This window comes from Coregonus clupeaformis, chromosome 12 (genome assembly GCF_020615455.1).
Source record: "Coregonus clupeaformis isolate EN_2021a chromosome 12, ASM2061545v1, whole genome shotgun sequence".
NCBI classification, from domain to species: Eukaryota; Metazoa; Chordata; class Actinopteri; order Salmoniformes; family Salmonidae; genus Coregonus; species Coregonus clupeaformis.
Genome location: NC_059203.1, coordinates 42,567,625 through 42,622,620, shown reverse-complemented (window position 1 = coordinate 42,622,620; position 54,996 = coordinate 42,567,625). Strand labels below are relative to the sequence as shown.

At 42.1% G+C, this 54,996-nt stretch overlaps 2 protein-coding genes and 1 pseudogene across 2 annotated transcripts; 1 reads left to right on the top strand and 2 right to left on the bottom strand.

The window, feature by feature from the left end:
- The first annotated feature begins 16,743 nt into the window (after window positions 1-16,743).
- LOC121578477 lies at window positions 16,744-31,852 on the top strand (annotated as a pseudogene).
- A 2,062-nt stretch (window positions 31,853-33,914) lies between these two features.
- On the bottom strand, window positions 33,915-49,257 carry trpc4apa (transient receptor potential cation channel, subfamily C, member 4 associated protein a). The gene is made up of 17 exons (XM_041892458.2): window positions 49,101-49,257; window positions 45,369-45,497; window positions 45,126-45,242; window positions 44,912-44,969; window positions 44,754-44,809; window positions 44,509-44,637; window positions 44,165-44,366; window positions 43,746-43,934; window positions 43,367-43,509; window positions 43,121-43,252; window positions 42,918-42,976; window positions 42,730-42,831; window positions 42,227-42,542; window positions 41,917-42,028; window positions 41,647-41,759; window positions 41,291-41,497; window positions 33,915-35,131 (listed from the first exon to the last, which is right to left on the bottom strand). The coding sequence occupies exons 1-17, from the start codon at window positions 49,224-49,226 to the stop codon at window positions 34,994-34,996; spliced, it is 2,328 nt and encodes a 775-aa protein (XP_041748392.1). The 5' UTR covers window positions 49,227-49,257; the 3' UTR covers window positions 33,915-34,993.
- Window positions 49,258-50,409: 1,152 nt separating this feature from the next.
- Window positions 50,410-54,470, bottom strand: LOC121578667 (src-like-adapter 2). Its single transcript, XM_041893042.2, has 8 exons — window positions 54,383-54,470; window positions 53,929-54,043; window positions 53,715-53,814; window positions 52,708-52,794; window positions 51,747-51,850; window positions 51,424-51,576; window positions 51,152-51,281; window positions 50,410-50,983 (listed from the first exon to the last, which is right to left on the bottom strand). The coding sequence occupies exons 2-8, from the start codon at window positions 53,999-54,001 to the stop codon at window positions 50,845-50,847; spliced, it is 786 nt and encodes a 261-aa protein (XP_041748976.1). The 5' UTR covers window positions 54,002-54,043; window positions 54,383-54,470; the 3' UTR covers window positions 50,410-50,844.
- Between the last annotated feature and the right edge of the window lie 526 nt (window positions 54,471-54,996).

The following is a 54,996-nucleotide window of genomic DNA, read 5'->3' as shown; positions in this document are numbered from 1 at the left end:
ATTACAAGAAGCATTTCAAAAGATTTCTCAAAGTGATTGGGGCTGAAATCAGAAAGAGCACAAGGCTGCACCATGATATGATGCTAGAGCTCATGCTTGAACAAAAGGTTTTGAAGGAGTGTGCCACAACTTCAGCTACTACATCTGGATACATGCAGCACCTCCAAGTCGAGCCGTTTGGCGTTCACTTGTACACAGAAGAGGGTTTGAAGATCCTAGTTGAACATCTGAGAAAGCGCAGTCCAGTGACTCTTCATCTTGATGCCACTGGTGGGGTTGTGTCTAAGATTAGCAATCAGAGTAAAAGAGTTCTGTACTATGCTCTGGTTCTTCCCGGAATGGGCTAGGATAAACCACCCCTCCCCGTATCCAAGATGATTAGTGTTCAGCACTCCATCCCAACAATAACCTTTTGGTTAATGGAGACAGTACGCAAGGTCTCACAAATGACAAGCTGCAAGGTGAGACAGGTGGAAGCTGATTTCAGCTGGGCGCTGATTGGAAGTGTATTGCTCTCATTTAACAAAGAGAGCATCACTTCTTATCTAAACAGAGCCCACAGCATAGTTTCCTTGGAGGAAAAAGAAGATTGCGAAGATTTCACAGTGCTCCATGTGTGCTCTGCCCACATCCTTAAGGCTGTCGCCCAGGGATTTGGGAAGAAAACAAATGACAATGGGCTCAAAGAGTATGCAACTTTTTGCTTTGCCTTGTTGCTCAACAGCACCTCTTTCTTCGAGGCACTCAATGTCTTTAGACACGTGTGTGCTTTTCAAATCAAAACATAAAAGTTATCTTGTGGATGAATCACAAAAGCATTTAGATGAGAGTATTATGAAGTCAGAGAAGGTGAAAGTGGAGGACGTGATGAGAGATGACAGTTATGAAGAAAGTGCAATGTCAGCAAAAAACTAAACAATATGTGGATCATCTCCATGAGAATTCATGTCAGTTCTTAAACATTCGCAGAGTCTTCTGGAGGAGACACAGACAGGGCCTGAAAATAAGTTTTTCTGCCCTTGGATAATCAATGTTCTAATAGACACTTACATGGCCATTTTCCCCCTATGGAGTGGGATACTGCTAGGTGACCTTACAAGATATTGTAATGTGACCAACACAACATTGCAATCAGTGAAATCACGGGACACCAACTGCTATGTGGAACAATGGTTCTGGACCCTGAAGCATTCCATTTTGCAAAAGAAGAAATTCCTCCGTCCAGCTGAATTCATTTTGAAAATGCATGCCCCCCTCTAAGGAAGGGAGCACATAATAAAACATGATCTGCCAGAATCACTGTTCTCTAAATCCCCCTACCGCAAGAAGTCGTTGGACCAGGAAGAGGAGCAATGGGCCAAGAGACAAAGAAAAAGACTCACCTGACAAGTCCAGGTTAAAGTATTTCCAGCCTCCCAGACAATTGCCTGAGCCAAAGAAGAAGGGTAAAAAGAAACCAGCAGGGAAGGCACACCACAAGAAAGATGAAAGCAGGGATGAGGCAACATCACTCCAAGACAACGAGGCTGCAGGCCAGGTATGTATTTTTTTCAAATGTTAAAGGATTGTGATAGATTGTTTTCAGTTAATGTTTAAGCGGACAATAACTCTTCTAAATGTGTTTCATTTGCGTATTGCAGGTCACAGCTCTGTGGCGAAGAAAGAATTGGTGGTTGCTGTTGTGAGGTCTACAGACAAAACGTCCTCTTTCCTTCTCCATCATTCAGAGTTTAAAACTCTGCAACCCCACAAATAACTTGTGGGTGAGGTAATAAATACTGGTCATAACATGACAATAAGCATTTTTTCAATCACAATTCTAAACATATTGTGGAAAAGTACATTTCATACAGTATGAAGGATGAACATAGAAGTACATTAGATGTGTACCTATCCAAGTCTAAGGACATGTAATATCATTATGTAGTTAACTGGAATTGGAGTTGAATGTTTCTGACATACATTAAATATTTATGGCCTTTATTCTGTCACTTTAAAGTAAATGGTGAAGATGTGTCATCACATAAACACAGTACTGTCTGCAATAACACACTTTTTTGACTACATAACACCTTATGTATGATACTTAATCTCCCTAACAAGGCATATATATGTAACAATGACCCATTAAGTTGCATGTAGTCCGAATATATTAGAAAAATTAAAACAAAGGCAAATGTAATTACGTTTGTTTTAAATATCGATAAACAATCCTTCTAACTAACCAATATTCTCTGAAATGTCTATATATTTCAGTTTATGCTTAATTATTTGTATAATGTTCTTCACATTAACAGCATTTGTGGTTTTACTTTCTCTCCTTATACAGACAATCGAATGGTACTTTCAAGCAACGACAAAAAGCTGCGGTCACGGGACAAAGATTTACATCCTAAATCATTACTCAGCCCAAGTCATTCTAAATGGAGAAAGAAGTTTAGTGCGCAAGCAAAGTCTTCCCAAGGTACTAATCAAATCTGTTAGTGGAGTTTTAAAGGATTAACTATGATGCATTTTTTTGGGCTTAGTGGCAAGCATGTGAAAATATTTATTTCAGGTGAACTTCGGTAACTACAATCCTGTCATGAGTTTCTTGAATGTGGACAAGAACCACTGGAAGTTAATTGTGAGTAAAATCATTTTTGGTAAGAGGTATTAGGGTTGTGATATGTGTGATTTAATCGTAAAATAATTTAAGGGATCAATACATTTCTATATTGCTTCCCCAGTAACCATCAGGCCAAGTGTTTTTGGTTGACCCTGCTGGACAGAAAGAGAAGGAGGAATCGGAACACGCTGCATTCAAATTCAGGTGTTAGTTATTCCATTGTACTGGATCTAATACATATTAGCATTTTACATACATTCATAAGTGTAATAATTTTATGACATACTGTGAAAAACTCTCTTGGTTGCTGGCTCTGTCACTTTCAGACATGCGCAGAGCAGACTAAAAGGGGGAGGGTAGCTCTTGACTTGAACCACAGGGGTTCTCTGTAAGGAGAGAGTAATCCAAAGGGCAGACACACCACTTGACTTGCAATTGGCACCCTTGACCTGTCTGTATTCTCTCCTGATTGGTCTCCGTGGTGCTTGGCCAATGGGAACTCCGTTGCCGGCCCCATCATAACGTTTTTACACAGTCTGGCAGTCTGACTAAAGTGCCAGAGGTATGAGGAGAGACATCCTCCTTTGTGTTTATGGGAAAAAGTATTTCCTAACACTTTGGATCCTATTCTTGGACAGTTAGAAGACACAATGTGTCAATGCAGAAAAAAAACATTGTTCACTAATTACTGTCCATGAGTGACCTCAACCTTGTGGGTGTGTGTTTGGGCCAACTCAATTCTACCACTGACTAGTCCCTATGAACGGGGACCCTGGGCAATAGTTTCTAATCTAAACCAACCCTTTTTTACTGGAGTACACTAAACCTTAATTGGGGCTCCTTTTTTGACACACAGTAGCAGTTTACCAGATAAGAATTCAAGAAGATCAAAAAGTCGATTGTTGTAAGGGTTTATTAGGTCCTGTGCAGGCCCCATTGTCATATCCGTTCTGGATTCTGAGTGGTAAAAACGTAGCTGAAAAGTGCCTCTTTGTATGTGTATACTGTATGTGGGAATGTCCGTCCTACATGTAGTGTTGGTACATGGAATATTTATCAACTGCATATATCATGAATTGCTATGGCAAATAGAAGTATTATGTTCAACAACTGACATTTTCAGATCTTATTTTGACAAAACACGCTTTAAATTGGTGCTTACAATTAATTATCTATTGTCATTGACTTGGTGGGCACTGTCATCTGTGATCTTTGTGATGACTTTCTTTAAGTACGTTCTGATGAAACTGTCACTTAATATTTTTTTTCTTAAAGTCTACAAACACAACATTTATTCACTCTGTGATAGGGTTGGATCCTATATGCTACTTGTATTATTCTCCTGTAAAGGGTTCAGTGCCAATAATTTAGGCTGTGTGTAGAATGGGGCATAAAGGACATTTCCTCTACTAGATTATGCTGATAAGGAAAACAGCATACAGTTTTGGCCTGTGTATTCATTTGCCTATAACTAATCAGAATTCCATTATGTTTACATAAAAAAGAGAATACTTCAAAATGAGAAGATCCTGCAATGGAAAAGACGACTGGGTGAACATAAAGTGGAAAGGAGGGGAAATAACTCACACCATGCAGCAGGACACCTTCAGCTGCGGGGTCTTTGTAATGCAGGTTTGATAGTTATATTTTCAATAATGAAAGGTTAGCTGTTATGTGACAATTAGGTCAAAAAATCTGGAAGTTGCACAGAACATCCCCAACATCCCCTCCCAAATGGATATAGAACCTTCACAAAAACACATGGAGCAACTGCGAAAAGAAATGGCTGAGGATATACTAACAATGTCTGGTATTTATATAATTAATATGAATTCGGAGGACAGAAATTATTAAATATTAAAGTTATACTTAAATTCTAGCAAATTAGTAAGATTGTCTCACCCAATTTTCAAGAATGGCCTTTTTCCCTTTATTCAGATTACAACCTCTCACTTTCAGTTATTTGAAAAGGAAATAATCTCCCAAATATCACTATTTCTAAAACAAGCCATAGAAAGTTGGTTGCAATTTCAATTTAATCCTCCAGAAACGACAGAACAAATAATGCAACAAATATTGTGGTTAAACTCAAATATACTAATTGATGAAAAAACGTAAGGTATAAAAAGGTATAATCTTCGTAAATGATATCATAGGTAGGAGTGGTGGAGTTATGTCGCACATGCAGCTAACAAAAACATATGGAAATGTCTGCTTTACCCAAAACTACAACCAAATAATTGCAGCATTACCGCCAAAATGGAAGAGGAAAGTGGAAGGGGAAAAAGTAAGGAACTTGTCTGTCGGCCCTGCATTAAAGAACATAATTGGTTAAAGAAAATTGTGATTTAAAAAAAGTATACCAGTTTCATTTAAGGACCAAAGGATTGACCGCCGTCCCATATAGATTGCAAAATAGTTGGGAAGAGATTTTTGACGTACCGATTCCATGGTATAGTGTTTATGAACTGATACGCAAAACGACGCCGGAATCAAAACGTATAATTTTTCCATACAATCTTCCCAGCTCTGCAGATTTTGCTGCGAAGAGACAGAATCATTAGATCCTTTGTTTTGGTACTGTCCATTTGTAGCTTGTTTTTGGTCACAGGTCCAGGAATGGCTAAAGGATTGCAATATTTACCTGGAGCTAATCCTGCAGATAGCACTACTGGGTGATTTGAAAAGTCATAGTCAATCGATCAATAATATAATAATACTTTTAGCAAAAATGTTTATTTTCAATTTACAATCTGTAGAAACAATGAGAATAGAAGGGTTCAGAATTGTTCACAGTACAGTTGAAAAATATATGGCAAATAGAAATCCAATATGGATGGTGTTAAGAGATAGATGGGTGGTGTTGAATGGAGTTGAAGGATGGGACTAATAACAACTAACAACAACTAATAACAACAAGTATATAGGTATATAGGTTATAGGTTGAGAGCTTTTGTGAAAGAGCACAGTTAGAAAGATATGGCATATAGAAGCAAACCGGATGGACATCATGAAAATGATCGGAGAGGTTGTGGGTAGAGGTTCAGGACTAAAAACAAACTAAATGGAATTATTGTAAAATTGACTGGGTCCGTAAAATGTATATAGTATGTTTAAGATGGAAGTAGAGGCCTAAGCATTGTTGTTCACTAGTTTACTCCAATTAGGGAAGGGGTGGTGGGATTGGAAAGTAATAAAGGGAAATATATTTTTTTAAAGGATATGTATATACAGTTGAAGTCGGAAGTTCACATACACCTTAGCCAAATACATTTAAACTCACTTTTTCACATTTCCTGACATTTAATCTTAGTAAAAACCCTGTCTTAGGTCAGTTAGGATCACCACTTTATTTTAAGAATGTGAAATGTCAGAATAATAGTAGAGAGAATGATTTATTTCAGCTTTTATTTCTTTCATCACATTCCCAGTGTGTCAGAAGTTTACATACACTCAATTAGTATTTGGTAGCATTGACTTTAAATTGTTTAACTTGGGTCAAACGTTTCAGGTAGCCTTCCACAAGCTTCCCACAATAAGTTGGGTGAATTTTGGCCCATTCCTCCTGACAGAGCTGGTGTAACTGAGTCAGGTTTGTAGGCGTCCTTGCTCGCACATGCTTTTTCAGTTCTGCCCACAAATGTTCTATAGGATTGAGGTCAGGGCTTTGTGATGGCCACTCCAATACCTTGACTTTGTGGTCCTCTGTAGCTCAGCTGGTAGAGCACGGCGCTTGTAACGCCAAGGTAGTGGGTTCGATCCCCGGGACCACCCATACACAAAAAAAAAAAAAATTATATATATATATGTATGCACGCATGACTGTAAGTCGCTTTGGATAAAAGCGTCTGCTAAATATCATATTATTAAGCCATTTTGCCACAACTTTGGAAGTATGCTTGGGGCCATTGTCCATTTGGAAGACCCATTTGCAACCAAGCTTTAACTTACTGACTGATGTCTTGAGATGTTGCTTCAATATATCCACATAATTTTCCTTCCTCATGATGCCATCTATTTTGTGAAGTGCACCAGTCTCTCCTGCAGCAAAGCACCCCCACAGCATGATGCTGCCACCCCCGTGCTTCACGGTTGGGATGGTGTTCTTCGGCTTGCAAGCATCCCCCTTTTTCCTCCAAACGTAAAGATGGTCATTATGGCCAAACAGTTCTATTTTGTTTCATCAGACCAGAGGACATTTCTCTAAAAACTACAATCTTTGTCCCCATGTGCAGTTGCAAACCGTAGTCTGGCTTTTATATGGCGGCTTTGGAGCAGTGGCTTCTTCCTTGCTGAGCGGCCTTTCAGGTTATGTCGATATAGGAATTGTTTTACTGTGGATATAAATACTTTTGTACCTGTTTACTCCAGCATCTTCACAAGGTCCTTTGCTGTTGTTCTGGGATTGATTTGCACTTTTCGCACCAAAGTACGTTAATCTCTAAGAGACAGAACGCGTCTCCTTCCTGAGCGGTATGACGGTATACTATTGTTTGTACAGATGAACGTGGTACCTACAGGCGTTTGGAAATTGCTCCCAAGGATGAACCAGACTTGTGGAGGTCTACAATTTCTTTTCTGAGGCCTTGGCTGATTTCTTTTGATTTTTCCATGATGTCAAGCAAAGAGACACTAGGTTTGAAGTTAGACCTTGAAATACATCCACAGGTACACCTCCAATTGACTCAAAGTATGTCAATTAGCCTATCAGAAGCTTCTAAAGCCATGACATCATTTTCTGGAATTTTCCAAGCTGTTTAAAGGCACAGTCAACTTAGTGTATGTAAACTTCTGACCCAATTATAAGTGAAGCAATCTGTCTGTAAACAATTGTTGGAAAAATTACTTGTGTCATGCACAAAGTAGATGTTTTAATGACTCCAACCTAAGTGTATGTATTTATATGTATGTATGTGTATATGTATGTGTATGTATGTTTATGTATATATATACAGTATATATTTGCGAGAGAAAAAAACATATGGGGAAGTGATGCAGACAATTACATTGATGTAAGTTACAATCTATCTGCAATATTAAAGCTGATCTACCCCCTTAAAAAAAAAAAGTCTGGTATGTAATGAAATTTCATTCAAAGGAAATGTCAATTCTTTATTTTTATGTAGTTGTTCAGTTTTATGTTCAGTTTATGCCTATGATTTTAAAGTTCAACAAAGCCAACAACTGCTTCATGTGTGCCATTGATAAAGAACTTGGATGTGGCCCAAAGACTGACTGGGTTAGTAACTTTATTTAACATGTTTATAATCTTTTGACAACAGTGACGGCATGTAAGACAATATATGATATAACACAATGGATGGCTAATTCGTCATACTGCATTGATATTTGATATTATTTATAACGTGTTACGCTTTGTTCTGCTTTAGATTGAATGTTTTTCATGCCAACGGTGGTTCCATGTGCTGTGCCTAGGGATGAATACAAAAGAGTTCAACAGAGTGAAGAACACAAACTGGAAAATAAGTGCTGTCTTTGTTGTTGAAAATGTATGCTATACCCCATCCACACTGAAGAGGCTCTGAAATGTACATCAACCAGGGATAAAGAGAAAGTTAACACTGTGAAATGTTTTGAACTTATTTGAAGTAAAGTGTCTGTTGACATGTTGGAAAAGATTAAAGGTCTACAATTTCTGTTAAATTTGTCAATATTCAATTTTAATTCATTGATTATCTGGCCACCATTATTGTGGTTACATGTTCAGTATATGTATTGACCAGCAAACCCACTGCAGCCTACCTTACCGGCCATGCAGTTCACTTTCCATCCCTGCTTTGTCCTTTTCCTTTATGGTTGATATTAACGATGAAAGGAAATATTCTCTTTCTCTCTCCTATTGTGTACCACTGTTAAATACTGTAGCAAAATAAAGACTTAAGGAAAGGGAAAATAATTACTCAGAACTATCAATTATTATAGATAAACATTAAAGAAAAGGGTAAACACAACACTGGACTAAACCCCCTAATTGTCAAACTAATATTAATGTACAACAATATAGAAGATACATAACTAGAGGTTATGCAATATGGGTACATATCCACTGCACACTTCTTAGGTGTGTAATTGACATGACCAAGGAGATATTGAAATACAAAACTTTGACAAATTTACATAACACTGCATGAGATTACAGTACACAAAAAGAGTGTGCAATATTTAAGGCTAGTCCGTGGACATTATGAAGTTTGTTTGAGGTCAGTAGGTCACATGACCAAGGAGCTATTGAAATTCAAACTAAACGGTGTGCAATATAGAAGGGTAGTCTGTGGACATTCTGAACCTTGTTTGAGGTCAGTAGGTCACATGACTAGAGAGCTATTGAAATTCGAAACAATGAAAAACATGTAAAATCACCTGAGATGAAAATGGACAAACAAAGTGGTGTGCAATACATAAGGCTAGTGAGTGGATGTTCTGAAAGTAGTTTGAGGGTTGTAGGTCACATGACCAAGGAGCTATTGAAATTTAAAATGTTGAGAATTTCATGTAAAATCATGGACATACAAAAGGGTGTGCAATATATAAGGCTAGGCAGTAGATATTCTGAAAGTAGTTTGAGGGTTGTAGGTCATATAACTAAGGAGCTATTAAAATTTGAAACGTTTAACAATTATTGTAAAATCTCATGAGAGGCAAAAGGGTGTGCAATGTGTAGGCCCACTGAGTGTACATTATGAACCTTGTTTGAGGTGTGTGGGTCACATGACCAAGGCACTATTGAATTTCAAAAATGTAAATAAATAATTTAAAATAGTGCAAGATGTAAATCGACAAAAAAAGTGTGAGCAATATGTGTCTCTACCATTGGGTTAGCTAGAACCAGTTTTTTGAAAGATTTAGGAGTAATGGTTAAAGAGCTATTGACATTTGAAAATGTTGATTTGTCATTATGTTGACGGTCCCTAACTGCTGTTGGTAGATGTAAGGAAAACTACAGGCGAATATCCTTCGAATATCCAACCTGAATCTGTCTTTACCTTGGTGTCACCATATTAGCTAAAGTAACGTCATAGTCAACATAGCTAATAAAACTAATGCATAAGCACGGTGCCAATAAATTAGTAAAATCAAAAGCTTAACTTGACTTGGAAGAGATCCAGTGTTGTGTTGGATAGTCATAGCCAGTTAGCTAACATAGCATCCCTCTGTTTGAGCAGGGTGTTTGAGTAGGCTAAACTAGCTAGCTTCATTTGAAACTGAAACTGAAAACAAATGATAATCTCTATCTCTCGTGCTTCTCCTTCATTTTTGAAGAAATTAATTTGTTCAAAACTGTTCAACTATTGTCTTTCTCTCTCTTTAAGTCAACTACTCACCACATTTTATGCACTGCAGTGCTAGCTAGCTGTAGGTTATGCTTTCAGTACTAGATTCATTCTCTGATCCTTTGATTGGGTGGACAACATGTCAGTTCATGCTGCAAGAGCTCTGATAGGTTGGAGGACGTCCTCCGGAAGGGGGTGAGAACAATGAACCTCCTAGGTTTTGTATTGAAGTCAATGTACCCAGAGGAGGATGGAAGCTAGCTGTATTCCGGCTACACCATGGTGCTACCCTACAGAGTGCTGCTGAGGCTACTGTAGACCTTCATTTTAAAACAGTGTTTTCATAAATTATTTGGTGACATGTGAATATATTTAGTATAGTTTTATGTAAAAAGGATAACCTTTTTAATGTTTTAACATTTTCATTTTTATGAAATTCACTGAGGAGGATGGTCCTCCCCTTCCTCCTCTGAGGAGCTTCCACTGCTACACATGGTAGTAAAATGTATCTCTTATCCATGCTCTGTGTCAACATTGTGACCAGTTATCCTCGTCCCTCCCTGTATGCAAATTATTTGACAAACATTCTTTCAAAATAATATTTATTTATTTATTTTAAGACATATTGATGCCATAAGTCAATGGTGCCACCTGTCAATGATTGTAGAGGGCAGGATAATGATCATTTCAATAGTTTCACTGCCCAGATCCATAATGTGTGTCTGACTGCCTCTGGAGATGGTCAGGAAGATCTCATCACAATCAGATCACAATGCATATTTTAATCGTCTACACCTGTCTTAAAACATAGGCACAATCAGAATGTGGACAAGATCAGGACAAAGGATGCATGTTAGAACCAGGTATAAACGGTGGATCTGGGCAGTGAAACAGTTGCCATGGGAGACAGGTGCTGTTGTCTTATGGGGTATGTGTGTGTGTGTGTATGTGTGTGTGCATACACAAGTATGCAGAAATAAGTCAGGGCTTGGGGACTGTGTAAACCAGGGGTGTCAAACTCATTCCATGGAGGGCCTAGTGTCTGCTGGTTTTTGTTTTTTCCTTTCAATTAAGCCCTAGACAACCTGGTGAGGGGAGTTCCTTACTAATCAATGACCTAAATTCATCAATCAAGTACAAGGGAGGAGCGAAAACCCGCAGACACTCGGCCCTCCGTGGAATGAGTTTGACACATGTAGTGTAAACTGTGAAAGAGACCCTGTGCACCAGTCACACATTCCTGTTGGTTTATGGTCTGACACTGGCCCACTGGCATGCCTCTCATTGTCATAGGAGCTTTCATATCTCATATCAAAACATCATAGGGGCCAAATCACTGTCTCAAGCCTGTGTAGCCACCTGTACCCCATGGGCATGTTTAAAAGGACCCCCAAGGGCACGCCTGCCTGCTTGTAAATTAGGTTAAGATATGCCTACGCTGACAATGAGATGTCGTGGGTCACATAATGCTGCTCTCACAAGCAGCCAGACAAATGACCTCCAATTCTATTTTAGGCCATGCAGAGCAACTGAACCCAAGGCCCACAGTATAGAACCTTTCTTTACAGCCTGGTCTCATAGACTAGACGTAACATAGTAAATGTAAATCTGTGACACTCAAATTAGTATGATATGTTACGTTTGGTAAGGCAAAAACAAAAGTAGGGTGGTTGGTTGAGGTGGATGGGTGGGTGTATAACGCGAACATCTAGCAACCCAAAGGTTGTGAGTTCGAATGTCATCATGGACAACTTTATAATTTTAGCTAATTAGCAACTTTTCAACTACTTACTACTTTTTAGCTACTTTGCAACTACTTAGCATGTTAGCTAACCCTTCCTCTAACCCTAACGTTAAGCCTTTATCCTAACTCCTAAACATAACCCTAACCTTAACCTTAACCCCTAGCCTAGCTAACGTTAGCCACCTAGCTAGACTTTATAACATATCATACATTTTGCAAATTCATAACATATTGTACGTTTAGAAAATGTGTTACATATAATACGAAATGGGTGATGGACATCCACAAATGAATACATACCATACGAAACGTAACATATCTGTCACGACTTCCTCCGAAGCTGCCTCCTCTACTTGTTCGGGCAGGCTTCGGCGTTCGTCGTCACCGGCCTTCTAGCCACTGCCGCTCCTCTTTTCATCATTCCATTTGTTTTGTTTTGTTTATTACACACACCTGGTTCATATCCCCTCATCAGTACCAGTATAAGTGTTCCCTCTGCCCCCTTGTCTTTGTGTGTGATTTTCTATTGTGGAGGTTAGTTTAGCTCAATGGGGCTCCTTGTATTTTGGTTCGCCAGGATATTTCACCCGTGTGCCTTGTTGTTTCCCAGTGCGCCTGATTTACGCACTGGAGTGTTTGACGCATTGCTGCGTACCGCTGTGTTTTCGGAATAAACCCTTTTGTTCTGTGATTTATCCTCCTGTGCCTGACTCCTTCAAAATCACTCACCACAATATCATACTAAATTGAGTGTCTCGGATTTACATACAGAATAATATGAAATGCTCTGAGACCAGGTTGCTCTTTATACTAATACTAAATCAAGACATCTCCAATATTATGGAAGAGCATCTTTTGATATTTTCATATTTATGCCCAAAATACACTAGAAAAGTGGACAATAACTAAATAGTGGACTACTGAGCTCAGTGGACTACTCCTTGTTTTGGACCGTTTAGTGTCCATAGATAACTTAACAGCTTTTGAGTAATATTTGTCTGTGCTGTAAGTGTTTGTGTTGCCTTGTACCAGTATAAGTGTTCCCTCTGCCCCCTTGTCTTTGTGTGTGATTTTCTATTGTGGAGGTTAGTTTAGCTCAATGGGGCTCCTTGTATTTTGGTTCGCCAGGATTTTGGTTCGCCCTCTCCTCTCCTCTAGTCAGTCTCTGTGCTTAATGGGGGGGCTGGAGGCTGCAACAGGCTCTCAGTGGGATCCTGGAGTGCGTCAGATTGTCTGCAGGGCTGTTTGGATAAGGCAGCATGCCCATTGTCTCTGATGGGCCGGCAAGGCTGAGGTATGCCTCCATGCTCTTGAAATAGAAAGACAGCTGAGGGCGTCCATACCCTGGCCAGGGGCAGGTGCGCAGACAGAAACCGAGACTTAACACAATGAAAGACATACCATTGTTTGGAGCCAGGGGCTAATGGCAGAGGTATCTCACCCAAACGAGTTGCTAAAAAAACTGATTAGCTCATATTATTGTCTGTGTGGGCTATAGCTGTTGAGTAGGAGGGGGCATGGAGGGAGCTTTCACAGAGGAATCATTGAGGCTTTGGCCTGTGTGACGCGTCTTTGTGTCTCCTCTCTGATGAATTGATGGCTAGACTTGAGCTTCTACAGTTGAAGTCAGCTTTTGTAGGCAATCACTGGACGACTACAGAAAAATGATCAGCCGATGAAATGTACAATAGAAAATGGACGGCCACCTCAGTGTCTCTGCCACTAGGTTTGGGTTATCTAGAATGGAAAAGTAAGGGATTGGAATTTGTATTCTCCTCACCAACAGAAAATGGGAAGAGAGGGGAAAGGGGTAAGAGTGGATCAACAGGTCTTACTTTTGTTATCGTGTAATTGTGTGAACGTGTGAGGTGGAGAGAGAGAGAGAGAAAGAGAGATTGAGAGCATGCATGTGTGGTGTTTAACACTGCTGAATGCAATGCACTCCTAAATCTCAATCTCTTTCGATCTCTCTGTCTAAGCCACTTGGCATTCTGTGTATGAAGATCTAAAATAACTGTGACCCTTCAGAGCATCCCAGCTCTGATTCCTGGGATTCAGGTCTTGTCGTGATGTCCCAGATGACTACACTGGCTCTCCACATTGAGATCAACTTACTGTTGGGCCAGTAAACCCACAGCATACAGTCTATGTGCAATAATCAAAATATGGGCATTGAGAGGGCCTTCACTGCATACAACCTCCCAAATGATTTTGGTAGAGTATTTCCAGGATGTAAGGAGAGCTGTTGTTTTCAGGACTCAGCTGTTGCATTGGGATGCAGTGTGGCACTACAGAGGGACGTGCTGGGTGGGTCCATACAACACTACAGTGTGGATTTATTTTAAAGCAACACTGGTGGACTTTGGGGATTCATCCCCTCTCATGTGTTATCGGCATGTCAGCTTTTTTAACTGCAGAGCAAGTGACACAGTACATAACACAGCCACCACTACTCTGAAGTGCCCCTTGTCCTGAAATAGCTCTGGCCTGCTATATCTAACTGATGCCCAAGAAAGTTTCAGCCATCAACGCAACACCTGTCGCCCTGCCACGGCAGGAGATAGTGCCATCAACAAAGATGGCTGCCTCTTAAACCAAGATTTCCATGTAGGACATTGTTTTCTCCTATCATCACTATTGAGTCCTGCACTCTAACACATAAGAACATTTATAAGGCATTTACAAACCGTTTGCTCACCATTTATTAATCATTACTCCCACATCTGTAAATGTCAGTAAGCTAATTATTCACATATGTATATATAGTTCCTTAAACATCCTGTGTTGTGTGATTATTATTTTACCAGGTACTGCAAGAATGTCTATCAATGGCATGCTCATCTTTTTGTGAGAAATTACACTGGTCAATCAAAACATTGATAAAGTATTTATTATAAAGTACAAATAGCACTCACTTTAGATTAGGGACTGCAAAAATACTTTACAAATGATTAGTAAATGGTTTATTAATGTAGGAGTAATGATTAATAAATGGTGAACACACAATTTACAAATGCCTTATGAATGGTTTATAACGGACCCTTAAAATAAAGTGTTACTGAAAATTATAAGCCTCTAATTTGTGTATTCTCTCTGTTTGTACTGTCTCTTCAGCTGAGGAAATAAAAAATGAATCCCAATTGCTTTTCGGCCACTGCTTCAGTACTGCTGTGGCTACAGCACTGGAACATGAAAGTGTGTTACTGAGCCTGTTCAACAATAGATCTTTCCAACAGTGAGTCTTTCAATCAGGAATGCTGGACTCTGGCTTTGTCTATTCTGGGACACTTTGAACCCACCCCCCTCTATGCACTCATACAAGGCACCATCTCCTCTGCTCCACTGGACTGAAGGTCAGGTCCACTGGGGACAGAATTTGAGAGGCACCATCCTAATAATAAGACTCATAACACTCATAGACTAAAGCACACTAGTGGTTTTCCTTTCACATTTAGCACACTAGAGTTCTCTAGAGTTTAGATATTTTGCTTTCACAATATGGAGTACTGGCAATGTGCCATTATCTTTGCATAAGTCATTTATGGCCACCTTGTATAGACAATATGACAGAACACCAATATAATCTGTTACCAAAATTCTACTGCTTTGCTATTTATCAATACATTGCTCAGTATCTTCCACATAGAGAATGTAGATGTATTGTCCGCCACCATTTTCAAACAGAGAGCTGTTTGTCTCTATTAATATTGTGTGATGTATTTATAGAGCATGTTTAATGTCACACAGACGGGCTCCTGAAATAATCTCTTCTAAGGTTGCATCCTCCTGTGGCCACACACAATGGCAGACACCCCTGTTGGCTCCTCACAACAAAGAAGCCGCCTGGGCAATTACTGAGGGGCAGAGTGAGCACATGGGCATCTCATTCACTTCATGTTGTGCTGTGCAGACTTGAGCTTTTCAGGAACTTTTATTATAGAGAATAAGATAACACTTGGTATTTTCATTGAGGACAAAAGTGACACTAGACAGGTTTTAGTCTCACCAAATATATTTAATAAGCTACTACATATAATGATAAGTGTGAAGTATTCTGTAAAATATACCTGACAATTGCATTCACAAGTAATAATAACTGTAAATAATTATTAATAAACTATTTGATAGTAAACTATGAGTTAACCCTTGTGTAATTAGACAGTTATTTAGAATAGATTTCAGGATGACACTTTTATAGACCTATCTGCTCACAACGGCATTTGCACTTTTTAAACCCCTTGCGTTTACAAATTTGTGGGCAACTTAAACGGATTATCAGTCAAACGTATCGTGTTCCAGTCTAGTTAGAGGCAATTACGTATTGTAATTCTGCATGGTTGTCGACTAGATAGTGGTTCCACAGCTGACAATGACACCAAAGTTTATAAAAGCACGCTCAATCATTCTGTAATTATGTCTACCCCTTCTCCATGTGTACCCTACATAAAATAAAACTATAAAAATAGCCAGCTTGAGATAAAAACGTTGCTTTCCTTTTGTGTCAATTGAGACACGCGGTCACCACCAATAGGCGACGGAGGAGGTGGCATATGCTAATTAGGGACATATCTACTCTGACAAGTGACCTTGAGAAAGACAATAAAAAGCGCACACACCGTTCCAAATAGGCATCCCGTTGCAGGACCCTGTTTTGAGGTCAGTTTACAACTTACAACTCGTCTGGTTTTGGTTTTTTACATCATTACGCGTCTTTACGCAGCGGTGCCATACCCATGTGTGGTTGTTTCTCATGTTAGATTTGTCATACAATCATTTATTTATTATTGCTGAAACATTTATCTTGCTATTTCTGTGCTGCTTAAACTGTTTTGTCATCTATTGTCGAGAATGGATTTACTCACGACATTACGCACGAATTGTAAACGTTCTCCTTTGAGTGCACTTTTGGTTTGGTGATGTTTCATTCCTACGTTTGTCCAAACTAAACTTTTTATGAATGAGGAAAGAGCTGACTCACTTAAATGTGAAAACAAAAGAATGCAAAGTAAATATTCCTCTCTTTTCCAAGGGGTTTGAGAAATCGTCTGTCCGTCAGTGCGTCGGGTGCATCGTCGGCGTGTGGCGTTGCCATTGCAGTCATGTCCCGCTTTGATGCGAATGAGTTCGGAGAGGTTGGTCCTTTTCTATGCAAAACTGACCTGGAGTTGCTGGCTGCGAAGACCATTGCGTTTGATGGTAAAAAGCGAGCATGGGTTCCAGACGAAAATGAGGCTTACATTGAGGTTGAGATCAAGGAGCTCGACCGAGACAAAGTCATCGTTGAGACCAAAGATAGAAGGGTGAGTGGTGCGCTCAAGGGATTTGATAGTACAGTTTACTCACGATCAGAAAATATTACTATGCATTACCTCCCCACTGTGCATAAACTGGTTGAATCAACTTTTTTCCACGTCATAAAAAAATGAACAAAATATCTATGTGATGACGTTGAATCAACGTGGGAAAACGGATTGGATTTGCTAAAAGTCATCAACACAAGGGAATTTCGTATTTTTTTCACCCAACTTTTAACCTAAATCAAATAACATGAATTGTTTTGTTGATTTCACGTTGAATTCACGTTAGTTGACAACTCAACCAAATGTAAATCAAAACTAGAAGTTGAACTGACATCTGTGCACAGTGGGTAATTTCTTTGCAAGTGTTTATAGATAGTTAGAATAAAATACTCGTAATAAATATATAATCATTTATTCTGATACATTATTATGAATAGTTTTTAAACTGGAATATAGGTTTGTAGTGACTGAAAATGATATGACAACAGAACCAGAATATATATGACAACAGATTTCCCCTTTGCCCAAGGCCCCAGTCTCACTGTTGCCTCTTCCTCCTTCCTCTCCCCAACTCTCTTACAGTGAAGGAGGAGGACATCCAGCAGATTAATCCTCCTAAATTTGACATGATAGAGGACATGACCATGCTGACACACCTCAACGAGGCCTCTGTGCTCTTCAACCTGCGCAGGCGCTACGCCGCCTGGATGATCTACGTGAGTGACCCCACAGGGGCAATGGAGGGATGGGACAGTTGTTCCATGCACTTCCTGGGATCCCTGAGTAGCCAGAACCACATGTCAGTCGGTTTTTAGGGCATATGAAATGAGACTGTCAGTTAGTGCCCCTCATCCCTCTATTATTGCTCAGTTGGGTCTTTTGGTGAATAACTTGATTAAACGGTATGTCAGAGGTGTTGAAACTATAGCCCAGGTATCATGCATTGCCTTCTTCAACTCTCTCTCCACAGACCTACTCTGGGCTGTTATGTGTGACAGTATACCCATACAAATGGCTGCCTGTCTACACCGCCCCTGTTGTCGCTGCCTACAAAGGCAAGCGCCGCGCCGAGGTCCCGCCCCACATCTACGCCATCGCAAACAACGCCTACAATGACATGCTGCGCAGTAAGTCTCTCAGCACAAATAATACTCACACTCCTCCATGTTGTCAGAAACCTGATACTTGTCATTAGAAGTCATGATTGTGCACACAAACTCCAGACAGTAATGGAATATGACATGACTCAAGTACAGCTTCACCAAAATACATAACCAAGTTGACGTAGTACTACTACTATTACACAAGCCTTTTCTACTAGTTCACTCTTTATGATATCTACACAGATCGTGAGAATCAGTCGATGCTCATCACGTAAGCAAAAACCCAAATCCATCTCAGAAAACGGTGCTCTAATTACTGTGATACCCTATAGTCTGTTTCACATACTACTAGCAAAAACAAGAAGAACAACTTGTGACGTTGGCCTTGTCACTGTATGAGCAATCATAATGAATTCTAGGCCATCCAAACACAGACACTGTTTTAAAATGTGTCTACAAAACAAAATAATATTTTTGTTATGTGCTATAACTCAAGATGTCAAAACAGGAGTTTTTTGGGGGGAGGCAAAAGATTTTGTTACTTTTTTTCTTTCAGAGAGAACATTCTGGTATTTTGTTCCTGACTGCAGTTTATAGTCTAATTTTCTTGATTTGTGCATTTTTTACCTGTTTTATCTACACATTTCCTTTCTTATCTATACTTTTCCCACACTCCTATAGCGGAGAATCCGGTGCTGGCAAAACTGTCAACACGAAACGTGTCATTCACTATTTTGCCATTGTAGCAGCTTTTGGGGAAGCAGCTGCTAAAAAAGGAGTAAGGCCAATATGGCATTCCAGATTTTAAAAAATCTCTCCCTTTTAAAACATTTTTGGTCTTTTTTTGTCATACGGATTTGCTAAATGTTTACCCTTTCCCTTTTTGACTTCTTGGTCATAATCTTACCCAGTCGTACAATAGCATACGGATTGGATAATGTAGCTTATCATACATTTTAGAGGACATATATAATTTTGCACATCTTTATCTGAGACCAAGTTGCGTTTGCGTCATAACAACAAAAGAGAATTAAGGGAGAATTTACGTTGGCGGTTAAGGGAACTAATGACAAAGGTTAAGAGAACTAAAAAGACGAAGGTTAGGTGAATTTACGTAGCATGTTAGGTGAATTGGGTTACGTTTAGAATAAGGGTTAGGGGAAGGGTTAGCTAAAATTATACAGTTATCCCCGACGCGACTCGAACATGCAACCTTTGGATTGCTAGACCAGGGGTTCTCAATGTGCGGTTTGTATTTATATATATAAATACAAAATTATGATTATTACTAACAACAACAGATAAAACTAATTTTGGCCAAGGGATCCGTGGAATAAGTTTAGAGCGTGTAATACGATATAATTAAATATTAATCTACAATTGATGTTCTTAACCCTGGGCAAAATAGGCCTGGGAGGCTCACAGGGATATTGGTTTCCACAGTACTCCACCAAATATTTAAACAAATCTACTTAATACTTCTTGTATTCCCAAAAAGGTGTTTTTTAAAGAATAGATGCACTGTAATTTAAGATTTAAAACTGCAACGTTTTCTCTCTGCCTCATGGAAAAATGTGTGGAATTGCAGGATATTACCTTTAAAGCTGCAACAACAAAAGATCTCTCTGCCACTTGACAAAATGTGTACAATTGCTGGAAATTCGCTTGAAAACGGCAAAATGTTCTCTCTGATGGTAAGAGGCGGGCCTTTAAAATGTTCCTTCCCAGGGCCTAAGACTTGGGTTTGTCTGGCCATACCCTGCCGGAGTCATAGTAAAGCTCTTTGTATGCTATTTATATCTCACTTGAGTTATGTTCTGATTATGAGGGGGTCCCTGATGAATTTGCTATCACAAAAGGGTCCCCGTCCCTAAAAAGTTTGAGAACTTGGTTGGAGTCATTGCAGCTAAAGGTGGCACAACCAGTTATTGAGTGTAAGGGGGCAATTACTTTTTCACACAGGGGAATTGGGTGTTGCATAACTTTGTTTATGAAATAAATATGTAATTGTTGTGTTATTTGTTTACTTATGTTCCCTTTATCTAATATTAGGTTTTGGTTGAAGATCTGATAACATTCAGTTTCACAAATATGCAAAAGTAGAGAAAATTAGAAAGGGGGCAAATACCTTTTCATAGCACTGTATATGTGAGTACCATCAAAAAGCAAAATGGGATGAGCTCATAACACCTGCATAAAGAGCAAAACTCTGCACACAAGTTTCGCTAAAACAGAATTTTCAGGCTGTGATGAAATTAAAGATATGCCCATTCTTTCTCTCCTTTAGATCTTCTGGAAAAATCCAGTGTGATATTTCAGCAGCCTGGGGAAGCTACCATATCTACTACCAGATCATGTCCCAGAAGAAACCAGAACTTCTAGGTAAATTAGGATCAAATCCAATACTACCCAGAAAGTGTTAATGTTAGGTGACCCAATTGCGTGGGTTTTGATTGACAAAGATTGTCTCCTCCACAGACATGCTGCTGGTGTCCACCAACCAATAGGACTACCACTTCTGCTCTCAGGGCATGACCAATGTGGAGAACATGGACGATGGCGGGGAGCTCATGGCCACCGATGTAAGAGCTCTTACTCTGCTATTCCTTACTGCTAGACCAATTATCAGTAAGGAATTTGTCAAATGTACTTGCTCCAGTGATCAGCCTTGGCGAGTCATGACATCACTTACCCTGGTTTCTCCACAGCATGCCATGGACATCCTGGGGTTCACTCCTGATGAGAAGTATGACTGCTATAAGATAGTGGGAGCAATCATGCACTTCGGCAACATGAAGTTCAAGCAGAAGCAGCGCGAGGAGCAGGCAGAGGCTGATGGCACTGAAAGTAAGGGGGACTACCAATTTGAGATGTTGCATAAAAGTGAACTAAGTCTAAGACTAATAATCAAGACCAACATAGAGCAGATCAGGACCAATTCCATTGTAGCCTCCAACCAAGTGTGTTATGCTTGTGTCTCATAATGTATATGTCCTGTGTGTTTGTCCAGGTGCTGACAAAGCCTCCTACCTGATGGGAGTCAGTTCAGCTGACCTCATCAAGGGGCTCCTGCACCCTAGGGTGAAGGTGGGGAGCGAATACGTGGTGAAGGGACAGAGCGTTGAACAGGTCAGGGCTCACCACAACACAGTCAGGACACAGCACCCAATAGCATCTGTATAGCTACAAATATTCAGTTGTCTTGAAGTGAATTCAGCTTAATTTGTGTTCATTTAGCTCAGTGATGAGCATGCCAGCAGGGATAGCTTCCTAATCCTCTATTGATCAATATACTCAGCAGACTCTAGAAATTGGTATCCAAGCAACAGTGGGTATCCATGTGAATGACAGTTGTGTAACCTGTGTGTGTGTGTGTGTGTGTGTGTGTGTGTGTGTGTGTGTGTATGTGCACATGTGCATGTGTGTGTCCGCGTGCTGTAGGTGAACTATTCCGTCGGAGCTCTGGCCAAAGCCACTTACGACCGCATGTTAAAATGGCTAGTGGGATGCATCAACAAGACCCTGTACACATCCCTGCCTCGCCAGTTCTTTATCGGAGTGCTGGATATAGCTGGCTTTGAGATCTTTGATGTAAGTCTTTCCTCACAACAATTTTCACAGAATGATTTCATTCACTCTCTTTCTGGATCTTTCACTGTTAGATTTTTTGTGTGTGGTCTGTAAATGTCAACATTATTTTTCAGCTTCATGTCACAAGACTAAAATCTGAAGTGGTTCTTGCATTCTTAGTCTGAGGCTTTTATTCCACTCGACATGCTTATTCTGAACACCTGTCCCTCTTTCATTTCAGCTCAACAGCTTTGAGCAGCTGTGCATCAACTTCACCAATGAGAAACTGAACAGTATTTCAACCACCACATGTTCATCCTGGAGCAGGAGGAGTACAAACGGGAGGGTATTAAGTGGACCTTCATAGACTTTGGACTCGACCTACAGGCTGGCATTGACCTCATAGAGAAGGTATGGCGAGCTACCACTTCTCAAAGTCATTGCACTAAAATTAGAAATGAACTTCCCACCTCGGATGAGGTATTGAACACAATGATGTGTTTGCTTGCTAATATGTTTCATGATAGGATCCTGTATGTGTGTTTGTTCCTGCAGAATTGGTTGTATGTATTATATTTGATTGCATGATCCATCTCAGATTCACTACATGTATGTTTAGTTGAGCTTTGTTTCTTCAGCCCCTGGGGATCATGTCCATCCTTGAAGAGGAGTGCATGTTCCCCAAGGCTACAGACAACAGCTTGAAAGCCAAGATGTACGACAACCACATTGGAAAGTCAGCTAACTTCCAGAAACCGCGGCCCGATAAGAAGCGCAACTTTGAGCTGATGCACTACACTGGAGTGGTAAGTGTGTATGAATGGTATAATATTACAATACAATTGAAACAAACCAATAACTTGATAATCATGAATAGATATACAACACAGAAGATAGAAAAGGAAACAAACCTTTGATTTTTCACTTACAACTTGCATTATGATTCTTTTGGCAGTAGCTAGAGCAACCTTTAGCCACATGAGTTTCTCAATCCATTGGTATCCTTAGTGATATTCAGTCAAAACCGTGCAGGATTTACAAGTATTGTGGTACCCAGTCCCTGAGTATCTCCTTTCTATACCACTCTTTCCACAAAACCATGTGTCCTCCTAATGATCTTGTAGTGAAAATATAATCTAGTAGGATGTTAATGGTTGACTTCATCCTGACACTCCAGGTTCCATACAACATCATTGGGTGGCTGGACAAAAACAAAGACCCGTTGAATGAGACAGTGGTGGTGCGCTTCCAGAAGTCCTCCAACATGTTGGCACTGACTCAGACCAAAAGACTGGAGGCAAGGAGAAGAGGAAGAAGGCTGCCTCTTTCCAGACCGTGTCACAGCTACAGAAGGTGAGAGGGACAACTTACTCTACTGGCAAAATGCTGGCTAAACTGACAATATCACAAGCTAATATAATGTGATCAAGCTGGATTATACTTATAATATATAATATAATAATATAATATGCCATTTAGCAGACGCTTTTATCCAAAGCGACTTACAGTCGTGCGTGCATACATTTTGTGTATGGGTGGTCCCGGGGATCGAACCCACTACCTTGGCGTTACAAGCGCCGTGCTCTACCAGCTGAGCTACAGAGGACCACACTACTTGATATACTGCAGTAGACAGTAAAACTATACAAGTCATTACAGGATAATAAACAAACAGAAAGGACATAGCTAGTTAGGCAGTGAAGCTGCATCAACATTGAGAGATCATCTATCCAGTGCTGAGAAGGAGACAGTTAAGACTTGCAGTGATGTTTAGGGAAATGATCACATGAACATCACTTTAAGTCTGTGCTGGCTCCACTCTCATAAACATCACATACTGTATCCTCCCTGAAGTCAATGGAAGAGCTTCAGCTGTGCACCATAACTGAAAGAGTGAGGGAGAATTTGTTTTCATAAACTGCTGCAAAAATTTACATATTTGCTGATGTTGTAAACACTGAACCTACATTGAGCAACATTCCTGTCATCAATGCTAGCTTAGGTTTTCATTCTCTCCATCCGTTATGTGTGGCCCTCTGTCTGCAGGATCATCTGAACAAGCTGATGACTAACCTTCACTGCACTCAGCCACACTTTGTCCGTTGCCTTATCCCCAACGAGACCAAGACGCCCAGGTACGCCACAGTACAACATTCAACTGAGATCCAAGAAACATGTTGTTCAACTGAGATCCAAGGAACATGTTGTTTACTGTAAGTGCTCCAGAGAGCATCTTCTCCTCTCTGATTGATTACCTCCTCTCCCCCGGTCCTCTGCAGGGATCATGGATTCCTTCATGGTGCTGCACCAGCTTCGCCGTAACGGTGTGCTGGAGGGCATCAGGATCTGCAGGAAGGGATTTCCAAACCGCATCATCTACGCAGAGGTCAAACAGCGGTGAGTGTGATAACACACGTTCATTCCCACAACACACACATAAAAAAGACATTTGGAATTAATCATACAATACAATGTTTTTTTTACTAACAGCTATCACATCCTGAACCTACATGCCATCCCCGATGATACGTTTGTGGACAGCAGGAAAGCAACAGAGAAACTGCTCTGGTCCCTAGACGTCGACCACAACCAGTACAAATTTGGACAGACCAAGGTAGGAGGCTGAGGCTTTACATTTACACGTTTTGTCAATGAATCACATTAATACGAATTGTATCTATAGGCAAATGAAGTTGTATTTGATCTTCCTGACTGGGTCTGGGTGTTCTCCTCCTGTAGGTGTTCTTTAAGGCGGGTCTGCTGGGGCTGCTGGAGGAGATGAGGGATGAATGTCTGGCCAAGGTCCTCACGCTGCTCCAGGCTGTCAGCCGAGGCAAGATCATGAGGATGGAGCTCCAGAATATGATGACCAGGAAGTAAGGGACCATGGCTTCATTTGATTTGATCATTTCAAGTGCTCTAGTAGAGTACCTAAATGAAGTAAGTTGTTCTTATGATCTTAAGAGTATTGGGCCAACAATTAAACCCAGAGAGATGTTATCTCTTAGGAGTGGAGGAGTGTTGGGAGTACATAATGGCATTTGTTTTGGAACAATTCATAGTAAGATAAAGACATCAGTAAAAACAAACCAACTTCTCCACCAGTTGCTTCCTCCAACAGGTTCAATAGTAATATGATCAGTTGCACCCTTTCAGTTTGTGATATATTATAACTGTGCACACTCCTATGGTCTAGTACAGGGCTATTCAACTATATTCTTATGGGGGCCAGATGTAAAAAAGGTGAATTGCATGGGTGCCGGACATTTTCCACATTCTTCGGAAGAACTGTATAAAAAAGCAATGCACAACCAACAATAAAGAACATTTCTTAAAATTAAACGTTGCTAAAAGTAATTAGGAAAGGTGGAGGGCGCTCAACCAATGTGAGTCGAGGTGCAACCAAAAAATTAGATCATAATTGAAAAGGAAATCTCGCTCACCATTATTTTCTTTTATTTAAACAACCATTAAAAGTAATTAGGCCATTTTAATATCATCTGAAAACTTAGCATCTCAATAAATAACACAAAGATATGTCAAATCAGGTAATGCCAAATTCTAGTCGGAAGGAAGTATGCTTTGAATTCATTTCCCTTTGTCATTAGGTGCGCTTTTTGTCACACTCCCTTCTAACGAGTCCTACGAGTCTCAGAGAGGGAAACAGAAGGCACATACGTACGTGTTCCTTTCAGGAATGGGGTCATAATATTTTGTAGCTTAAACTGTGGCTAGAGTCAAATTCATATGAAGAAAAACGAAATCAACATGCCAGAGGCGCAAGAAACCGCTAGAAACCACACTATAGACAACCACGATAGTCGTTTTGGTACTGAATGTCGGATTTGTGCAGGGATTTTTTTGCAGATCTTTTATTAAATGTTCAGAATTGATCAAAGGGCCAGTATAAATGTATAAACGGGCCGGATCTGGCCCGTGGACTGCCAGTTGAATATTCCTGGTCTAGTATGTGTGGTATGCAAGGGCAATGTTAGCGGCGTGTGTGAGGCGTGTGCTTGTCCATGTATGGTTACCCTGCATGTGTGTGGCCCCCATGGTAATTTTGACCCCATTACGTCCCTCACACACACTCCTCCACACCCCTCTCCCCTCTCTGCTCTCCCTAAATTAAACAATGATGACGATGTCCTTAGAGCCAGGTGGCGACATGTGCCAAGTGGCAGCTGCTTTGGCCCACCCTAAAAATACAACCCCCCCTGCCTGCCCCGTGGCCCTTGGCCTCTTTTGTCCCAGGCGCCTGCAGTTCTACGTAAGCACATAGATGGGATATGTGGCGGGTGACAGAGGATTAAAGCCTGCCATTTGACAGAGGGCTTTAGTTTCTAAATAAACACAGAGACACTCACCTTTGAGAGGCATAGAGCATGGAGTCATGTCAGAAATGCAATCATACTCATACCACAGCCACCTCCCCATTCACTCTGCTACCCCCGACACCCTGCCTGACCATGGCCCTGCACTCACTCAGGCACACATTCACAACTCTGACAGGAAGTGCCTGACCAGGTTGCAAAAATGTCTTGTATCTAAAAGGATTCTTCAGCTGTCCCCATAGGATAACCATTTTTGGTTCCAGGTAGAACCCTGTTTGGTTCCAAAACCACAGGCTGAAGAAGTTGAATAGCTAGGACCTGTGATGAGATTTAAAAGATGGAAGTCCAGAAGCTCATCAGTTTGGAGCAAGACCAGAACATGTGTGTGAGATTAGCAGGAGGCTGGGCCCAACGTTCACACTTGTCATCTAAGTCAGGGTATATCTCTATTACTCTGGACTTGCTCATATGAACTCGATGGAGCACCTTAAACTGGTTGAGTCCAAGTCGAGCACAGGAAGAAGACGTAAAAAGCCCTAATTCTGTCCTCTACTCACTTCCTGTTTCAAGAGAGGCTCTGATGATCATCCAGTGGAACATCCGGGCCTTCAACGTGGTGAAGCACTGGCCATGGATGAAGCTCTTCTTCAAGATCAAGCCTCTGCTGAAGAGCGCCGCCACAGAGAAGGAGATGGCCATTCTGAAGGAGGAGGTGGCCGGGCTGAAGGAGGCCCTGGAGAATTCAGAGGTGAAACGTAAAGAGCTGGAGGAGAAGCAGGTCAGCCTGATCCAAGAGAAGAATGACCTCTCTCTGCAGCTGCAGGCAGTAAGTACCCACAGACTGACGGCGATGCACGCATTTACTACCTCCTACAGCATGGTACCAGTAGGGCTCCAATGTCACCTCCCATTTCTCCCTCTCTCTCCACTCTCCCTGCAGGAGCAGGAAAACCTGGCGGACGCAGAGGACCGCTGTGACCTCCTGATCAAGGCTAAGATCCAGCTGGAGGCCAAGGTTAAAGAGATGATGGAGAGACTGGAGTACGAGGAGGAGATGAATGCCTGTGTTCTCGCCAAGAAACGCAAGCTAGAGGACGAGTGTGCTGAGCTGAAGAAGGACATTGATGACGTAGAGATCACCCTGGCCAAGGTGGAGAAGGAGAAATACGCCACCGAGAACAAGGTGAGGAGACTAGAGGATCACAGAGAAGGAGATCAGACCAGACATTCACAGAGAGGGAGAGGACACAGAACTACAGATGTCATAGTCCTCTTGTCCTCTAAAGCGGAAGAGATTCCTCTTTATTTCAGATGACAAACAGTGGCAGTATAGCCCTGACTTCATGTAATTAATGAATCAAGTCTGCCTCAATACTCCACCCAACTGAAACGTCTGAAAAAGATCTAACCTAAGCAACTTAATATTGGTGAATATGTGCAGATGAGAATGAGATGTGCATAGCTGAGGTCCTGAAGTCATCATATGCCTTCTCCTCTTCTCCAGATGAAGAACCTGATTGAGGAGATGGCAGCTCTGGATGAGATAATCCTGAAGCTGACCAAGGAGAAGAAGGCCCTACAGGAGGCCCACCAGCAGACACTGGACAACCTGCAGGCCGAGGAGGACAAGGTCAACACACCCTCCAAGGCCAAGGCCAAGTTGGAACAGCAAGGGGACGACGTGAGTTTATGCACAAGGAACTACAATCCATATCCAACCTGACTGAAACGAAAATAGATATAAATCAAGAGAAACTGATTTTTGTTTCGATACATTGCCACATCATATTGGCTGTTATTAAATACATTGTTATGGCCATTAGCTTTGACATTTCCCATACTCTTCCCCAAATCAGTTGGAAGGCTCTTTGGAGCAAGAGAAGAAAGTATGCATGGACCTGGAACGGGTCAAGCGCAAGCAGGAGGGAGACCTTAAACTGTCCATGCAGTCTGTCATGGACCTGGAGAATGACAAGCAGCAACTTGAAGAGAAGCTGAAAAAGTGAGAACAATCTATTTGATTGAAGACTAAACAACTGATCAGTTCTATGATTATTGATAAAATATGAATGTAACCCACTCTTCTTTCAAATCAGGAAAGACTTTGAGATTAACCACACTAGCACTAAGCTTGAGGATGAACAAGCCTTGACCATTCAGCTCCAGAAAAAGAGTTACAGGTATGAATGGACAACTGGGTCTAGAAATACTAACAGTGATTTCTGATTAATATAATATAATACAATACTATCACATTTCTCAGTACATTACAAAGATCATAGACCACAAGCTGAATGCATCCATTGATCTATGCCCATGTCTTCTCATAGGCTCGTATCAGGGAGCTAGAGGAGGAGCTGGATCCCGGGCCAAGGTGGAGAAACAGCGGGGCGATGTGGCCAGGGAGCTGGAGGAGCTCAGTGAGTGGCTGGAGGAGGCCAGGGGCGCCACCGCCGCTCAGATCAAGATGAACAAAAAGCGCAATTCAGACTTCCGGAAGATGCGCTGGGATCTGGAGGAGACCATGCTGCACCACGAGGCTACGGCAACCGCGCTGAGGAAGAAACACACTGACAGCTTAGCCAAGCTGGGGGAGCAGATCGACAGCCTGCAGCGCATCAAACAGAAGCTGGAGAAGGAGAGGGGCGAGACCAAGATGGAGGCAGACGAATTAGCGTCCAACGTGGAGCAGCTCTCTAAGAGCAAGGTAGAGAGATAAAGATGCACACACGGACACACACTGATACTATTTCCGCTGATCCCACTTGGATTTCCAGGCTAATGCTGAGAAGATGTGTCATCTGTATGAGTACCAGATGAGGCTACCGATCCTGTCTTTGAGCAGTCCCAGACATCCCGATATTTTCAAACGTTTGATTTTATCTGCACAAAATGTGCAATGCTTTTGTAGTGTGAGCTGTGCAACGACATGTTTTGCGAACGGTGATCAGCAATAGCCAATGAGAGCTTGACAGAGAAGAACCCAGTGAGATGATGACGTTGTTTTGCGTCACCCAGAATGTGTAGACTCTCCAGCAGGAGCGATGACTACTAGTATGCGTTTGTACTTGCCTTTAACCAAAGCCAGAGTGTTACATCGTTACAGTGCTGAAGTTCACAAGCAATGTTATTCAATTCAAAATGTTGGCTAGTAATGTCAACTCTGAATGTCTGACTGAAAACTTTTATGAGGCTGCTTTGAGCCACAGCTCGTTCTAGCTACGTTAACAATCTAATCACGTCATCATATAATTGTTTTCGCATGACAGCGTGGTGGTATGGAGAATCCTCACGACCAAGTGAAGATTGTTGTAGTGTGTGAAACCCCGTCTGTGCCAGATTGTTTAATGTGCGCACCACTATGTCGGCAAGACAAGAAACGACAGGAAAGACTGTTGTTTAATGTGAGAGGCTCAGAGATGTTAGGATTTTAAAAGTCGTGTAGTGTACACCCGGCATTAGTTGGTGTGCTTAACAGTACGACTGACCTTTCCTCCTTCCACCATCTTGGCGCTATCTCCACTATCATTGTCTTCCGGCAAAGAATGCACTGGCCCATGCTCTCCAGTCCTCCCGCCACAACTGTGACCTGCTGAGGGAGCAGTATGACGGGGAGCAGGAGGCCAAGTCTGAGCTGCAGCGGGCCAACGCCGAGGTGGCCCAGTGGAGGACCAAGTATGAGACAGACGCTATCCAAAGGACAGAGGAGCTGGAGGAGGCAAAGTGAGTGAGACATCTGAGGTCTACGTACAATGACATTAGAATAACAACTCTTCACTCTCATCTATGTTTTCAAACCTGTTATAGTAACTAAAAAAGTGACATCTGATTAATGTGAGATGTATATATTCAACAGGAAGAAGCTGGTGACATGTTTGCAGGAAGCTGAGGAGTCTGTGGAGGCGTCCAACGCCAAGTGCTCCTCCCTAGAGAAGATCAAGCACCGGCTGCAGACAGAGATAGAGGACCTAGTGATGGACCTGGAGCGCTCCAACACTGCAGCCGCCGCCCTTGACAAGAAGCAGCGCAACTTCTATAAGGTGAGCAATTGGAGGTTATCATGGGCAATGCAAATTACGGAGACATGCTGTCAACTTGATTACATGCTGTTGCTGAGTAAGGAACTGAACTGGAATGACCTCAGTAGAAAAAATTGCAATTTAGGTTGTTTTGAACCTAAACTTTATCCAGGCATTGCTAATGAGGTGAATTTCTGATTTCAGGTGCTGGCTGAGTGGAGGCAGAAGTATCAGAAATGCCAGTGTGAGCTGGAGAGCTCTCAGAAGGTGTCTCACAGCCTGAGCACAGAGCTGTTCAAGCTGAAGAACTCCTACGAAGAGGCCCTAGACCACCTGGACACCACCAAGAGAGAGAACAAGAACCTCCAAGGTACAACCACCTCACACACATCGGAATAACTCAGACTACATTGGTCCTGTAAAGACTGTAAAAACGGGACCCGTTGTGTCTCTGCTTAGCACTCAGCATTGGGGGAAAGGCCCTGCGATAGACTAGCGTCCAGGGGGTGTACTTGTACATCAAGCTGCCTCGCGCTACAGAAACAGGAGATAAGCTGCTGCTTCTATGAGCCGCTCCAGCTCGGCAGGTTGGCGTTTATTTGGATGAATCTTGTTCTGGTGGTAGAGCTGCGCGATTCTTAGGGCCAGTGGCAAAGTCAAAATTGGCTATATATTGAAAAGATTTATGAAAACAAAAATGTGCTTTTTGGTCTTATTTTAAGGTTAGGCATAAGGTTAGCAGTGTGTTTACTGTTAGGGTTAAAATCTGATTTTATGACTTTGTGGCTGTGCCAGCTAGTGACTACCCTGCAGAGCTGCCTCCAGTACATGAGTCATCCCAATAAATGGCAACCTGCTCCTTCTTGCACAAGCAAGGCTCCTTAATTTACTTGGTTAAAGTTGTTCACCAATATTGAACAGTGAGTGTAGATCAGTGATCTGACAGTCTCCCATCAACAGGTGAGAGAACTCGAGAATGAGCTGGAGTCTGAGCAGAAGAGGAGCCAGGAGTTCCAGAAGGTGTTCCGCAAGTATGAGAGGAGGATCAAAGAGCTCACCTACCAGGTACTGAAACATACCACATTAACATTCTTATTTCAATGTTACAATTATTCCCCACACTTGATCAAAGTGATCATCTTAAACATAATTTTTCTATGATTAGAGACATTTTGCGGTTGTTGATTGTATGTACTGTTTATTGATAGAGCTGCCTGCCTGTGAGGTGTTGCGATGTAGTGCTTCATGCTGCCCCCTGCTGCTTGTGTTTGTTCTTGCAGACAGAGGAGGACAGTAAGAACCTGGCCCGCCTGCAAGAGCCCATAGACAAGCTGCAGGCCAAGAGCTACAAGAAGGCAGGCTGAGGAAGCAGTAAGTCCCCCATAACATTTCAAGTTTTCATTTTACTGTTGTGTTACTGTATAGAATGTGGGTCTGTTTCCAAATGACCTACAGTGGTATGATCTACTTCCCGGCTCTGTCTTCTCCACTCAGGAGGAACAAGCCAACTCCAACCTGACCAAGTTCAGGAAGATCCAGCATGAGCTGGACAATGCAGAGGAGAGGGCCGAGACCAGGTCAGTACTACACTTTATGGAAGATACCAGTAAAGTGTGATATATCACATAACATGTGGCTTTGTAATAAACATCTCACTGGACTCTGCCAGTCAGCCGAAGTTGGTCTTCTCCGGAGTATTTATTTCCATGCCCTCAGTATTATCGGTGGCTGTTACTGAAACACTGTATTTCTCGTGTATTTCAGCTTGCAGAGTAATCCAGAGGATACCTCCCCAACCAAGGATATCACAGCCAGCCAGCTGCAACAGTTGTGGTGTGACTGTGGAAGTGCAAGACAGACCTAATAAATACTACTAAAAGCATTTATAGGACAATTTGTCTCACCAGATAGGTGCAGTGAAAGGTGTTGTTTTACAGCAGTGGTGTGAAACTCATTTCATGTAGGGCCTAGTGCAGGGTATCCCAAACTCGGTGCACGTTTTGGTTTTTGCCCTAGCACGAAAACCCAGACACTCGGCCTTCCGTGGAATGAGTTTGACAGGATCAGCCATAGTAGTACGGCGCCCCTGGAGCGTATTAAGGTTATGTGCCTTTGCTCTTGTCGGCTCGGGTATTCAAACCAGCAACCTTTTGGTTACTGGCCCAACGCTGTAACCGCTAGGCTACCTACCTGCCGCCCACATTACTGTCTACAGTCAGTGTGGTATGTGGAGATGCAGTGAGTAATAGATAGTAGCTGTCAACGCATGGAATCTTCGGGAAATTAAAAGAAAATGACGCCCAATGCTCTGTGGTCAGAGGCAAGAGGACGGCTGCCTGCTGCACACGGCCGATGTTCATTAGGACAAATAAGCACCCAACACACATTATCATTATCGGTGTCCCATCCATAAGACCACTGTGACAAAATACACCAGGCACACATTCGAGAGAAAGTTGTGAGAATTTATGATTATATTAAATTCACAAACAAAGACTGTTAAATTAAGTTCAACATAATATTAAGAAAAAGGGTGTGAAATTGAATTTGAGGGGGATTATGGTGGATTGAATCAGGATTAAGAGTGGTGTGTGGGGGAAATCAATGTACACAAAAACATCACCACCCCAATATCAAGGCAAAATAAAAAAGATTTTTTTTTAGATGTTTCAGAAAACGTGATAAAGGTTTGCTGATCTAATTTCTCTAGGTATACACACACCACAATTATTTTTATTATTAATCTCCAATGATAACAGTGACTGGGTTATATCACACACAGTCAAACAAAGGAAACTAACTTGGCATGTATGCCAAAGAACAGAAAGAATTCCATGTACCTCATGTAAGAAGGGTAGGAGACTCGGAGTACAATCAAATTCATATAATTAAGCACCGATTATCAACTCAGACCTTCAATTTTTTGTATTGGATTTAGGCTGCTTCTGAAGTGTCTTTCAGTTCTTAGCGTGAAGCAAATCTGTACAATGTTTCAACAATACAAAATATTTGTGGCTGTTAATGAGGGATAGTATAAGAAATACAGTACTGCATTTGATTTTCAAAGTTATATCGAGAATTAATTAAGATTAGATTTTTTAAAAGTAGGTTATCTACTCTGCACCAGATGCCAAACAAAAAAAACGGACAATCTGGGATTCCACAGGCAATCATGTCTCTTGGGGAGCGTGGAGCATGCATGGAGTTCTCACAGCAACAGTTCTGTTCCAAACACTAGAAGAAGATAAGACTGGACACACAGAATGACGTAACTGGTGCTGTACCAGTAGAACATTGCAGGCTCCTTCCATGATGTACATGAACACAAGTCATCCACATGAAGTAGTGGTGAAGTGTAGGTAGGTAAAGAAACTAAAAATGCTGCGAGGACACACATCGTAGGAAAGCCCGTGGTCATGTAGTACTACCAACTCTTAGGGCAAACCAGATTATGAACAGATTGCTTTCATACATTCATTCATGTGAACGTACAAAGAAAAACCTTTGAACAGGATTAGTTCCATTTCGACATAAACCCTGTGAGTGATCCAATTGGTGCTTGCTGGGTTGAAAAATGAGGTAGCGCAATCATTTGTCAAATTTTGGACTAATTTTTTGTTTGGAGAAATGCAAAATGCTTACTCAGCTCAGCATCCATTGCCACGGCAACATCAGCACATTCTAGCCAGAGGAGCCATAGCAATATAACCACACCCATTCCCCCCCTTTAGCCAATCACATTAGAGGTGACACCAAGCACAGAATCATCACACAAAGACAGATCAAGATTGTCAAAGTCTAGGCTCATGGTAAGATAAGAGCAGTCAAGAGTTAAGTGGATGACTAGAGAACAATCAAGTGATGCAGCACAGCGTGGCTGTTGGTTGAAGGATAAGAAGTGAAAGAACCGTTGTGAGAACTGTCGGAGACAGAGTGGGATTAAATACTAGAACCTGCATAGTTTATTCTTCTACCAAACCTCCTTTCACTTGATGGATACAAAATAAAAACAACGTCTCATCAAAATAACAATTCAAACAATGCAATGTTTTATCTTCCTTTTATCTTCCTTTTATCTACACTTTATTTAGATCTAAAAGCTATTCTCTTAACAAGATGAAAACAAAACCAGAAAGGAAAATGTTTCCTTGTCTCTGAGTGAAGTCATGAAGGGGTTGTGGCATCAGGTGAGTGGGAGTCCCGTCCAAAGCCCCATCTCATCCACCACAGGACCCCATAGAATGTAAACCATCAACAGATCCACAAGCTACCTGGACGGGCTGAGTAAAGCTACAAAGTATCAGTCGACTAGATTCACCTAAGAGAGAGGCCTACATACACATATAGATCAGAGACGAAGCTGTTCATTCAAAAGACCACTGGACAAGACTGATGCCATCTCTGCATCCAGTCATGTGCAGCCCTCTTAGGCTCCCAGACATGGAGTCAACACTTCCCATCTCTAAGAGAGCCATGTGGGCTAGAAGAGACACAGGGGGACTAGTCTTTAGACACATACTCTGGGCCTCCCCTCCTATGACAAGCCCCCCACGGTGAAAACAAATCATTTTCTGTGATAGATGGATAGATCCATCCATCTAATTTGTTGCATCGTACGTATAGATTTTTCCATATATTTATGTAATATATAAAAAGGCTATTTGATTTCACCTAAAGCAAACCACCAACATAGGAGTATTTCAAGGTCCAATAAATGTATATCTCTCTACTGTAGGGTCTGGGCTGGACAGACAAACAGGTGCACTCTCGCCCCTTCTCCTCTGAAGAGAAAAGGAGTGAGGAGTGAAGATGGCCAGGATTGTAGAGTGTCCCCCCCCCTCCCCTCCCCTCTTTAGTAACAGCCTCCTGGCCTAGCTACAGACAGCATAGCGACGAGTCCCTGTGTCCAGCCATAGTTACAGCCCAGCTCTGTCTTTCTGGCATGGTCATCACTCCTGATAGGTGTCCATACCCCAGCGACCCCCTACCCCTCCACCAGCCCAGCCAAGCCCTCCTGTATGGGTTAATCCTCCAGCAGGTCCCTGTCCAGGTCCATGAAGGGCTCGTCTATGTAGCTGGCTATGGCACACAGAGAAGTCCTGTCTGAGCCCAGCAGCACTGACACGGTCTCCTTCCAGTAGTCAAAGGGGATGCAGGAGCTCTGAGGGAGGGAGAAAACAGGGGGTTAAGACTGGTCAAATACAAAAATGTTACCCAAAGAGGAGAAGGGGATATTCATTGTAAGTGGCGTAGTGCAAAATCCCAACTTGAAACTTTCCCCGGTCTTAGGAAATACAAAATACTACCGGCGCACCTGCCCGGTACCCCAACAAAATGTGGTGGACACCGACTAATGAAAACATAGGCACATTTATGGGATTTGAAGATTGGCCTCCTCTCGCGTCTTCCGAGACGCACCCAGCTGAGTGCCACTAAACTAGTCCCTGACTAAATGGCCCCTCACTAAACTTTGCAAGATTTGAATTGAAAGTTTAGTCAAGGGCTAGTTAATGACAGACCAGCCAGTCTACGGACTGCAACTAGATCGGGTGAGCTCATAACAGGGATGCAAACTGGCGAGGGTCCAGAAAGGTGACAAAAAATTGCATGTAATTAGCATATTTTCAGATAATATTTTTGAACAATCTCAATCCTCTGGAAACATGTTTATGGTAGGCTGGCATTGCTTAATTGATTACATGGGTCGAATTGTATCACATAAGTGTATTGTTCCATATCACAACGTGTTGCTGAACTCATGAGCGAGCGGCATTATATTCCATGTTTGAAGAGGGCCTGTATAGGCCTATTTGGCAAGCCAGCTGTGCATGGCTGCATCTCACGGTAGTAGGCTGTAGGCTGTGTTTTGGTTCTTTGGATCTCCATTCAAATCAAATCAAATTTTATTGGTCACATATACATATTTAGCAGATGTTATTGCGGGTGTAGCGAAATGCTTGTGTTCCTAGCTCCAACAGTGCAGCGCAGTAGTATCATTCACCTTTTGTTTTCTGCGTTTGTTTACTGTTAATGTAACTAGCCTAAATATAGATGGTGTCATGCCTTTATCAATCAATCAATCAATTTTATTTTATATAGCCCTTCTTACATCAGCTAATATCTCGAAGTGCTGTACAGAAACCCAGCCTAAAACCCCAAACAGCTAGTAATGCAGGTGTAGAAGCACGGTGGCTAGGAAAAACTCCCTAGAAAGGCCAAAACCTAGGAAGAAACCTAGAGAGGAACCAGGCTATGAGGGGTGGCCAGTCCTCTTCTGGCTGTGCCGGGTGGAGATTATAACAGAACCATGCCAAGATGTTCAAAAATGTTCATAAGTGACAAGCATGGTCAAATAATAATCAGGAATAAATCTCAGTTGGCTTTTCATAGCCGATCATTAAGAGTTGAAAACAGCAGGTCTGGGACAGGTAGGGGTTCCATAACCGCAGGCAGAACAGTTGAAACTGGAATAGCAGCAAGGCCAGGCGGACTGGGGACAGCAAGGAGTCACCACGGCCGGTAGTCCCGACGTATGGTCCTAGGGCTCAGGTCTCTCAGTTGGCTTTTCATAGCCGATCATTAAGAGTTGAAAACAGCGGGTCTGGGACAGGTAGGGGTTTCGTAACCGCAGGCAGAACAGTTGAAACTGGAATAGCAGCAAGGCCAGGCGGACTGGGGACAGCAAGGTGTCAGCATGCCCGGTAGTCCTGACGTATGGTCCTAGGGCTCAGGTTCTCAGAGAGAAAGAGAGAACGAGAGAATTAGAGAGAGCATACTTAAATTCACACAGGACACTGGATAAGACAGGAGAAGTACTCCAGGTATAACCAACTAACCCCAGCCCCCCGACACATAAACTACTGCAGCATAAATACTGGAGGCTGAGACAGGAGCGGTCCGGAGACACTGTGGCCCCATCCGAAGAAACCCCGGACAGGGCCAAACAGGAAGGATATAACCCCACCCACTCTGCCAAAGCACAGCCCCCCGCACCACCAGAGGGATATCCTCAACCACCAACTTACAATCCTGAGACAAGGCCGAGTATAGCCCACAGAGGTCTCCCACCACAGCACAAACCAAGGGGGGCGCCAACCCAGACAGGAAGATCACGTCAGTAACTCAACCCACTCAAGTGACGCACCCCTCCTAGGGACGGCATGAAAGAGCACCAGCAAGCCAGTGACTCAGCCCCTGTAACAGGGTTAGAGGCAGAGAACCCCAGTGGAGAGAGGGGAACCGGCCCGGCAGAGACAGCAAGGGCTGTTCGTTGCTCCAGAGCCTTTCCGTTCACCTTCACACTCCTGGGCCAGACTACACTCAATCATATGACCTACTGAAGAGATAAGTCTTCAGTAAAGACTTAAAGGTTGAGACCGAGTCTGCGTCTCTCACATGGGTAGGCAGACTGTTCCATATAAATGGAGATCTATAGGAGAAAGCCCTGCCTCCCGCTGTTTGCTTAGAAATTCTAGGGACAATTAGGAGGCCTGCGTCTTGTGACCGTAGCGTACGTATTGGTATGTACGGCAGGACCAACTCGGAAAGATAGGTAGGAGCAAGCCCATGTAACGCTTTATAGGTTAACAGTAAAACCTTGAAATCAGCCCTTGCCTTAACAGGAAGCCAGTGTAGGGAAGCTAGCACTGGAGTAATATGATCAAATTTCTTGGTTCTAGTCAGGATTCTAGCAGCCGTATTTAGCACTAACTGAAGTTTATTTAGTGCTTTATCCGGGTAGCCGGAAAGTCGAGCATTGCAGTAGTCTAACCTAGAAGTAACAAATGCATGGATTAATTTTTCTGCATCATTTTTGGACAAAACATTTCTGATTTTTGCAATGTTACGTAGATGGAAAAAAGCTGTCCTTGAAACAGTCTTGATATGTTCGTCAAAAGAGAGATCAGGGTCAAGAGTAACGCCGAGGTCCTTCACAGTTTTATTTGAGACGACTTTACAACCATCAAGATGAATTGTCAGATTTAACAGAAGATCTCTTTGTTTCTTGGGACCTAGAACAAGCATCTCTGTTTTGTCCGAGTTTAAAAGTAGAAAGTTTTCAGCCATCCACTTCCTTATGTCTGAAACACAGGCTTCTAGCGAGGGCAATTTTGGGGCTTCACCATGTTTCATTGAAATGTACAGCTGTGTGTCATCCGCATAGCAGTGAAAGTTAACATTATGTCTAGTAAAGAATATCAATCTGATATTCTTTACTAGTCCTACTTGGTCCCACTGTTTTGTTCTATTTGCATTCATTCGTTTGCATTCGCAGTTGTGTCAGTATACTAAGCCAAACTGCTATCCAGTATTTTTGTTTGCATGCATGAATAACTAGGCTACTACTTCCAGCATTTATTTTTGCATTATTTTGGTAAGACAGCGGTGTTTATGGCTACATTCACATAGGCTGTTTGTAATAGGTGACTTACCCCATCTATCTATCTATCTATCTATCTATCTATCTATCTTGTAGCCTATATTCATTACCAGAACAGCCTTGCTTTAGTGTGTCATTCTGATGATACGCAGCAGAGATGGGCTATGAATTGTGCCAACCTGTCACTTCAAAAGCACTCAATCAATGGTCTCAGACTCTCTGCATTTGAACTTTATGGTTATTGTGGTATAGCGTGACATAAGCAGAACTCAATAAAATTCCAATGCAAGACCTCCCCCAAAATTTTTGCAAACCCCAAAAAATGTATACTGCCCCCTTAGTCACTTTATCCTGGCCCCGGGTCTGGAGAGAAGCAGCTGAGTAGACTAATGGCTGGTAAGGGAATGCGACTGGCTGCTCACAGCTGTCACACGTTATATTATTGGATAAAGCTATCCGATTTGACATATCTGACATCACACTCTGAACTCTGATATTCTATTTTAGCTTGCCAGCTTAGATACTAAAGTAGCTAGCTAGCTAACGTTAATAACTTTGTGTGTAATAATTTGCGCTATTGAAACATAAGTAGGGCTGACCGCCATACTGGGGGTCACGAGTCATGAAGGCAGTCAAATTCCACGTGACTGTTTAGTCACAGTAATTAGGCTTCTCCAAGCTCTGATGCTGCTGCTGGTCATTAGTAGCCTACCAAACTTGCTAACTGCCTGGTACTCAGCACTCTATTGTCCCTCTAATCACTCTGACATCAATGCAAATGTGATCGAAAACCTAATCAAACACTTAATGAGAGCCCATGAGCTCATGTTGCGCAACATTTCTATAGGCTATGCAATTGCGTGAGAAAACAGAGTGATGGGGCCTCTATTAAAAAGAGGAGGATCCCATCAGATTTCTATAGGCTAGGCCTACTACATTTATTTCTCAACTTTCCTAATATTAAGCACATTGCTTCTCTTTACAACAGGAGCTTAGCCTACCTGGCTGGCATGAAAATGAACCATGGGAATAGCGTCCTCTATTCGCTATTTAAGTACATAGATTACATTTATTTTTTCCCCTGCCCCTGTTTCGAGACAGGTGCATGATAATGGTCCATTCTAAATCAAAACAAATTTCACACATATATTATTTAGTATATGTAAAGACAAGATTAAATCAAGAATAGTCTGACAGGTGACAATATTAGCCTATAACTTGTGAATGATATATTATCACTTGTGAATGATGCCCAGCGAGAAACAATGCCTTTTCTTTGCGACTTTTTCTAATCATAGTCGCACACTTCATGTAGCCTAGCCCATAGGCCTATATGTTTTGATAAGGTTTGTATAAAAACTAAAGTGGCCAAATAACTTCTTAAAATTAAGTACATTAATCCACTTTACAATCTGCTTATATAACTGGCGTACATAAGTAGCGCGTGAGTTTCAAGTTTGGGGAAGATAATTCCTTTATGCACCTTTATAATAAAAGCATTAAATGCATAATCGCATTTGCGGTCACTTTTGATAATGGTGTTTTCCCGCTAATAATGCGCTTATAATGTGAAGAAGCAGCCTTACAATGTATTAAAAATCAAAACATATGGCCCAACGTTTGTAGAACAACTAAAGTTACATTCATAATTCTAAATTAAGCATATAGGAATACCCACTTCTTTGTTAACCGCTCAACACAGAATAGCCGCATGTGCGGACTCCCTCAAATCGTTCCGAGATATATATATATATATCCTTTCTATTTTATTCAGCTTTGTTCAATTGTATTCTTCATACTATAAAATAATGCCACGAAATTCTAAGCAAATCTTGTCTGCTTAATGAACTAGTGTAGCCCAGAGCCAGATCAGGACAACTCAGAGTATGCTATTCTGTTCTTCTGAAATAGACTACATTTTCTTCATATCGTGTTTCTTTAGACCTGCCTAAAATAAATAATGGATTTATTGTGAAGGTGTAGGCTATATTACATGGATTTAGTAGACTTTTTAAAATGTAGATGTTCCAAAGGTCTGCATCAGTGGCTTGTAGGCTATGTGTGGAAGCCAGGAGATGCTAAATGTGTTTATGTTAATTAACGGTCAATTACCGTGAGACCGGCAGTTATTTGCTTGACAATCACCGGCTGACAAACTTTTGTGACCGCCACAGCCCTAAACATAAGCAAATTATAGTTGCATGTATCAAATATAACCACAGCATTATTTTGAACACAGGTTGCTTACCTCAAGTTGCATTCCAAATTTCACAGTCAGGAACAAAGTTTGTTGGGTGGAGTGCATGATGACACAGCCGCCAGAGAAGGTAACGTTAGTGAGTACACAGCCGCCAGAGAAGGTAACGTTAGTGAGTACACAGCCGCCAGAGAAGGTAACGTTAGTGAGTACACAGCCGCCAGAGAAGGTAACGTTAGTGAGTACACAGCCGCCAGAGAAGGTAACGTTAGTGAGTACACAGCCGCCAGAGAAGGTAACGTTAGTGAGTACACAGTGGGAAAATCTCAAGTGCATACTCCTTGCTCCTCAAAACCCAATGGATGAGAAAGCCAGAGGTCCCTCCCCTCTGACCTTCTCCTCCAATGGGTTTTGAGAAGGAGGCGAGGAGAGAGGACGCGAGGAGTGTGCAATTGAGATTCTGTTCGCGCCTCTCTTTTATAGCTCAATGGGTGATACACTCTGCGTCTGCGCACTTTGTCAGACCCCCCTCAAACGTTTATTTTTTAAAAACGGATTTACACGATTCACGTGGATGACCTATTTTGAGATAAAAACTGCGAATATCGCCAAAAAGTGGCAAGTTCGCATCCCTGCATAACTTTTTTAGAAGAAAATGAAAGAATCTGAACGTACAATATACTATTGGTAAGTTTGACGGTTTTCCCGTTTGGGACAGAGCAGAGTGAGGAGAGGACACTCACGTTCTCCAGACAGGTGCTGTCCTTGTCCTTGTTGAGGTAGTGGCGTTGCCAGAAGCGCAGAAGGTTGTGGAAGTTGTTTAGCAGGCAGCCGGGGTATTTCTCTGCATACTCCTTCTCTCTCAATGTGTTGAGGTAGAAGGGCAGCTTGCCCCGCCTCCTGGCTAGCATCAGGACCACCAGGCTGGTGTTCAGACAGCTCACATTCTCCTGGGCCAAGGGATAGGCAGGGCAGAGGGGGACAGGTCAGCGCCACATGTTGGAGAACAACAACCTCAAACCCTAAGAAACTGAGGATACATTCATCTTAACCTGAAAGAGAGGTACAGAGGTGTGTGTGTGTCCGGTGTTAGAGAGACCTGTGTGAGAGTCTGCACGTTGATGATGTTGACCAGCCTGAAGAGGAAGGATAGCCTGTTCTCCACCCGGGCCATGTAGGACAGCAGACAGCATTCAGACAGCACCTCCACCACTGCAGGACCACAGTCAGCAACAATTACAGCAGGAACAGCACCATTATAAGGCACTCAAAGATTGAATTCATTCCAACATTGGCAGCTTGAGATCCTACATCTGACCCTCTCTCATCGTTCCATTTCCTTAGTATGGGAATAGACAGGGTGGTTTACCTTTCACGTCCTCTGTCTGGCTCTCGAAGCGGTCGAGGGAAAGGACGATGCAGCGCACCAGCATGTTGGAGTCCACCAGGGAACTGTTGATCTGGGTCATGAAGGTCTGGAACTGCAGCCGAGCCGAACAAAGGGATGAGACACACAGCATTATAGAACATACACATTGCACAACCCTGGGTACATTGAGATTACTTAAATATGACTATAAGAATCTATATTGCTTTATTTCATGTATTTTCTGGGACGATGTAAGGACTGACAGGGTCCTCTCACATTGAGGGGGGTTGTTACTTGCTACGGGTTTCACCTTGTCGTCTGTGCTGACGTATTTGTTGAACCTCTTGAAGGCGTCGATGTTGAACTTCATGAGTTCCCCCAGCAGGTCAAAGTAGCTCTGCAGGACGTCTCTCGACTTACAGCCGCTGTCTATGATGCAGAACAGGATGTGTTCTAGTAGCCCCCTCTTCAGCAGAAACATCTGGTCCGCATAGGAGGTGGCTCCACGGAGGAAACTCTCCACTGCCCTGGCCTGCCAGAACCTGAAGGAGGAGTCTGGAGGTTCCCTCTTCATGACGGCGAGCAGACGTGTGAGGAGACCCTTCTTCCCATCACACACTAGACTCCTGGAGGAGCACAAGGAGACAGGGAGAAGGCATTAGTGTGTGAATCACTCACAACAGATTTAGACACACAATATGGTATTGCATTTGAGGTTTCGGAGAACACAATGCCTCTTTTGCACTGTAGTGTGAAGTATTGAGGGTGGAGTCAAAAAGGTGGAAGTAAATGATGGGACCAGAGGATGCATACCTGTCTGTATTGACTAAGGCCTCCACCTCCGGTATGTTGGCCTTCAGAGAAATGGCACTCAACTCGTTCAGCTCCTGACTGTTCAGAAGCAGGTACTTGTTCCTGAAATAAAGAAAATGTTGTTTGTTAAATTCAAGTGAAGCTGGCAGGGAACTTTCGGTCAAATAGACTGTTTGAAGGTTACTCACTCATGGTGGTCACTGAAGCTCTGGAGAAGCCTCAGAAACTGGATTTTGAATGATATTTCCTAAAGGGAAGGACAGAATCAGAGTGATTGATATTACAAATGTTAAAACACAGCAATGGAAATATGTACCCAGAGTGAGAATCCTAGAAAAAGCCACTGATCATGTCCAGTGACAGCTCAGTGAGAGACGAGTGCACTGCTTACCGGACTGCAGTCACAGTTCTCGTTCTGGCCATGCACCACGTGATCGGACGAGGTGTGCTTCCTCCAGATCAGCTTGTCAAACAGGTTGTTGAGGCCTGGGATCAGACGGAACTCTGCTAACATCTTGTGTACCTGAGGAAGACGCATCAGGTGGTCAAATACATGCAAGCGCACAGGAGTGCCTACTCCCGAGAGAGCCCTGCCCTGTATTAGGTGAGGCGTCTGCTCTGTCCCCCAGCCCCTCACCTGGTTCCTCTGACGGCCCATTAGCAGCACACAGAGCACATAGAGCACCTCCACCTTGTACATGATCTCATGGACAATCTTCATGGACTGGGGCAAACGGTGCCTCAGAGGGCTGGTGGCCATCGAACTCTCATCTGATGACTCTGTGGAGGAGACACAACATGATGAAAAAAAATGAAATTAGAATACATTTTCATAGACAGGTACAGAGGTACAAGGGTAGGTGACAACAGAGGACAACCGAGATGTCCAGGATATTTCTGTATAGTGCTATAAATAAACATTTCACAGGCAGAATGGCGCATCTAATGTTAGACCTTTTCAGTGATAACTGATGTTTAAGGCAGTGGTCCAGAGCAGGAGGAGAGAGGCTGCTGACCTGTACTGCTGTGCTCAGCCTCCTCCGTGGCCATCTGCATGAGGGCGTCCAGCACCAAGGCGTTGTCCAGCCACGTGTACCAGTCCTCCAGCTCCTGCAGGAAGTTAGACGCCCCGGTGGCCTCAGACACCTTCCTGGTGGCCAGTTTACACAGGCGCTCGATGAAGCCCGGGATGTTCAGGAGGGTCACTGGGAACAGGGTGGGCTCATTCATTGATCTTGTACTCTACAACAGTTTTAGGTTAAGCACTGAGGAGAAACCCTTATTCGTTCCAAAAGTGATCAAATCAAAGGAGTACTACAAATCAACAGATTAATCAAACCAATATTTTAACAAGACCCTAAGAAAGGGTAATTGAGCTAAAGAGTGAGAATAAAATGTTTAATTTCTTCACTGTGTTTCCGTATCCCTGTCCTACCTTGATTGACCTCTGCACGTGAGGGGCTTGCGTTGCGTTTCTGCTGTGCATTCTTGGCAAGCAAGGTGTGTTTGTCGTCATTTCCCACGTCGGGTTCTGAGATGGTGACAGAGAGGATGCGACAGAAGTTAGCCAGCTGCTGCTGGTCGAAGCTCTGGACCAGACCAGACAGGTTAGGAATCCCCTCCAACTGGATCATGTCCTGGGGCAGAGAGAGGACCAAAATATATGGATCACCATTAGCATAACATGATCATGGACACAAAATCTCTGCCTAGAGCAAACCTTCATACTCTCAGGGTGAGCAATATTTGTGAAAGATTTTGTCATAAAGTTGCTCTGACCTTCTTGACGCCAAGAATATCCTCGATTAAAGTGGCAGTCTGTAGAAACGTCTTCTTGTTCGTCATCAAGGTGAAGAGAAACAGGACAAAGTCATCTCTGGCTGCAAGGCTCTTTGTTACCCCTTCCGTCTGAGAATATTTGGAGGAGAGATTTGACGATTAATGAATGTTTATAGAAGAAAAGGCAGACATGATTCCTTCTTTTTTTTGCATATGAAGTGATGGTCTGCGGCAAGGGTACTTACACATATGCAGCAGTTGTAAAGAACACTAAGGCAGTCCTTGACCAAGTCATCATTCACTGCAGGGACAAGACACACAGACATGAATAGCAAAGGTCCCTTATGACAAAAGTGCAGCCTTCAGAGAGAAATTATATCAGACCTAAGTGTTTACTGCTTACTTTTAGGTTTCTTCTTCTGCATAGTGAGTGTAGGCCTCATCAAGATCTCTACAAGCAGCTTTGAATGGACAAAAAATAGGAATGCAATGAACAAACGTGACCTGATAATATCTCAGAAGGCACTGATACACTGCAGTATGAATCACTCATTACTTTCCATCACAGCACAGAACACACTAGCAGCAAGAGCATAATAAACAGTATGTAAACCTACATCTACTCCACCAAAGAGGTCAAAGGTGTATGTGTTGGGAAAGGTGGATTCTTGAGCACTCTTCCTGTCTTCTGTGACAAAAGACATTGCCTCCATGGAAAGTAGGGATGATAGTTCCTGTAAAAAATAACAGATAATTAGGCCTGGTGTTAATCTTAGTGTCAATTATACACAATCAGTTGGCTCATATAGCCTAGGAGGCTGCACTTTGTTGATGGTGTGGTGTATTTATTATGTGGGTACCTTTAGTACACTGTGTGTTTGGGAGAGGTCACTGTTAGGATGGCTGCTCTCATGGAGCTTCTGCAGCAGCTCAGGGATGCCATGCCATTTGGCCCTCTTATCTCTCTCCTGGAGCAGCGCCTCTGGGAGCTGGAACACAATGAATGAGCGGTGAATCCAGGAAATATGCAAGAGCTTAGAGAATGCCCCCAGAACACAGACAGTTGGTCATTTTACCCTACCCTCCGCACACCCACACAACCTCAGACAGATTTAATAAAAGCCTAGGTCTTAGATGTTAGTGCAAAATAATCACTTCCTCTCCAACTTCCAGTTGCAGAGACCATCTTCTGGCACCAGTTAAGTCAGAAGTAATTCCAAATCATGCCCAAATGAAATCCCTCACAAATGGAGCACAATATAACTTTCAGTTCTCATAACTCAATTATTATTGAAACTTTGAGAGGAATGAGGCTCAAACTGCCATTTGAGACTTTTTATTGGAATCAATAGAGCAACACATATGCCTATTCTATTCTTTAGGGCAAGTGAGTTAAGCAGGCCACATTTCACAAGAAGAGAATGAGTCAAAGAAATGAAAGCTTATCAGTGCTGCTGAGGTTTGAGAAGGTTTTGCCTGGAAAAGTACAGATAGGATTCCTTAGTTTCAACGTCAGAGAATTTGTCCCATCCCCATTGCAGCGTTTTACATTTTAAACAACTAGTTGTTCAGTGTAAAGGAAATAAAATATGTGCCAAGTGTGGAGGGGAACATGATTACGGTGAATGTGGGAGCAATCTGAAGATGAAGTGTGGGGGGAACATAGTGCAGCATTTGGTGGATGCCAGGTCCAGAGAGAGGCTAGAGAGGCTCAGTGATATAGAATCAGCCATGAGCAGAGGCTGTAAGACAGATTGGGGGAACTACAGTGCGGACTGATGGAGCTTCCATGGCTGCTCCTGTACTAAGTGGACCTAATGTCGGGGCTGGTGCTTCTGCTGGTCCTGTACTAAGTGGACCTAATGTCGGGGCTGGTGCTTCTGCTGGTCCTGGCATAGTTTCAGGGAATGTTCAGAAATCCTGTGCTCATGAGTTGACTTCATAGCTTTTATTGGTACGGTTATCAATACGACTCGGGTTGTGGTTCTATCCCCAAGCCATAAGACTGCTAAACAGTTAATCAAATGGCTACCCAGACTATTTGCATTGACCACCTTTTTTACACTGCTGCTACTCTCTGTTTATTATCTATGCATAGTCACTTTACCCCTACTTTCATGTACATATTACCTAAATTACCTCGACTAACCTGTACCCCCACACATTGACTCGGTACCGGTACCCCCTGTATATAGTCTCGTTCTTGTTATTTTATTGTGTTATAATAATAATAATAAATGTTTTTTTAAGCAATTATTTTCATACTTAAAAAAAAAAAAATACTCTGCATTGTTGGTTAAGGGCTTGTAAGTAAGCATTTCACGATAAGGTCACCTGTTGTATTCGGTGCATGTGACAAATAACATTTGATTAGAAAGCAGAAATGCCAGGTTGAAAGTTATTGTGGAGACGGCAAAAGAGATATTGGGGGTAACAGATGTTACTGTTGAAATGGTTGTTGACATGCTGAACAATCCTAAGGGTGGAGTGTTTCAGCATGATATAGATAAAGTTTAATGGGGTAGGGAGGGTTTTTGGGAGAGGTTGTGATAGAAGTTAGTAGGGATTTATTTGGTTTTGAATTCTATTTTCATGGTAGTACAGAATTGGGTAGATCATGATTGATCGTACATTCCAGCACAGTAGGTGGTAGCATGCACTTAAACGTTTGTTTGAGGACCGCCATTATATACCCACATGTACATATTACCTCAATTACATTTTAGTCATTTAGCAGACGCTCTTATCCAGAGCAACTTACAGTTAGTGAGTGCATACATTTTTATACTGGCCCCCCGTGGGAATCGAACCCACAACCCTGGCGTTGCAAACGCCATGCTCTACCAACTGAGCTACACTGGGGGCTTACCTCGCCTAACCGGTGCCCCCGCTCATTGACTCTGTACCAGTACCCCCTGTATATAGCCTCCCTACTGTTATTGTATTTTACTGCTGCTCTTTATTTTATTTTTTTACTTAACACTTTTTTTTCTTAAAACTGCATTGTTGGTTAAGGGCTTGTAAGTAAGTATGTCATTGTAAGGTCTACACCTGTTGTATTCGGCACATGTGGCAAATAAAATGTGATTTGAAGAAGAAGGGCAGGGAGTCTGAGGGGGTAAGTGGCGCAGTGGTCTAAGGCACTGCATCACAGTGCTAGCTGTGCCACTAGAGATCCAGGCTCTGTCGCAGCCGGCCGCGACTGGGAGACTCATGGGCGGCGCACAATTGGCCTAGCGTCGTCCAGGGTAGGGGAGGGAATGGCCGGCAGGGATGTAGCTCAGTTGATAGAGCATGGCGTTTGCAACGCCAGGGTTGTGGGTTCGATTCCCACGGGGGACCAGTATGAAAAAAATAAAAAATAGAATATGTATTCACTAACTGTAAGTCGCTCTGGATAAGAGCGTCTGCTAAATGACTAAAATATAAATGTAATTCTAGGACAGGGTAGCACAGACAGCTATGCAAGAAGTGCAGTCTGGGGCTAAGTGAGCTCTTCATGTTAAATGTATAATTCAAGAGGTTTGTTTTAAATAGCCACCATCTAGTCTACTGAAGCCTTTTGTAAACACACATGAATGAGTGTATCATGTATAAATTCCTCAATATTATTTGCAAAAAAGGTGCCGTTGATTTTTCAACAGTGCATGAAAGAGAAAAGCTTTTGCCTGTGTAAGGTTTATTTAGCTGGCTAGTAATGTGAGGCTCACATGAGCAAAAACAGGTAGCTAGTTAGGTAAAATACCTGTTAGCAGTATGACTGAGCCGTGCCCAGTCACAGATGGGCGGCACCTATTTATGGTAACGAAAATAGCTGGGGGCTGGCTAGCCAGCTATAACTACGTGTGGATGGTGTCGTTAACGTTACGTAATCACGCGTGCTGTTCCAAATTATTTCGCGTTTGTTCTACTACCTAGATAGCAAATGGAAACAGCCTGTCAAAATAAAATTTGCTCCCAATTCGCTGATCAAACCTAAAACCAAGCTAGTATAGTTCGCTAGTTAACATTAACTGCAAGCGAGCTAGCAGTGGCGCACTCATTCAGTTTCGCAAACTCATCAAAAATGTTAGGTAACTCGCTGATATAACAACAGTAATATAACTAAATACAGATGCCAATTGCATAGAATATTATGGATGGGATCAGACAAACAAATACGATACTACCACAGATAGCTAGCTACTAACGTTAAGTACAGCTAACAAACTAGCTAACTATGGTTAGCAAGTAAGCTAGATGGCGTAAATACTAGCTAGCTAGCCAAAACGATTTCTTAATCAACAAAAGAGCTAGCTAGTGTAGGCTACATGAAGGTTGTCAGCTGGCATTTTATTGTAAGTAGCTAACGTTAACTAGTTTGCGATGTGTATTCCGACTTTCATGTAGCGAAAAGATCACATTTTGTAGCATATACAGCTAATGTTAGCCAACTAACCAGAAAGCCAGGTAAACAGCTAGCTAGTTACTTCATCCCTATATATGCTAACGTTAGCGAGCTCTCAGCAGGGTTACAAACGCAATCCCAGGATTGCCAGTCCTCCCCCTTTTCAGATACCTTCATTGCCAAGAAATCGCACTAGTTGTCTTACCTGTGTCCCTCGGCTGAAACCCTGGCCTGCGATCTGACTGTGTGTGATCTTCGCAATGATATTGTCATTGCGACTGCTTCGTTTTCCTCCAGTCCAAGGGGACTCGGACCCCAGAAGCGTCGCCATTATTTCTTTTTCCTGAACAGTTCCAAACAGGAAGTTCTGTGGTTTTAGCGAGCTAGGCTTGATACAAAAATATGCCCATGTATCTAGCGGCATCTAGTGGTAGGATTTGAAAATGGTTTTGACATGAGTTGCTTTCTCTTTGTGGCCCAGATGTGAGAGAACTACAGCATCCATTGTCTTGTATGTTTTGATGCTCTTGTTTTTAGAATTAAGAGGTTGGCCATGATAAGAAACCAATGAAACAAAACTGTCACTCAGAACTTTATTTATTTCTCATCCTCACCCGCACCAAACAAGCACATTTCTGGTAAAATGTCTGAGTTCGTTTCAAGTTATTTCAATTGTTGAACATGGGGATTTGTGAAACTTACTCCCCAGCCTTAATTGTCCTCATTTGCGCCAGCGAATAGCTAGCTAGCCGACTGGTAAAATGCTTCAAGGAGGGTGCAAGCAAGGCAATCGGGAGGAAGTGGTTCTTGTTAAGCAAGCAGTGTGACGTCCTTTACACAGACATGGCATTTCATTCATACAAACAGATTGCATATGAAACTAACAATTGGTTCTCCCTTTAGTCCAGATACAACATTATTGTATTTCAGTCATCTTCCTTCTTTGGTTCAAAAGAGACCAATGCATAGGGGTTTCTGTGTGGACAAACAGTATGAAACCTTCCATGAGCTGAAAGGAAGTGCTCCTCCTCACATCATAAGACCTCTCAGTTCCACTCAATGTATATAAACCCTGGATTGCTGATACTTTGTATTGGCCAATAAGAGCCTTTAAAGCCACCGTCGGCCATATTGTCACTCCAAGCAGCAGTTTCCCAAACTCTGTCTTGGGCCCCCCCTGAGTGCACCTTTTGGTTTTTGCCCTAGCACTACACAGCTGATTCAAATAACCAACTCATCATCAAGCTTTGGTTATTTGAATCAGCTGTGTAGTTATAGGGAAAAAACTAAAACCCGAGTTTGAGAAACCCTGCTCCATAGGAATGAATGGAATTCTACAGTATTTCAATTAAATGTTTCAAGGACAAAATTACACGTATTTAAGTATTTGTTGTTGTAGTGGGGCAGTAACATTAGTACTTATTATACTTTAAGGAAGTATGTTTTTATATATATTTTTCATTTTAAATGTTTATGTTTAGCTCACATCATATAACTTAAAAGTGTGCATTAAGGTGTCTGTAATAGAATAAACGTGGCAAAAACAAATGTAGACATTAATAAATGCATTTCTATAGCTTCCTAAATATTTTTTGCAAGGGTGGGGAAGTGACAAGATGGAGGCGCAACCCCTGTCAGTCATCTAGTGTATATATAAATCATTAGTTTCACCTTGTGAAATGTGCTCTTGAGAACAAGAACCGCTAGCATTAGAAGTGCCACGTAACACGGCTCCCTGTGGCTACCTGAACCCAAACCCATATTTAACCATCAAGACATGCTTGTAGTTTTCATTTTTTCATTGTGGTTGTAAATGGTAGGCTTACTTATTTTTAACTTCCTCTTTGCTTTTGTGTAGGTCACCCTTTCTGGCCTAGTACTGTTGGGCCGGGGCAGCAGCAGACCAGACAGTATTATGTATTATTATTTTAATTTCACAGTCTTCCCTCTCAACAGGTATCCCAGTGTTTGCCACAGTCCTGGCAGCTGGCCTCTGTCATGTAGTGGTATGAGCTCATGGCCTCCCTCAGCCCCTTGCTCACCAGAGAGTCCTGTGAATCCACTCTGGCATTACTGAAGATCATTGAGCTGGAAAGACAGAGGCAGGCACAAAGAATGTGATATAACTACCACCAGCATATGCATCATCTTACAATGTGAATTACAATGCAATTAATTGTAACAGTAACATAAATAGTGTGTAGATCACTTGGGACACAAAGTATGGTAGATGGAGAATTTAGGAATGTGCCCCACCTGTCTACGTCCTTCCAGTTGAGGGTGGGCCTCCTGATAGCTTTGGGATAGGGTCTGGTCATATTAGTATTGTTTGAGCCTTGGATGACGCAAGGCTCCCTCAGTAAACAGCACAACCCATCTGCTGACTCTGTGGATAGACATGTTTAGAACATTCTCTATCCAAACAACTTATTACAGTACCATACAGTCCACCCTCTTTGCATACCAGAGTAAGAACTGTGCTATAATAATAATAATGCATTTGAGCCTGTCGATGGGCTTGTACCCACCAGAGTAGTGTTCCACCAATTGGCCCAGAGAGTAGAAGGTGAGGCTGGGGGAGATGTAGAACCAGCCGTTTTGGAGGCGACGGATGCGGTAGTGTTTCACTGTGCCCATGTACGAGGAGTCCGTCCTCCCAAGGACCGAGAGCGAGAAGGTGTCTGTGATCAAAAATAACACAAGACTCTTGTCACGCTACAACAATGAAACAGTGTACAAGTCCTAGGCTAGTTGTTGTGCTTATAGCTAACAAAAAAAAAAAAAAACTTGACATAACATTCACTAAAATTAATTTAATGAAATGAGCCCTAAGCCATGAACATGGCCTAACCTGTGTTTGTCTGACTCTGTCGGATCAGGAAAGCCCCTGTGTAATTGTGTGGCAGCAGCAGCAGCTCCTCTGCCTTTAACCTGCTGATGCCATTATACTGCCAACTGATTAAAGAGGGAGGAGAAAGATAAAATATTCACTATCAGAAGAAAAAGAACATAGGTCATTATATTTTTCACTCCTCTCCGCCCTACTAGGAAACTCCACTGGAACTACAGGTGCCATCATCCCCCACTGGGGGAGGAGTGACATAATTAGGACATTGATGATGTCATTCAGAACGAGAGAACATCTATTTCTCTTTCAAATTGATGCATTCTAATACCCACTCTCTAATGGCGGTGTCAGAGGAAGGCCCTCAAAATTGTCAAAGACTCCAGCCACCCTAGTCATAGACTGTTCTCTCTGCTACCACACGGCAAGCGGTACCGGAGTGCCAAGTCTAGGTCCAAAAGACTTCTCAACAGCTTCTACCCCCAAGCCATAAGACTCCTGAACAGCTAATCATGGCTACCCGGACTATTTGCACTGCCCCCCCACCCCATCCTTTTTACGCTGCTGCTACTCTGTTAATTATTTATGCATAGTCACTTTAACTCTACCCACATGTACATATGACCTCAACTACCTCAACTAGCCGGTGCCCCCGCACATTGACTCTGCAACGGTACCCCCCTGTATTATTAGCCTCCCTACTGTTACTTTATTTTACTTCTGCTCTTTTTTTTCTCAACACTTTTTTTGTTGTTGTTTTATTTTTACTTTTTTTTTGTTAAAAATAAATGCACTGTTGGTTAAGGGCTGTAAGTAAGCATTTCACTGTAATGTCTGCACCTGTTGTATTCGGCGCATGTGACCAATAACATTTTATTTGATTTGATTTGATGACATTCACTGATGTGTAAACAGCTGTGACAGTCAGAAATAAAAAAAACTTGAGAATAAGTAGTAGGTATCTTACCTGTTTATTACTTTGGCAGTGTTGTGGCTTGGGATGTAACTCTCATTGCCTGTTGTTGTGGATCGCACCATCCAAAAATCCCCATCACTGCAAATAAAGAGGTGCGTTCAACCAAACTATCACAAACTTTCACATACAGTAGGGTCAGAAATGATTGATGCCCTTGATAAAGATGAGCAAAAATGACTCTATAAAATAAATATGTCAAATACTGAGCTATATTGTATACTCCCCAAAATTGGAAAATTATATTATTTATATAAATACAATTGCTCAGATAAAGATATTCTGTTTTCTCAAAAAGGTATGGTTCAAAATTATTGACACCCCTGTTTTTAATACCTTTCGAGGATAACGGCCTTGCGAGGATAACAGTTTTATGATCTGGAGAACACATTGGGAGTGATCTTAGACCATTCCTCCATACAGAATCCTTCCAGATCCTTGATATCCTTAATCTGCGCTTATGGAACGCTTCAATTCAAACCACAGGTTTACAATGGATTTCAAGTCTGGAGACTGAGATGGCCTTTGCAAAATGTTGATTTTGTGGCCAATTAACAAATTCTTTGTGGATTTTGATGTGTCGTTATTGTTTTGCTGGAAGATCCACTTGCGGCCAAGTGTCAGCCTCCTGGCAGAGGCAACCAGGTTTCGGGATAAAATGTACTGGGTAAAGTTCATGATGCCGTTGACCTAAACAAGGGCCCCAGGACCACTGGAAGTAAAATAGCCCCATAAATTTAAAGATCCACCACCATATTTTACAGTAGGTATGGGGTTCTTTTCTGCTTATGCATTCTCATTTCGACACAAACAAACCACCACTCTGAGCAATTGTATTATTATAAAATAATATAATTTCCAAAAAAAATTGTGTGCATAAAATATTGCTCATTATTTGAATAATATATTTGATACAGTCATTTTTGCTCATCTTTATCAAGGGTGTCAATCATTTCGGACACCATTGTATATGTACAGCTCCATGCGTGTATGCCACTTACTCTGATAACACAGTGAGCCTCTCCCCCATGCGGATGGCGGATTCCAAGGGACCTTGGGACGGGAAGTCATAGAGGGACACCACCATGGGCTTGTTATTGTCTAAAAAAGGAAGAATGATTTGTAATAGTTGCTGGGTGGTTGATGATTTCAGATTAGGTTAACAAATTCAAGAATTCAGAAGACCTATGGAGGAAGCTGGGCGTTTGGTCTTACCTGACATTGCAGGTTCAGTTAGATTCTCAAGGGTTGGCATATTGGATCGGACTTTGACGGGGCAATTCCCCATGACCAGCTGTTCTCTAGCTATATGTCTGTATGTCTCTATAGGCTGAGAGAGAGAAAGAAGTGTAGTGTCATTTATCTTCTCTTGTCATATGGCTAACTAAAACAAGATGACACAGGAAGAGAAATAACCACAACTAGAAACTATAATTTCCTCAATAACCTGAAGTTTACATTTTTGTTAAATTATGACGAGCCTTGTACATATTCATTACTATCTAAATATTAACTCTGAAAAAATAAAATAGTTGGGTGCACTTTACAATACACAGGCCTTAGAACAGTATAATTACCAGTGGAATAACTTGTTATTAGTATAAATGCAATACAAAGTGCTTCCATAGTATGTTAGTGGGTTATAAAGTAAAACTGAAAATGTACTCACCTTATTGAAAGAGAATACGTCTCACTCCTCTTCACCGTTGCTTAGGAGACTACTCCGTTTATGCAGATGTGGCATATGGGTAGATAGATACAAGACAGAGGCTCACTCGCTGAGGACAGGTTTTTTATGTCTCTAGTAGCTTCCTGTGACACCCAATGCCCTGACATCCTGACACAAAGCAATGTGTGGGTGTGTGCGCGTGTGTATGGAGGGTTGACATTTTATATGTCAATAACATTGCATTTCTGCATAAGTGCATAAGTGCACAAAAAACATGAGATCAATATTCTGCTTAAATTACAAACTAAGCCTTTTTTCCCAGGCTAACGTAATCTGTTAGCAATCAGCATCAGAGCTTTGAGTCATGAATACACCACATGAACGTATAGGCCTACAAAATACAGTGCCTTCGGAAAGTATTCAGACTCCTTTACTTTTTCCACATTTTGTTAGGTTACAGCCTTATTCTAAAATTGATTAAATAGTTTTTTTCCCTCATCAATATACACACGATACCCCATAATGACAAAGCAAAAACAGTTTTTTAGACGTTTCTGCTAATTTATTGAAAAAAAAAAAAACGGAAATATCACATTTACATAAGTATTCAGACC

Excerpts from the sequence above, each read along its gene's own strand:
- trpc4apa (XM_041892458.2), bottom strand. The coding sequence starts at position 49,226 with ATGGCGACGCTTCTGGGGTCCGAGTCCCCTTGGACTGGAGGAAAACGA. Across the intron at positions 43,510-43,745 it reads GGCTGAGCACAGCAGTACAG|AGTCATCAGATGAGAGTTCG; the intron begins GTCAGCAGCCTC and ends TCTCCTCCACAG. Across the intron at positions 42,977-43,120 it reads AGAACTGTGACTGCAGTCCG|GAAATATCATTCAAAATCCA; the intron begins GTAAGCAGTGCA and ends CCTTCCCTTTAG.
- LOC121578667 (XM_041893042.2), bottom strand. The coding sequence starts at position 54,001 with ATGGGGAATTGCCCCGTCAAAGTCCGATCCAATATGCCAACCCTTGAG. Across the intron at positions 53,815-53,928 it reads AACTGAACCTGCAATGTCAG|ACAATAACAAGCCCATGGTG; the intron begins GTAAGACCAAAC and ends TTCCTTTTTTAG. Across the intron at positions 52,795-53,714 it reads AGGCTCACTGTGTTATCAGA|TGATGGGGATTTTTGGATGG; the intron begins GTAAGTGGCATA and ends CTTTATTTGCAG.